Source organism: Cygnus olor, chromosome 1, assembly GCF_009769625.2.
Source record: "Cygnus olor isolate bCygOlo1 chromosome 1, bCygOlo1.pri.v2, whole genome shotgun sequence".
NCBI lineage: Eukaryota > Metazoa > Chordata > Aves > Anseriformes > Anatidae > Cygnus > Cygnus olor.
The window spans coordinates 47,541,850-47,602,797 of NC_049169.1; the positions used below are offsets into that span (position 1 = coordinate 47,541,850).

General features: G+C 40.9%; 2 protein-coding genes across 4 annotated transcripts; one reads left to right on the top strand and one right to left on the bottom strand.

Annotated features, from left to right (window-relative positions):
- Nucleotides 1–2,744: 2,744 nt before the first annotated feature.
- Nucleotides 2,745–21,218, top strand: USP44 (ubiquitin specific peptidase 44). 3 transcript variants are annotated; one of them, XM_040556933.1, is made up of 6 exons: nucleotides 2,745–2,845; nucleotides 7,525–9,039; nucleotides 17,627–17,825; nucleotides 18,318–18,426; nucleotides 19,225–19,430; nucleotides 19,826–21,218. In XM_040556933.1, the coding sequence occupies exons 2-6, from the start codon at nucleotides 7,606–7,608 to the stop codon at nucleotides 20,020–20,022; spliced, it is 2,145 nt and encodes a 714-aa protein (XP_040412867.1). In that variant the 5' UTR covers nucleotides 2,745–2,845; nucleotides 7,525–7,605; the 3' UTR covers nucleotides 20,023–21,218. The 3 variants fall into 3 exon arrangements, with proteins under 3 accessions (XP_040412867.1, XP_040412859.1, XP_040412876.1); XM_040556925.1 differs by lacking the exon at nucleotides 2,745–2,845 and adding an exon at nucleotides 3,067–7,376; XM_040556942.1 differs by lacking the exon at nucleotides 2,745–2,845 and adding an exon at nucleotides 3,067–6,346.
- Nucleotides 21,219–25,182: 3,964 nt separating this feature from the next.
- METAP2 (methionyl aminopeptidase 2) lies at nucleotides 25,183–43,927 on the bottom strand. The gene is made up of 11 exons (XM_040556956.1): nucleotides 43,646–43,927; nucleotides 42,962–43,063; nucleotides 39,679–39,744; nucleotides 39,236–39,338; nucleotides 32,385–32,546; nucleotides 30,481–30,662; nucleotides 30,305–30,399; nucleotides 30,121–30,217; nucleotides 29,527–29,630; nucleotides 27,128–27,243; nucleotides 25,183–25,892 (listed from the first exon to the last, which is right to left on the bottom strand). Exons 1-11 carry the CDS (start codon nucleotides 43,812–43,814, stop codon nucleotides 25,640–25,642), a joined length of 1,449 nt encoding a protein of 482 aa, XP_040412890.1. The 5' UTR covers nucleotides 43,815–43,927; the 3' UTR covers nucleotides 25,183–25,639.
- Between the last annotated feature and the right edge of the window lie 17,021 nt (nucleotides 43,928–60,948).

Consider the following 60,948-nt stretch of genomic DNA (forward strand, 5'->3'; position numbering starts at 1 on the left):
TGTGCCTCAGATGTGCAATTAACTCCATACCATCAGTTCCATCTGCTTATGTCTGCATGGGACATGTCTGTACTGTCATAAAAGTGAAAGAACAAATTTTCTGATGACCAGTATTCCTTAACACTTCACACACAGTGAAGTCTCACACTTCAGAGAAGATGACAGGCTCTCCAGGAATAGAAATGTCACATAGGAGCTTCTCAAACTCAGAACAGTCCCGGGGCAAGTAGTGGTGGTCCAGTGGCTTCCCTGAATGCCATTACAGTGCAAAGCAGCATCGGTGCTCATATCAACAAGAGCAAAAGGTTGCTCCATATTTGTTTAAAGCTCACTTTTTGTTTAAAGCTCACTTTTCATTTCATTTTAAATTTCAGGCATTTATAGAAGTTCAGATGCTTCATTCAGAACAGCATGATGTCTTCGTCTGTCAAGCGGACTAAGTAAATATTTTTTCAGTAAGTGCACACACGCTGTGTGTATATATATATGTATATATAAACATAATGCTAGGGGACATTTAAAAATACATTACAAGTCTTTGCTGTATTAGAAAGGTTTTAACATTTTGTCAGAAGCTGTGTTCTCCCCTCCAGAGAATGTTTTTCTATGTAATAGGAAGACATGAGGTTACATTACTTTTAAGGATTTAATTACATTTGTTTGCTTCTTGACCATATCACATATATCTGGCATCCATTTTCATAAATACCCAATGAATTTAAAATTAAATTACTTTTAGGAAATCAATTTCTGGCTGTCTCAATAAATCACAAGCATTCTAGCTATAATGTCTGGATGGTGAAAAGTCTTGTATATGTCCCTGAGGATCTGGCATTCTCTTATCAGCCTTGAATGTTTTTAATGTGGCCATTACCTTAGCAGAATAAATGTGAGAAAGGCTAAAGAAAGGTCAAAAAAAATAAGTGGGGTGTCACTAAAGGCATACGTGAAGCAGGACAGATCAGGTAAGAGCAGCACATAGCAATTCAGTGATTTACCTGCTTGGTTGGAGCCAAATCCCAATCCCAAATCAACAATTTGCAATGGATTAGCCAGCATGCAGGAAGAGAGATTGAAGGCTGCCCTGCCCCAATAAGGGTTGCTTAGTGAGAATCAACTGAAGTGTTGTCCAATTAACAAGGGGAACTGCTGGGGAGAAAAAAAAAAAAGAGAAAAGGAAAGAAAAAGAAAGGAGGAACTTTATTTTCTCTCCATCTGTTCTACGTAAAATCAGATACTGCAGAGATAGTGGGCACGGCAAATCTCTGTTATCAGTAGAATGGGGTTTTGGAAGATAGGCACTGTCTGGTGGAGGGGAAAGAGGTAACACTGTACACTGGGGACAGCGATAGGTTGCCAAGATATAAAAACCAGCTTAAATGAAAATGAATTTCTGAGGGTTCTTTGAGGGACTTTGGGAATGGCCGGTAAAAGGGGCCATTCAGGGCATAAAGGAGGTTGGTTGCAAGGCTTCGGGCTGTGCCTGAATGAGTTAACCCTTGGCCCTGCAGTGGGCTTAACATCCATGTTGTGGAGCCACCGTGTTCTGCTCTTACTGCTGGCCTTCCCACCAGCATTTCAGGATCAAAGACCCCGTCAGACACCCAAGGAAAATGGGGCTTGGGATATCCTGAAGTGCCCGGAGCCTCACCTTGAGCTCACCACATGAGCAGAGGGCAGCACTGCAGCAGTGTGCTGGGGCATGGGGCTGAGGCAGCTCGGGGGTCACATCGAGTCCATGCCAAGACCACTTAGCTGACAGACAGACATGCAGCCAGGGCTGGACAGGGATACCGAGTGAGAGAGGCAAGAGCGATGCATCATGGTGGGAGAGCTAGTTTCCCAGCTAGGACTGAAGGAAAAAACACTACTGGTAAAGATTTGAGTAGTAACTTGACAAAAATACATGTGGTAGCTATTTGGAAGTAGTGAAAGTTGTCTTAAAAACACCCAAGGATGTGTAAATACATCCACTGTACACAAGCAGTTGATTTTCACGTTTTGAGTAGGCAACATAATTCCTCACATTAGAGGCTAGAAACACATTGAAATCATGAGCGAGAAGCTTGGTGAGTTTACTTTTTCATACCCTGAGGGCTTCTGAGAGCACCACAACAAAGTGACCCTGAAGGAAAACCGAGCTGCATCGCTCAGCTGCATCCTGCTGCCTGTACCCCGGCAGCCGCCCTGCAAGCAGCGAGGGCTGAGCCCCACAACTGGAGGGGAGCGGAGACAGCCAGGGCCGAGATATTTCACCACACATTTTACACCAAAGCGCATTTTCCATGATGACACGAGCAGAAGCGCAGAGGCAGATGCGCAAAATCTTGCTGCTGTAGGGAAAGATCCTGGTGGACACGGGGGGCTGAGGAGAGGGCCTTCGGTGCTCGTGGCCCTGCCCCGTTTGTCCTGGGGGCTTGTGGGACACCACGCTCGCCCCGAGCCTGCTCCGAAGCCCACTGCACCATCTTTTGGGGCACATTCACACAAAGCACGAGCAAACCCGCTTGAGCACGCATGCAAAGTGTGTATGTGTATAGACCAGCCCAGTGAGCTTTCGCCGAGAGTTTATTCCCCCACGCAGCTCTCCCCACAACACAAGGCTCGCTCTGCTCTTCGGCGCAGGGCTGACACCCGCCCCAGCGAGCCGGCGGCGGCTCGGAAACTCCACGGCGGGGGGCGTGTGGGGGCGGTGGGGCCCGGCCCGGGGCGGAGCGGGGATCCCCGCGGGGAGGGAGGGAGGGAAGCGGGGGGCGGCCTCGGCTCGGCGCTGACGTCGCCGAGGGGCCGGGGCGAGGCGGCCGCGGCTCGGGGCGTGCAAGATGGCGGCAGCGGCGGGTGACGGGTGCGTGCGGGTGCCTCGGGGCGGCCGGCGGGGGGCGAGGAGCCGGGGGCGGCAGCAGCCCTTCCCCGGGCACGGGCGGGCGCCGGCGGCTCGGTGCCGAGCGGGGCAGGCGGTGGGGCGAGGCGGGCGCGGCGCGGGGCCGTGTCCCGGTTTAGGGGGAGCTGCCCGCCGGTGGTCGCGGGGGGCCGAGGGGCGCGGGCAGGCGGAGCGGCTGGGTCGGCGGAGCTGTCAGCGGGGAGCGGCGAAGGCAGCGCCGAGGGACGCGGGGCTGCTCCGGCTGCCGCCCGTGCCCCGGTGCCCGGTGCCCCCGCGGCTCGGCTGCAGGAAGCCTGGTGTTGTTCGCCGGGCTTCAACGGGGCGCCGTGCCGGTGGGGGTCCGCGTCTGGGCGGTGGTACGCACAGGGTGGCCGAAAGGGAACAAAAAGTTTATTCTAAGCGTTAAGCGAAGACCCGTATGGCTTCAGAGAAAGGAGGCTGCGCGCTGCTGGGCGAAGGCTACGCTACTAAAATGGGAAATCATCCACAAAGCTTCTTTTCGAAGTGCTGTGAGAGCTTTGGGTCTCGCTCCTACAGGACCGCATTGCAGCGTGAAGTTATGCCCAGCGGTGTTTTGTTGGGTTGACTGGAAAAAAGGTCTGTCCTAAGGAAGCAGGACGGCTGGCTTCGAGTTAATAACGTGCTCGTTATCTAAAACTTTCAGTTCTTGAGGTACCCGTGTTTGCTCTTGGTGCAGGTGTTAAACAGGTACTGAGCCCGGTGAAAATCGGTTGGTAAACTGCCACCTGATTGAAGAGCCGGAACATTAATCGCACACGCACATATACATACATACGCACGAGCATCCACCCATGCATGTGAATACATTAGTAAAGCTACGTACTGGAGTCTAACGCGTGAGATACTGTTTGATTTTTTCCCTATGAGCCGAGCGACTAATTACAAAAGTAGTGACTAAAAAGATATCCTTTTGTTTCTATCTGAGTTATAATTTTCAATTTAACAGCTGTGAAAATGAATCTCTTGTTTACAAGTAACCCAGATGGAAGAAAAAACATCTGTGTTGTTGACTTTTGATTTCTTTTTTTTTTTTTTTTTTTAGCATCGAGTACTTTTTCAGCTAATAAGTTACCCCGAAGTTTAGTTTGTCAGCCATCATTCAGTAAAACTAGCTAAAGAAATAACCGTGTCTCAGCCTTATCGGCGTGCTTCAGTGAAAATAAATACCATATTCTGTGTATATTCTGCGCTAGTGAAATTTTGGCGCAAGGAGACTTTTGTATGTCCGTATTTTCCCAGGCAGCTTGCTCCTTTCAGCCGCGCTATTCTGTGTGTTGGTGCTTGTTATCTTGCTTACTGCTTCTTCTCGGGTCTGTGCTAAGAGCACAGGGGGGCTTGATCTCTGGAGTGCTGGTCAATTAATTCACAATTTCTTTGTGTGTGTGCAGAGAACTGAGCCTTGGGAGAGAAGAATGCACAAGCTGGTGCTGAATAACTTTCTTTAGAGAATTTTAATAGTGTAGCATTTACTGTTTTACCCCAGCTGCAGTTTTCTACTAGGTGTGGCAATCAAGATCCAGTATTTTTTATGATATTTCCACCATTATCTGTTACTTTGATCCTGTTTTTTCCCCGACCTAGTCTATTGTGTAAATTATTTGTTCTAAGTTAATAAATTTTCCTGCTTGATTTAGTGTTTTAGTGTTCCACGTCTTAAAACATTCATGCCGTCAGTGTGCTGCCCGACGTTGAGCTGAAGTTTTCCTGGTCTTGATTTGGCACTATTAGTTTTTTTGCGGTCTTTTCAGATATTTGTGTCTCTGACCAAACTGTGCATTTTGCTTTCTTTACATGTTCTTCAAAGAAACTGTCTTCTCCCATGCCAGGCTGGTTCCTCCCCCTCCCAGCCCGGCTCCTTTCTCCGTGCATCGGCGGAGGTGGGAAGATGTTGTGCTGGCTTGGCTGCTGGCGGGGCGCAAGGGCTTTTAGGCTTTTCTCTTCAAGGCGTCGGTCTTGCGCTTTCGTAGAATCCCGTTGCTTTCGCATTAAGAGCTTGGTTGCACAACCCTGGTTTACGCAGCGCTCATCCTGAAATCGGCAGGCTGCTTCTGTCCTCTGTCCAATATATGCTGAAATTCAGCCATATAAGTAGTATCGCTCTCGATGCTTTTTTTTTTTTTTTTTTTCAAACAGAAAAAAAATACAATATAATACTATGAAAAAAAAAAAAAGGAAAATAAGGTACGGAGTGTCTTTAAAAGTAAGAAAATCAGAAAGGGTTGATCTGTCAGACTCGCTGACTGACGGTATTGCTGTATCCGACAGCCCTGGGGGAATTTAGTTCGGTTGCCTTCTGGGAAGGACTGCTACTAATATATTTTGCAGGAGGGTCTGTCTTGGTTAGCCTGAAAACATATGGATGAATCTTTTCTCTTCGAGTTCTGTCAACCATTTTTAATCATCGCAGCAGACTTTATGTAAGAATTTCTCTAGTATTCCAGGAGGATTTAACATACATGACAACTCTGAGATTTATGTAAGTTCCTCATATTACAGATATCAGTGTTAGAGAAGCTCAGCTTTGTTGGGGGAAAGTTGTGGGAGAAGACATGGGGTAAAATTAGTGGTCTTATTTATAACAGAATTAAATAGAAACGTAGTATGGACATTTGTAAAAGAATCTCATTAGCAGCCTGTGAATAGACTGCCTTTTAGAAGGAATGAATGTTGTGGACGCTAGCAAGCTGAAAACCTTCAGCAGCTATTATTTTTGTGATCTGTTGACCGTGGCACTCAAGAGATCTTGACCTCCCATACTACGCCAGGGTTGGTGCTTAGTCTGGGAAGTACTGGGTGGGTACCCAGAGGCCACAGCGCCTGAAATTCTTCCCTGCAGTTAGTACGGACTGGCAACAGCTCTCAAATAAATTGAATGGGAATGACGAACGTGTAAAGCTGTGTACGCTTCACTAGTTTCACTAGAGGTAGCTCAGCCTTTTCTGTATGATGAGTGATGAGACAAGGCATGCAGCCCTGGGTGCTGGTTTTGTGCTCAGAGTTGTTACAGCTCTTCGGTAACTGTATCAGAACATCTTAAAAGGCATTGGCCACAGGACAATTAACCAATCAAAGTCATTTTTTGTTAAATCTTTTAACTACAGATTTCATCCAGTTACCCGATGAAAAATGAAGGTACTTTCCTATCCAGCTGCTGCTTCTTCACCTGCTTGCCTTCCTTAGTAGTCATGTCGTCAGATGCTAGGATTCCCCCAGTATAGTGCCTGTTCTATCATGGACATTTTCCTAACTCAGTTAACCTATTCTTGTGCATTTCAGGACTATAACAGTGGAGAAATACTAGCGTACTGAAGGATGATAGCTGGAAATAAGAGACCTTTGGATTCTATCCAGAGCTGGCTAAATCACTTAATTTTTTTGTAGCTTGGCTTACTTGTCTGTGAAGCCTCGAGTCCTGGACATTGTACAGCCTAGGCAAGGTCCACAGTATGTATTTGTAATGGCAAAACGTAGGTCTTGCTTGGTGTAACCTGCGTGTTTCACAAGCGCTTGGTCCTCCTCAGGTGAAGCAACTGTTTCATCTGGCAAGTACCGCGCATGATGTGGTTGGTGCTGTGTGCTATTTAGCCTTCCTAGTCAGTGACATGGTGGGCACAAACGCTCCAGATCAAACATAATCGCTTCCTGACACATCATCCGTCTCCAGATGGTATCTCTCAAACCAGATTGTAAGGTCTAAAGAAAGATGGCAAAAACAAAGACTGAATCACCGTCTCTTTAAGTCTGTTAGTCAGAGCCTGCCTATTTGGTTTAGGTAAATGCACCTTACAGGAGAGAGCTAATACAGCAGCTTTGAACAAATAAATGCTGCCACGTAAACTTATAAAAGGATGTAAGCTGGTGTTAGCCAAATTTTGGAAGTGATTTTTTTGAAGATATGGATTAGAAAAGTGTTGAAACTGCAATTTTTTAAATAAGGTTTTCAGCAAATTGAGCTAGATACCTAATAGTATTTCTCTCTTATGAAGAAATCAAAGGCTGCTTTTCCCAGTCACCCTTTTTTTTTCGTTTCTTTTTTTTTTTCCCCAGTGGTGCTAGGATAACATGTTAAAATATACATATCTGAAAGTATGTTGTTGTAGAAAGCACTGGTACAATGGGCTTGTCTGAGCACAAAGGTGCAGTGATTTAATTAAGGGTGTGGCTTAATTAAGGGCTTGAGTTATACAAAGTCTCATTTGTCTAAACTGGTCATACTGTGTAAACATCATAAATTTAAGTGAACCTTGCACTCCTGCACCTGTGTGCTTAGGGATATAATTAATAGAAACATTTTAAATTGTGTTTCTATCCAAATTCTAGAACGGTGTATTTTAACTTGATCAGTGCTTCTTTGAGGGGAAAAATCAAACAAAAACTAAAAGAGGCCAGCATGCTTCAGTCCTGGGCCAGAAAGTACTGGAAATACGGACAGTGGTGTTCAGACTGCCGATGGTAACGCTGATTGTGAGTCCAGGTAACTGCCTGCCATTATGCGTTTGGTGGGACTTGGTTGGATGGAGATCGTGGTCCTGACCTCAAGTAGTAGTTTGGAATATTGACAGCCATCAAAGTGATACAGCTGGGTATTTGTGCACTGCAACTTAAAACATTTTTTTTTTTAGTTGCAGATTGAAGTATCATGGACAGAAGATAGCTTGGACGATGTGTTGTGCTAGCGTCTCTCTGCAATTTCAGTTTTAACGATGGATAAGTGTAAGCACATAGGACGTCTGCGACTGGCCCAGGATCACTCCATTCTGAATCCTCAGAAATGGCACTGCGTGGACTGCAATACCACCGAATCCGTGTGGGCATGCCTCAGCTGCTCGCACGTGGCCTGCGGAAGATACATCGAAGAACATGCACTAAAGCACTTTCAGGAGAACGGTCACCCAGTGGCATTGGAAGTAAATGAGCTGTATGTTTTCTGTTATCTCTGTGACGATTATGTTCTTAATGATAACGCAACGGGAGATTTAAAGCTGTTGCGAAGTACATTAAGTGCAATCAAGAGTCAGAACTATGAGTGCACTACTCGTAGCGGGAGGACTTTGCGTTCGATGGCGGCAAGTGATGACTCCTACCTTGCTCATGACGGTGCCCAAGCCTTGCTTCGGAATCAGGATCGCATGTTCACAGCGCTGTGGCACAGGAGGCGCGCGTTCATGGGCAAGGTATTCAGATCCTGGTTTCAGTTGACGCCTAGTGGAAAAAAGATTTTGGAGGAAGAAAAGCGTTGGGAAGAGGAGGAGGAAAGAAGGGACAAAGCTAGAAGGAGAAGACAAGAACGAAAGCGCCAGTTGAAAGAAGAGATGGAAAAGATGCCCCCAAGAAAGAGTTCTCGTTTACAAAACCAGATTAGAATGTCCTCAGAAACAGCACCCTGCATGCAAAAAGCATCACAGAACGTGGAATCTGTGGCAGAGTTGAAAGAAACGTATACCTCAGATGAAGTAAGATTGAAAAAAATAAGTGACTCCCCAATTAAACGAAGGCCCACGGTGACTCCAGGAGTAACAGGACTGAGAAACCTGGGAAATACGTGCTATATGAACTCTATCCTGCAGGTATTAAGTCACTTACTTATTTTTCGAGAGTGCTTTTTAAAGCTTGATCTCAACCAAACTCAGGAACTGCTGGCAACAGCAGCCAGTGGTAAAACCAGATCTTCATCTAAACACCCTTCAATAACTGCCTCAACGTTACAAGTGAATGAGAACCAAGAGAAAGGAAAGGGATCATCTTCTGCAAGGCGGTCTAGTTTATCCTCTGGATTAAGTGGAGGAGCATCAAAAAGTAGAAATATGGAACTTATTCAGCCCAGGGAGCCCAGTTCAAAGCATATTTCTCTTTGTCACGAGCTGCATACTCTGTTTCAAGTGATGTGGTCTGGCAAATGGGCGCTCGTGTCTCCGTTTGCTATGCTTCATTCTGTGTGGAGACTAATTCCAGCCTTCAGAGGATATGCCCAACAAGATGCTCAGGAATTCCTATGTGAACTGTTGGATAAAGTGCAGCAGGAACTGGAGACTACGGGGACCAGATACCCAGCTCTCATCCCTGCTTCTCAAAGAAAACTTATAAAACAGGTTTTGAATGTGGTTAACAACATTTTTCATGGACAGCTATTAAGTCAGGTATGTTTTTATGATGATTTTAAGATGTGTAATAATTTGTAGTTATGAATTTATACCGGTCGATGATCAGCACGCTTCAAAGGTTAATAAATTTGTAATTACCAAGGAAGGATGGGAAGGGTGTAGTATATACAATTTTAGAAGAAAGGTCATTTGAGTACTCCTAAAAATTTCAGTAGAAGAGTCACCTGATTAACATAAAAGTTATAAATTTGGTATTATAAAGCACATTCCTGAAGCTACTGATAAACATCTGACTGCCATTAAGCATCAACTGATAAGCAGTAATAAAGAATTTACGATTTCAAGTATCTAGTTGGTTATGGTGGTACTAGAGAAAAGGTGTTAATCTTGTATAAATGGCAACTGTTTTTTGCAATGGATGCCGAGCAAGGAATCATTTGTATTATTTCAGTAAATAGGTTGAATTTGAGATTCATTACTACAGAATAATTGTCTGCTGTGGTGATATGTACAATGATACTAATCGTTTCCGTTACAACACAAAGATATAGAAGGCTCTGTCAACACAGGAATCAAATTTATAGGGTGGAGGCAATGGTTGTTTTCCTCTTTTTACGGCTGCTCTTTTTTTTATTATTATTTTTGTTTTCTTCTTCATGGCTTCCCGCTAAGTACTTCAGTGTGTCCACATACTCTTAGGCACATCCCAACTGTGTGTGCGTGTGTGTACAAACGTCCGAGAACTGTCTGAACCAACAAATGCTGATTTCTGTTGAATGCATCAAAAAACCTAACCACATTACAAGAGGAGCAGAGGGTAGAATGGGTAGATCGTCCTCTACCGTGTGTTTGGCCCAGCGTAAGAGCACTTCTGTTGGCATATTTAGTTTTCTCAGGGCAGTTAACATCTCTGGGCTAAGGGTTGTGCTGGTAGAAGAGTCTTTAATATCCTATCACTACAGGTTTTTTTGTTTGAAAATCACAATCCTCTCCAAAATAGTAACTTCGATAGGAAAAGAAAGTAATTGCCTAAGTATACTGTCACGGTTTGCTTTGCATTCCAAGCCTTCGTATAGGAGTGATTTTCTGCAAGAATTTTGAAGGCTCGGAAGGCACGTTACTTCGCTAGCACCACTCCTTTCACTTGTTTTTAGCTTTATGTGAAGAGGCTTGTGGCTAGAAACCCTCCCACCTTCCTGAAACTAGGGAGGGGAACAGTGAGAATTCACTCAAGTGTCATCAAGTGAGCCTGAAAAAGAACTGAACGCATTCAGGCTATGCTGTGACTACAGCTCAGTGCTTTTACCCCAGCTGGTCAGTATCTGTATGCAAAATACAGCCCCGGTGAACTTCACAACGCCTAGTGCGAGCAGAACAGGAGGAAGTGCACGAGGCTGTTACCTGCTGTGATGTCTCCCCGGCTCCTGAGGCAGTTTCCACGGGTGGTGTCCAGTACTTCACCTCCTAAGGTTCCCTTTGTGATCTCTCCTGCTCCTCTGTTCCAGTCCAGTCTCACTAACGTTTGAACAGAAGGGATTTTTGAACAGAAGTGGTTCTATCGCCCCGTCTTTGACAATGCTAACGCTTTAAGGGATGTACTCTTTGTCCCTAAGTGCTTAACCCAACCTACCTACAAGCTGCAACAGTATTACAATTTCTCTGTAGAAGATAGCTGGAACTGTAGCCCGCTGCCTTTATTCAAGAAATAGGGTGGGACTTTAGAATATTTTGAAATTACATCTTCAGTCAGTGAATAAGGGGAGTTGAGAAGCTCGTTTCTGTGCGGCGGTTGCCTTCCATTTTAGGATCACAGAGAAGTTGTTATACTTACTGCCCATTAGTACCGCAAGTATTAGTTAAAGATATTTGATTCTGTGAGATACTCATGTGCACTGAAGTCAGTCTACTTGACCTTTAAACCTCGGGAACTGCTCTTGATACAGTACACAGAGGATCGCTTACAATGCAGATAAGCTGTCTGTTTACTTAGGTTTTGCGTTACTTTCACGTGTGCGATAAAACACGGTCCTTCTCGTGGGTGCTCTGCCTTAGCCTGAAGGGAAGCCATGATCCGGAGTTTGCCATCAGCCTGTTGCCACAGGAACGGCTGCCTGCTTCAGCGCTGTAACTCCGTGCAGAATGCAGGGTGAAGAAAGGAGGAAATGGGATGTGTGAGAATCTTGCTCAGGTTTCTTTCTGATAACCAGAGAAAGCTTTAGGTGATGTCGAAATTACACCTTTTAGATGAGTTTCTGTTTGTTTCTTTTTTAAAGTTCTGAGCTGATCCAAAATAAGTCTTCCCCACCTATGACTTCTTTTACTTCTTTATGGAATACAAAACTAGGTAATGAGTAACTCCCAGAATAGGATGTGTGTAGACAATCGGATTGCCTCTTGGCTTGTTTATCGACTTTATTGACTCCAATATCCTTTGTAGGATTAGAGATTTTTGCTTTGCGTTATTGATTGTGAAACTTCACTTCCCCTAGATACTGTGGCTACTTAAGATACAGCTACAAAACCTTTCCCCTCTCTTCTTTCCTTTTTTTACATGCTAGTCTTCCTCCAGTGGTTGCCTGGAGAAAATCGTACTGTGGTACTTCTTGGGCAAAGGAGCCTTCATCTTGTAAACCCATGCTTTCAGATGCAGATCTGCTGAAGCAGTGGCCCGTTCCTCAGCCCCGCTAGGACTGCGAGGAGATGCCAGTATGTCTATTAAAATACCAGTTATTTTCCATCCCTCCATGCTTGTACTCTTGTGGAAGAAAGGATACCCATTCTCTCCTGTCCTTGGGTGGAAAATGAGGAGAAGAGCCCACTGTGAAGTTATGTGCCAGGGGTAAACTGACCTCATGAACTGATCCGCAGCTCTTTGATGTACGCTTCAGGAACTGAAGTAGGTCAGCCACCATCTCTCTGAGTTTTTTTGTAATGGTCCCAGCTAATTAGCATAGTATGCAACAGTTTTTAAAGTATGCTTATTTCATTTTTTTCCCCAACGTTAAGCAAGGAATGGTTTTCACACTACAGGGTGAAAGCTTTGCTGTAGTCAAAATAGACAACATCACCTCTTCTCCACTGTCTTGGACTAGCCGTCTGACTGCAGAAAGCTGTCAGGTTGGTCAGGCGTGATTTTCCCATCACAAATCCACGCTGGCAGTTCCTAATCATCTTATCCCTTAGTACACTGGGAAACGTTTTCCAGGAATACTTGTTCTCTCGGCCTTCCCGCAGATGAAGGTGACAGTGAGTGGCCTGCGGTTCCCCAGGCCCTCCTCCCTGAAGACAGGAGTGACGCTTGCTTTCTTCCCATCCTCGGGGACCTCCCCCAGTTGCCAGGACCTTGCCAGGACCTTCCCAAGGTGGGGAGCAGCCTCGCAGTGCCATCAGCCAGCTCCCTCTGTTCTTTCAGTGTCGGCGGGGATAACTCCGAGACGAGCAGGAGTAGAATAGCAACCGATATTCCCTGTGGCTCAGAAAGACCCAGTAAGGGAGGGAGGAAAATAGGATTTGTGTGAGAGCTGCTTGGGTACCCAATTCAATGAAGAAAATTGATGTTGAATTGTGGTTGCAGTGTTTCACTGAACTGGCACGCGTTGCAAAGCAGCCAACAGTTGTTGATTTCCCTACGTTATGCTGTTGAATAACCCCAAATTTAAAGTAAATGATGAAAAATAGCTAGCCACTGTAATTTTAAGATCTTTTTTTTGAGGGATGAGGAGCTCTTTTGAAACCATGTTGTTTGGGTATGGGTTTTGAAAGTCTGCTGTGAGGATTCCATTGCCTTTGAGTTTGGTGCCTCAAAAAAAAAGCTCTTGGCCTGGATTTCTGTTGCAGCAGCAGCAAACGCAGCAGTGAAAGTGAAGAGCGTTGGCTTTGCTCCTGTAGCTATGAGTTTCCTTTACAATAAAGCTGTGAGCAGTTACCGTGTCTTCTTAGGAGGCTTTTTAGGACAAACCTGTCTTTGATAACGAGTCTCTTTCCCCAGTAATTACCCTTTAAATATCGCAACACCTCGTTGGAACTGGCTTTCGCTATCTCCAGACACCCTTAAAACCAAACAGGTACCGTTCGATAACCGGCTGACTATGTTTAAGAGGGAATGGGAGCAAAACTCCCCTGCTAAGCGCTGGGGAAGAGCAGTTTGCAGTGCTCAGGGAAATGAATGCGCAGGGGCCCAGAGAGTGAGGTCGGTTCTAACAAATGTAAATTACGTTTGAAGTTTCAAAAGGCACAGCCTCTCTGTGCAAGTCTTGCTCCACTTACTTGCTCAACTGGTGTACTTCAGGACGAATTGGCTGAGAAAAGGGGAAATGAGCAGTCTTCGGGCTGTTTGAAGCCCTGGGGTTCTGGGGGCTGTGCTGGGAATTAAGGTCTGGGGGAGAGCCCGAGGGTGCCTGTCACGCAGTGCTGGGTATGAAGTCTCACGCTGAATAATCTGTTAAAGGCTCTGAGAACTTCAGGTCGATAATAGGAGCGTTTACACTTAAACCAATCCACGACCTGTGGGCTGGTTTTTGTATTCTGATCTCTCGAACACGCTGACTTCTGTATTTCCTTATACGTAGTCTGCTTCTCTCTGCTGCCTGAATCAGAAGGGGATTGTCAGTTGCTTTCCAGCTAGACGAAGGTGACTTTTTAAGTTAATCTCTAAGGAGCCATTGAATCACAGACCGTGGTTTGCTGTAGCTTGGCTTGTGTTATTCTGTTAAATACAGATTGTTTTGATGACGGTGTAGTCAGCACTACAAGGTTGGGTTTTCTCTGTAACCGAGGAAATACCGAGTGGCTGTGGTGGTGGAGGTCGCATTACAGCAGCCTGCTAGAAATCAACCCCCCTTCGATTACTTTGCTGCGGAAACATTGCGTTGCTTTTCGTCTGGATGTTTCCTCTATAGTGAAAACTTCAATAGGGGTGAAAGCCCGGAAATGGGGCTGTCCATCTTTCTGCGCGTAGAGCAGGGATGGTAACAGTTGCCTTTCTTCCATGCAAGTGTTGTAGGGACCATAAGCAAAGCAGAGTTGGCTCCTGCTGCAGCAATCTGTTAACTATTTCCTTTGGTTCCATTTAGGCCGAATGCCATCCGGGGCAGTGGCTGTCCATCAAATTATTGCGGGCTCAGTGATGCTTGTCTGAGTGGCCTCCGTGCTTAGCTTGAATCAAGCAATCTGATCCAGCTCTTTTCAGTCTGGCCTTTGGCCCATGATTGAATGCTGAGCTTTAACCAAACAATTGTATATAGTGCCCGCATTACGAGGCGGGAGAGGACGGTTGGGGCAGAGCATAAAGTAGGGATTTCAGCTGGCTAAAAACAGTAGTTCACTTTCTTTGCTCTAAATGGAAGCTTCTCCTGGAGTTTGTTATAATGACAACATTAAGACTTCCTAAAATAGCAATTACTGAATGTAGCAGAGAGGTGGAATTAAACTCTGAATTTGTAAAATATAGTAATGAAAAGTAAGCAAACTCACTTCCCTTTTACTCTCACGAATGCTCACACCAAGAAAAGTTGTTGGACAGATGCAAAAAGATTTTGCCAGCTCTTTGAGTTCATATTTTTCTTTGTTTTTTATTTTTTTAACTCTCTTCTGGTTCAACCTACTTTCCTGCAGTTTATACAGTTTTAACACTTTTAATGAAAAAAGAAAACGTGGGTTGTGCTGCGTGAATGCTGGTGGAGCGTGAGATAAAGGGGTCCCGCCGGAACAGGAGCAGAAGTGATGGAGCATCGCCAGAGGACTGGCGCAGGTGGCTTCCACAGGAGGGAAGGATCCTCCTCCTTGTTGCACCAGGCCTGGCTAAGAAAAATAGTTCCGATCTTTGTTCCAGCCTCTATTTACATCTCATTTACCAGTGAGTGTGTGTGTGTACAGGAGCAGTTATTGCACAATGGCTGGCAGGGTTGGGTGTATGTTTATTCGAATACTTTTGGGGTACTTGGCTGTTTGCGAATTTGCAAATCGCAGATAACTCCTAACAGTTCAGCTCTGCAGGGCTGAGGCGGGGAGGAGTGTCTTGCATTTGAGGAAATAAGTGCAGCTCTGCATCAGTATAGAAGTCAGCCAACACAAATCAGCTTTGCTCACCGTTGCACAAGGGGATGAGAAGCAATACTGTTGCATCAGCTTCTCTTTTCTGAGGAGCAAAATTTGGAAGCTGAACCAATTACATGTCTTTTTTACTTTGGGATAGCATTTATTAACTAGTCGGGAAAGAGGATCTTAAAATAACCTAGGTTATTAACGTGGCATGCTAAATTTAAAACCTCAGAGCTTGTTAAAATGATCCATTCTTTGTTCGTGTGTGTACTTCATCCTAAGCCCATTAATCTTCAGTGCGCATTCAAGTTCAACAAAATCTTGCTTGAGTAACTTGTCAATCAAACAAACTTTTGGCTCAACAAAATCACCCATTTGTACAGCAGAAATCTATTAGTCATTCTGTGTTTATGCTGGAGTTAGTTTGAACTGTGGCCAAACATATCATTTTGTCTCCAAGTCTAGATTCCAGCTCTGAATTACTAATAGTTTGTGGCTTTGAAACGTTGCCAGATGTTAGCGCTTACAAAAGAAGCTCCTGTCAGTGTAAATTAAAACGGAAGATTCTCCTCTTTTCTGCCATGTAAGTTCAAAGTTTTGTTTTCTAAGAACAAGACAGAGAGGTTTTCTTCTTAGAAGTTAAAGCAACTAACAGCTTTCCTAACTCTGGTGCTAAACACGTGTGCCCGTACACAAACGTCCATGTGCATTAGGAAACTAATGCATAGATTGGATATATGCATTATATAGCTGTTGTAGCTAATAGATGTATTAAATAAAGAATTGCTCACAAGAACAGCTTAGAAGGAGGGTACCATAAGGTAACAGATTTGCCTTGATGTAAATGGTCATGAAGTAGCAAAGCAGGGTGAATAATTATGTAACAGCAAATCTCCACAGGGAAATAAAGGAGCTCTCAACCCCAGCAGTGCATCTTCACATTCGTGTAAGCTTACTAACCTAACTGAAGAGACCTACCCTGAATATACGTCAGGCAGCAGCACTGAGACATGCCTGCGTAACAATGGTATTTGAATCCCTCGTGGATCTCCATTCCTTTATTACTACGTTTTTGCATTAGTTGTTCCAAGCAGCTTGTGGTGTTTCCTGAAGTAGGAAGCATGCTTATAGTGATGGTATTTGGCAATTGTTTGCCCTTGTGGTTGCAAACTTGCATATGCCATTGATATTCCACTTACTATAGAACAGGAGTGGTGTTGTTTCATCGCACCCAACTGTTATTCTGAGCTGATAAATAACAGCTATCTTGACAGCGGGCTTGATACGAAAATTTTGAGTTCCTGTAGTCCTCCGTGGGAAAGTTCAATTGTTGGGAAGAGTTGGGAGCGTGTTGGGTGCTTATGGAAGTTTTGTCAAAGCTATCTATCTGTCTGAGCTCAATGAAAATCCAGCTTGACACGGAGTTTTTCAGAAGGCATGTTTTCTATAGCAGTGAGGTTAGAGCTGCTTGAGCTGGTGGTCAAGAGCAGCTTTGAAGCCAATTAATGCATTCCTAACAATAGAAAACTTCTATAATTACTCCTTAAGGATTGTATTGTACTTTGATGATTGCATTGAACAAATGAAGGGGATCTTTTTAGTCTCTCACACTTAAGATTTACTGATATTTCTTTATAACCTTTATGAACTATGTTTGTTATAGTCTATACGGAGTTTCACTACCACGCAGTAGTAGTAGCTTCAACTACTCATAGAAATTACTCATTCACGTGGATCATAGAAAGGTGAAGGTCCATTGGAGGAAGAATAAAATGATGTGATGCTCTTCTATTAGCAGCTCAAGCTGGCTTTTAGAAGATTGTATTGCAAATCAAATCCTAGTATGTTGCCGTTCTAGCTTAGAAGAGCTGCTGCTTTTAACTTACTTTCCTAAATATTGAATGTTTTCATAGATTAATTTTCCCCATCTGAATTATCTGCATTTTTGAGGTTAACTCACTTCACTTCTTGATATTTTATTTATGTTGTCTTACTGCTTGTCCTTTCCCTAGTGTGACGATGGATCCACTTACTGAAAGAAGAAATAACTTATTTTTACCTGTTAATTTTTCTTTGAAGAAGTGTGCTTCCTAATCCAGGCTTCCCTGGAAGACTTACAAAGTAAGAAGGATATGACTTTAAAACCCCCAGCTGTTTTTTTTTTTTTTAATTAACCTAAGTTATAGTTTCTTTCTTTCGTATAAATTTTTGTTTTGGAGTATTTCTTTTTAGAGAAAAGATTCGTGTGAGTCTACCAGCTGATTTTTCTTGGACAGTGCCAGACAGACCATTTCGACACTTCTTTTGTTTCTCAGTAAAACATAGGAACACTTAGCCATTTGTGGTAACACTATTGGACATGCTGCTTCAGAGAAAAGAAATTAGGTGCATCGTTTATTTTGTTAGATGACTCTGTCCTTTGTTTGCATCTGTTATCTCTAGGAAAAGAATGTGTGTGTGCATGTGTGTGTATATGTATATATATATACATACACACACACACACTTAGAGTTTCATTGTTATGGTGCCTTTTTAGCAGAGTAAGCTTCTGAGCGTAAGCAATTTGTGAAATATTGTTTTACAGGTTACGTGTCTTGCCTGTGACAATAAATCAAATACCATAGAACCTTTCTGGGACCTGTCACTGGAGTTTCCTGAGAGGTATCACTGCAACGGCAAGGAGATGGCGTCTCAGTACCCCTGTCTGCTGACAGAAATGCTGGCCAAGTTTACAGAAACTGAAGCTTTGGAAGGGAAGATATATGCATGTGATCAGTGCAACAGTGAGTAAAGGCAGTATGTACTCATACATATGTTCTCTGTGTAAAATATGATGTAAATTGACAGTAAAAGCATAGAAGTAAAATACTATGAGTCTTAAAAGTATGTTGCATTACAAGGAAAGTCTTTCATATGTCCTGCTGTGGTCACTGGCAGCTATTACTGTCTAGAAGGGGAATTGTTCAAAGAATGGTTGAACGTGTGATGCTTCTCTTAATTTAAGTCTGATCACACGCTCATGGGGATCTTGCTACTCCCAGCTGAAGAACCCATCCATTTTTTTAATTTAGGAGAATAACCTAAGTGACCCAAAGTATTTCACACTAAAATCATAAAAGAAGCCTTGCAGAATGGATCTCTGAGTGTATTCTTTTTATGGAGATGCATTCAGTAGCCATTTAGGTTCACACAAATACGGTGGCTAAATCTTAGAATGAAATACAAGGCTATTAATTAGCAAGATTTGTATTATGTAACTGTGTGTTTGGCCTCAGCAAAACGCAGGAAGTTTTCTTCTAAACCAGTTATACTCACAGAAGCTCAGAAGCAGCTTATGGTGTGTCGACTACCTCAGGTTCTCCGATTACACCTGAAACGGTTTAGGTAAGTACTACCACAACAAACAGTGTTGCAAATTGACCCATTTAGTCCTGCTCTTCTGTTGTTTGGGATCAATCTTCTCCAACAGCAGATTAATTTTCATTTACTACTATGATGAGAAATAGAAACTTATTTTCCTTATTTAATTTAAATATCAATAAGATACAGTGTAAGTAGAGAATCGACCTTTTGGATTCCAACTACTTACTATTTTAATAGTAAAATTATTTCATCCTTCTTTTCAATCAGAATTTATTAATCCTGCTGTGGACTCTTGGTAAAAATAGTGTTATCTTCAACAAGAGTGAACACTCATATTCACTAATGTACAAAATGAGATTGTATTCAGTCAGATGTCTCACGTAGCCATCATATAACCAAGTACATTTAATTTAATGCATTAGCCTGAGAGTAAGGAAGTAAAGATTGCATCTCTGTGAACTCTTATTCCAGGCATTGGCACAGAATCTGTCCTGAATAGGAAGAAAATTGAAAATGGTCTGGAGTATGTGGGAAACACCAATGAGAGATAATGTGTGGGAAATACTTCCCACTTACCATTACAGTCAGATTTTAAGATGTATCTTTCAGAAGATGAGAATAGTTGGCATCACAGACATGTTCAAAAGGTCTCGAAATAAAGGAGAAGTGAAAAAGGAAGCCTGGGGAAAAAATATGCAAATTCACATTTATTTTGCGCACAAAGACAATAGCAAAGATAACTTTTTAAGAACACAGCATTATGAATTGTTTTTTTTTTTTTTGAAAAAATATAAGTTTTCATGTGATTTAATTTTCCAGGTGGTCAGGACGCAATCATCGTGAAAAGATTGGTGTGCATGTTAATTTTGATCAAATGCTGAACATGGAGCCTTACTGCTGCAGAGAATCCCTCAAGTCTCTCCTACCTGACTGCTTTATCTACGATTTATCTGCTGTAGTAATGCATCACGGGAAAGGATTTGGCTCAGGGCACTACACTGCCTACTGCTACAATTCAGAAGGAGGTAGGAACCAGTTGTGAATTAAGAAGTGTGGGAGAGGGGTGTTGGTAATTCTAATCTGGTAAGTTTACTGTCTCTCAAAACTAAAAGGGGAGTTGCTTGTAGCTGAACTGCCTGGGGTGAGAATTTCAGTTTTGTAGACCAACACAGTCCAATTTTTGTATTGGCTAGTTCAACTTGTTCTGGCTATAAACCCTCTTGTAAATCTGAGGAAGTTAAGGTGGGCTTTTAATACTTAAAGACAGATATACTAGATCAACAGAAACTGTATACTGTTTCAAAGCAACTTGTGTTGAAAGGGACTAAGCACTAATTAATAAGTATAATGCAGTTGCCTCCAATCAGTGTCATGATGTGTTTTTATTTGCTTGTTTCTGTGGTGTTTTCCTTCATTCTAGGATTTTGGGTACACTGCAATGATTCGAAACTCAACATGTGCACTATGGAAGAAGTATGCAAGGCTCAAGCCTACATTTTGTTTTACAGCCAACGACTTACTCAGGCAAACGGACATGGTAAAGTATATCCTAGCACAGCTGAAAGTCAGCAGCACACAGAATTAGCTGACTGCTCTGTGGACAACAGTAGCAGCTAATCCAAAGTCAATTAACTGTGTGCACGGTAAAGTTTGAATTGTCATAACTATATATTTTTAAATGCAAGTACAGTATTGTACTTTCTGACTTTGTGTACAATGTTTATATACTTTTGTATTAGGCAAAATACTCTTTACAATTGTTAGTAAAAGTTTTTATTGACAGTAAGTAACTTTCTAAGTAACTAGAATTTCAATACAGCTATTTTTTTAAGAAAAAGATTGCCATTTGCATTTAACTCTTACCTCAGGCTGTTTTTTTAAACTGTTTTTGTATTTTGATAATCTTTTTGAATTGGTTTAGGAAAATGACTTTCAATGGACAACTGATGTTTCTCTGGTTAATTTTCTGTATATGCTTGTGTACATTTTATAGTGTAGTTTTAATGGTATCAAGACTCTTACTGTCTGCAGGAATTGTTACTAGGTCTTAGAATATTAACATTCACCTGCGAAGACTGTTCTACATGTCAAATAGAAACTGAACTTTTTGTAAGAAACTTTTTGTATGTTCTTCATGACTAAAATGAAATTTATTTGCAGGCTTCTCCCCAGGCTTTCAAGGGAGTTACACTAAAGCTACACTGACAGAGTTTCTTAAAATCTGAAATTAAGGAAATAAGCACATACTTATTTTCATATAAGTATTTAAGGAGGAGTGTTCAATAGCACAAGAATGCATGTTTACTAAGACTTGCATGTTTTAGCCTTAATGAGTCTGATGATGTAAAATTCAAGTGCCAAATCCAAAGTACTGATTTTGACAACCAGGGCCTTTTTATTCCAGTAACTTAAGAAAGCTTATTAAGAAAGACAACTCCACCCTGCCCAGTCATTGCGACAAGAATGTCAGTATCTCCTTTCTTAAATTGGACAAGCTTATTTAAAATTGTAGCATTTTCTGTTTTACAAGCCATTGAAAAGAAGCTGTAGGAGTTGTAACTGGTGAAACCAGCCAGGTGCAAAATGCTTTCATGCAACTGCTGTACCTTTTCCATGGTCCTATCACTAGCATTAACAGAAACGTGCATCGAGGGGAATCTAACAAGCAGGAATCATCAGTCTTTCTCCACATGCAGTAGTTAATGCCAAGTAAATTTTAATTGTGAAGTTATTTTGCATAAGTCCTATGCAAATTGTTACCTCATCTTCTGCAAAGTTTATACCTCAATAAAATGCCTTGATGTGGATGGAAAGCCAGGTGTGTACTGAAATTGTTATTTCTTTTAAAAATTTTGTCTAATGGGGGTTGAGGCATTAACTACAAGACTGCTTTGGATATCTGTCACTGATTTAATGCTAGTGCCATTGTTACTTATGTTACTGGACGGCGCTATATTTTAGCGAGCACATAATGACCTTAGATCTCAAACTTTCTTTGCCTTCTGCTTATCCTAATTAAGTGTGCAACAGCAGCTTGGTTCTTTTCTTTAAGCCTTTACCTAGAGTAAAGCTTGAGCACGATCTAAATCTACCTGCTTATGTTCTGCCTTCCTTCATTCAAGTATTTTATGGAGAGCTCTGATGAGTCAAAGCCAAGTTCACTTTGCTTTTGCAAACTGCAGTCAAAAGCTTCTGCCTCACCGTGCTCCTTTTGCACAGGTAGAGAGGACAGGCTTCAACAACGTCAAAAACTGGTAAAGGCTGCCTCAGGCTGGCAGCAACTGCTGCCCACAGCGAGTACGTTGGAGTGCTGTTAAGGCAGTTGAACGCAAGGCAAAGCAGCTTGGTTATTGTACAGTCAGAAAACTAGCACAAGACTGCATAAAGGTAGCAGGAGACTTATTTGGCTGAAAGTATTCAAACAGACTATCAAAAAGCAGGAAGGAAAAAGCCAACCAGCCAACCCCCCCACCCCTTCCAAGAAGAGATGCATATGTGTTGAGTCTAAAATTAATCTCCTGGTTGGAAAAATCTTGGGCCATGCCTTCATCAAAACAGAACAGACCACATGAGGTTAAACTATATTCCCTAATGACATATCTGTCTCCCAAGACCTGCATGAAAAGCAATGAACCTGCTGCTTCGACACTTGTAATAAATGTGCTCTGCACACAAACTATTACCATTTCTGGTGCTGCACAGACTCAAGAAGCTTTGTGATGATGCCAATCTTCTGGATACTTCAGGAAGCCAGACTTCAGTATCTGACTCGATTTCGTCTTTGATAAACTTCTCCTTTCATCAAGTGACAAAGACAGTAGTGTCCAGTTATCAGACAGCACGGCCAGGACTCTGTTGATTATTTCCAGCAATAGGAAAAGGCAGCCTGAGGTATGTGGTGCAAGGAGATGAAAATAGAGCTTGCTTTCACCTCTGGCATGTAAATGCAGAATGGGGAGCAGCACAGGAAGTGTGTATCCAGACAAACTCAATTACAGTTAATGGAAACAAATAATCCTCATGTATTCTTCTGAGGCAGGGTGCAACAGATGCAAGCCATTTCCGCTAGGATTGGTTACACATGATATTTACTTCCATGTGTAGCTTAGCAAACAGTAAGTACATCAAAAAGTTACAAGCCCAGACCCATCATTCCAAGTAATTCTGCTAGTCTGGATCTTCCTGTTATGTTCTGGGAAAAGAAGAGACAAAGGGAGGAACACACATCTCTGAGCTGCAGTACCAAGTGTTCTTCATGAAAATTAAAAAAAAAAGCTTTAAACTGTAGGAACAAATGTCAATGAGCTGCTAACAGACTAGCGAGAAGTCTGGAAGTAGTGGCTGAGAACTGAGGTGGGCTTGGCTCCCTTGTTTTTAGCAGTATCTGCAGTAACCACGCTTGTTACAAAAATAGGGTGAGTGAGCTGGAAACAGAATTCTAGCAGAAGCTGTTTGGATGGAGTCAAAAAGTGCATCAGCAGTACGGCCCTGTTAGCATAAATAAAAATAGCATCAGCCACCGTATCCAGCAACCCTTTCAAATGCCAGTTTTTACTCTGTGATGTACGAGCACAGGCACTTGCTGGTGTGTGCTGGGAAGTTGAGAGATGTGCCCACACAGCTGCTCAGATTACTTTAAACGCATTGCTGAGATGCCAATACTCCCACATGGCAACAACAAATACAAATTTCAGTATCCTATTACATCCGTTTCTACAAGCACTATAGTTTAAACAATGTACAGAGGAAAAAAACACATCTACGTTTCAACAGTAGGCAGTACCTGACACTGAACTTCAGCTCCCATGCTGTGGCTTTAAAAGGTAACTGCAGCTTTTACCAAAATGCAAAGGGGGAAAGAAATGCTATTTCTAAAATAATATGAACTTTGTAAATAGACACAGGCTGTCACTACAAAGGAGCAGGTGAAGTCTCCCTGTTTCCTAAGCAGTTAAGCTTAAAGCACTACTACTACTACTGACCTATTAAAGCAACTCTCATTTTTGTTACCAGTAACTATGTAAAATTTTAATATAAAGATGAATATACAGCACTGGAAGACATACTGCAATCTAGGCCTGAAGGGCCATGGGATTTAATTCAGGTTTGCAAATGAGACTCACCAGCAAACAGGTAATGACCTCTCATGGCAAGGAACCCACAAATTATTCCGATCAGTTTGCTGTATGAAATATCTTCCAACAGTCGGGGAAAAAAAAAAAAAAAAAAGGAACATCTTCATTTTCCCCACAACTCGTCCAATCTAATGTGTACTTTAAGGAGACAGGGAACCACATCAAAGCCAATTTCACTCCACGCAAGAGGGCAAGCCCGTGACAAAGGATATAGCAGGATAGAAACGAATACTCACAGGCAGACTTCAGCAAGAAATCGCACATTGCTGGTAACAGCAGCAGAGACCACAGAATGCAGGCACCTTCCAACACAGAGGAAGTCAAAACTGAAGACTGGCAGCCTCAAAACCAAATTGTATCACATATCTCTACTTTAGTTGTCACATTCTGTCCTGGAATGAGGTGGTAACTTACTGCCCTGAATCCCAGCACAGACAATACTACTCAAACAATTGAGGTGCGCTGACCTTGGGCAGCCACCAGGTACCCACCAAACCAATCTCCCTTTCCTCAGCAAGGCAGAGGAAAACACCACGAAACAACTCGTAGGTTGAGACAGACAAGAAGCTCGCTCTCTCTAGTTACACTCGCAGGCAAAACAGACTTGTCTTAGGGAAGATTAAATTAATTTATTGCCCAGTAACAGAGTAGGAGAGTAAGAACTACAAGCAAACTAAAACCACCTCATCCCCAGGCTCAACTTCAATCCCAATTCTTTTGCCTCCTCCCTCCCTGAGCAGCACAGAGGGATGAAGAATTGATGTTGCAGTCAGCTCGTAACACCTCATCTCTGCCGTTCCTTCTTCTCGCCCTGCTCCATGCGGGGTGCCTCCTGTGGGATGCAGTCCTTCACAAACTGCTCCAGCAGTGGGCTTCTCATAGGCTGTAGTTCTTCACAGCTGCTCCAGCGCAGGTCCCCCTAGGCCGTAGTTCCTGCCATGAAACCCACTCCCATGTGGGCTTTCTATGGGCTGCAGTTTCTGCCAGAAGCCTGCTCCTGTGTGGGCTCTCCACAGGCCAGATCCACCTGCTCCAACGTGGGGTCCTCCATGGGCTGCAGCGTTGTTATCTGATCCACTGTGGTCCTCCATGTGCTGCTCGGGGACAGCCTGCATCAGCACAGTCCTCTCCATGGGCTGCACCAGCACCTGGAGCACCACCTCTCCTCCTTCACTGACCTTGGCGTCTGCGGGGTTGTCTCTGATGTTCTCTCTCTTCTCTCCCAGTTGCTGCAGAGCGGTACAGCAGTGTTTTGGTTTGTTTTTTTAAAGCCTTTCTTAAATAGCGCGGAGGCACAACCAGAATCACCCATTAGCTCATCTTTGGCCACTGGGGGGTCCCCTTTCCATGCAGGTTGGAACCAGCTCTAACCACAATGGGGCAGCTCCTGAACGCTTCTGGAAGAGGCCACCCCTGCAGCCCCCCTGCTACCAAAACCTTGCCACAAACTGAATACAACGTTAAAATGCAAAACTTTAAATTAAGGCTAAGAGTTTCAGTTTCAAGACAAGAGAGTTCCAGTTTTGAGACAAGAAATAGCAAATCAAGTTTGTAAAATATTTAATAGAGCAGTTTCCCAGACTCCTGACCAGACTCCTGACCAGAATCATAACCAGACTTCTAAAAAGTATATATATTTTTAGATCTGAAAATTTGTCTTTATTTTTGTTTTTTTTTACAAAATGGATTCCAGGAAGTTTAAAAGGCAATATCATAGAGGACTTAGGCGCAGAAATCAGGTGTAGTCATTCAAAGCATTCAAGTAGGAATATGGTAATATAAATATTTGAAAAGCATCTTTTATCATAAATGTTCAAAACAAAATGTATAACTCATTCCAAACTAAAAATTGAGCTTTATAGCACATATTTCCCTGAACAGAAAAAATAAGTAACTTTTGAAATATTTCTAAAGGCCTGAAAGCTTTTTCCTTGGTTAGTTACATTAGAAGACTTGCCTTTAATTAAATTACTTCCTTTCCAAATATGGAAAGTATTACATCAGTCCACTGTTAAAACAGACAATATGTTGCAAATTAATTCTGGTATAATATGTTCCAACAAAGCCTAGTGTATAAAGGTGCTGAGGTGGCTTTGAGTTTAGTAGTCATCTCCTCGGCTGACAACCTCTTTGCATGTTGGGCGCAACAGTATAGTGTGCTCAAACTGTGCTGTGTACGAGCCTTTGATGTCGCATAGGGGAGGATATGGATCCACTATACCCAAGTCGCACAGGTTCTTCAGTGCCATTAGGTATTTACTCTCTCCCAGGCGATCTAGCCATCTGCGGCAGAAGGCAAGAGTACCAAAGTTTTCATTGATAACATTTAGCAAGTGTTTCGCTCTTGGAAGCCTAGGGGAAAACAAAGAAGAACATGTTTGAGAAGGAAGAGGCATCACCAACAAGCATTCACCACAGAAATAAAAAACACTGATTAAAAAATAGTTCAGGTTCCAAAGTGTGTTAGGACTGCACAGTCCTGGGATATTTTTCTACACCAGATATTCTGTTCACAAAAGAAAACGCATTTTCCTACTGAGAAGAGACATCTTTCAAAACAAGCCTGAATGCTGCCAAGCACACTGCCCAACCATACCAAACAGAGGAAGTTTCATTGTGAACATATCGCCATCTAACTACCCAGGCAAGATGAAACGCAATGACAGGAATTAGTCTCTTAATTATTAAAGGATGTCTTTGTTGTTTTGTTTTTTAAAGAGAAAAGCAGAATTCCAAGGTGGTTAATATTCTGAACTGATTTGGTAGTAAGCTCAGTGGTTTAAAATTCCCAAGTTTTCCTTTTGAAGTCAAATACTTGGTAAGTTTTTCATTCATATTTCTTACAATACATGAATGTCAACATTAGACATTTATAGATAGACTAAGGAATAAACTCGTGTCCAAGTATCAGTGGTTCCTTTTCCAACCACTATGTTAAGTATATTCCCACCCCCTCTTTTTTCAGATTATTAGATTGTTCTATGGAGACAGAAGTTTCTGGAATAGCATCTCAGCCTGCTATGTTTCTAACCATAACAGTCTTCAGTTCAGAAAATGTCACAGTCCTAGAAATGCTAAAACACTTACATTTTCAGTGAAAACTGGAAAACAATGTGCCATTTCATTTTATAGCAATATACCAAGCCTGAAATTTAAAAACCACAAAATACCTACACAAACAAAAGAAGTGACCTGAATAGCTCAATATATTCTGGGAACAACACTAAGACAAGATTACGGCACAAAACCATAATAAAGATTTTTTTTTTTGTCTATACATTTTATATAGACCGATACAGCAACAAGGTCTATACATTATTATAATGACCAAAATTCCTGAAGATCGGGCGTCTTCTCCATTTTCAGGTATGTTAGAATAGTTCCGTGTTGTTCCAGATTTACAATCTGAGCTCAGGTGCTTGTTTCAGAACACATTTCATAACAAGAACATTGCCAACAATACCCTTCGAATCCTTTGAAAGCATTATTAATTAGTGAAGAAACTGTATCTTATCAAATCTGAACCCAAAGAGGGTGGCAGCTGTAGCGCAATATACTGAACAGCAACAACAAAAAAATAATCCAACCTTATCGGCACGTGCCCAACATCAAAGTTCTTCATATAATGAGAACACTCCATGTCATCATGAACAACACCTTTTCCTGTGCTACCAAAGGTTTCTATAGCATATACTTCACCTTCCTATGAAGGAAGAAAAAAAGGAACATGTTATAATATGAAAATAAGCGACACCAGGCCATTCTGATATAACCATCTCAGTATAACAATCTATGAATACAAGTAACTAAATGCAAATAGACTCAATCACCAAACCAATTTAGAAGAAAAAAATCAATAAGGACATTTCACATGGTAAATTTACAGACACCTCCAAATAATCAGCTATTTTTATTAATACCATCTTATTTGTTTCAAGCCATAGATATCAGCATGTTTCTAGTCACAATTTGTCAGGTCATTGCAGCTAAAATGTTGTTGAAGCATGTACCATAGCTATGAAACTACACTCTGCTGCAAAACATTTGCTGAGTGGGAGCAATTCTCCTTTGCTATTCAGATAGCAGTCCTAAGAAATGTATAGTTTAGACACAGCAAATAGAAGTTGATTACAAAGACTTACTGCACTGAGGAACTTTCTGCCCAATTTCTGCGAGAATATTCTGGTAGCAGCTGCTAGTATAAACCCTTAACCTGTTCAATTCCATTCCACAAGATGAATTTCTTCAACAAATGAAGGTGATCTACATCTGCAAGGGCATTATCAAAATTCTAGCCAAGAACATGCTGAAATGCCTTTACATAAACTCCTTTCTGCCAAGTGCATTCACATATCCTTATTTGCAGGACTGTGAGAAAGGGACACAAACAGGATAGGGCATCAAACAACTAGATTTTTTTTTCCCCCAATATATCAGACTACTTTGAAAATAAGAAGCCATATGAAAAAGAATAACCCAGGCTTCAAATTAAATAAAAACTCTTAAAGATGTCACTGAATACTCAACTGATCTAATAAAAACAAAGACAACCTACTCAAAGTGTCACCAAAAAAATTCACGCCCACTTTTTCAGAATAAAGACCATCAGAGGCTGTATTCCCCTCTGTCACAAAAAACCTCACTGGGTTGCAGTTTGATACTATACTTAGCACAGTACAGTAAGAGCCTGGCTACGCTCCATATTCTTCACTGGCAAAACTCACTGTCTTTAGTGGTGTCAGACTGTGTCCTAAGTAACCTCCAGAAGCTGAAGAAATTAAAAAACGTCTTCTCCCCAGTGTCTGGATATGCAATTAAAGCAGCCTTAAAGCTCTGAAATCTTTAAGCAAGATTTTCTTAAAGAACACAAGTTTTATACTACTGATATACTGATGACGGATGATGATATGCAAGACCTAGCCATTCATAAAGCTAAAACAAGGAGGGCATGATACAAACAAGGGCTTCTTCCTCCTTGCCTTCCCAGTACTCTTTACCCTTTCTGCACAGCCCTAGAAACAAGACGACAGCTAAAGATAAATTTTTCTGCTCACAACATTAAAAAAAAGATATGACCTTTGGGTAACGAGAGCAAGCCTATCTCAAAAAACAATGCTGTCCAGCCCATACCTTCTCCTATTCAGCTCTTACAAGTCTTGTTTACTGATAGGCTTACTAGTGATCACTGCTTATCAGTGGTCAGGCTTGGAATTAAATTAAAAGCTTCTTATTTCATTACCAATCTTTTAAATCAGCTTTCTCATCTTGTTAGAACACAAGCTTACATCAAAACAGCAGATAAATCTGAAATTATGCATCTTACTACTGTCTTTTTAATTGGTATAGCTTGCTGCATCGTGTACAACAATTCCTCTTCCTCGATCCAAAACACCATTCAAACAACACCTTTCACCTAACCTCTCACATTAACCAAAATATGCTCAACTATTTCACATCTGCACAGAAAAATATACTGGAAGCTTTTCAAGACGGGTATCATATCTAGCTGTATTTGAAAAGTCATCCATACTTACAACATTGCAGAAATATTTCCCACAAATTACCTAGGAAGTGAAAATTGTTTTTTTTTTAAACAGAGCAGACAAGGAAAAAGTGAGTGACCAGCAAGTCCAAATATTTTCCGTGCAGCCTCTGGTCCCTTCCATTCACCCCAGTCCGTGTTCCTGTCCTTATCCCTGCTCCTAAGCGCAACATTCCGACTAACACATACACACAGAAATAAACATGTACAAGTTTCCATAAGCACTAAGGCTGTTCAGATAGTTTCTCAGTGTCTATTAAAAAATTAAAAACGCAGTCACAAAAGCTATCGCTCCATTACAGGAACACTACAAATTTGGAGTTTTCCTCTACAGTTATCAACCACCAGGATCACAAATATGACACATTAGGACCACACAGGAAATACTTATTCTTGAAATGACAGTTGGGAAACTTCACAAAAAAATTTACAAACTCTACTTACCTCCATTCTTGTGGCTTCTCCTCCTTTCACAATGGGCACGGTTTTTCCAGCATGTATCCTGTATGGCCCAATTGAGTGCCCGTTCAAATTACGAATTGGTTTCACTTTTGAAGGAAAACATTAGCGTTACAGGCAGCTTCCTAACAAATTAGCGCTAAACCCTTCAATGCAATTTGATTTATTAGTCCATATTAAAACTACAGCAGTGCCCCACCATATTGCATAGGAACTAAACACAAAACTATCCATACATCTTGCACAAATTCCAGCCAGGTAAGACTGATTACAGCACAGAAAACTATTATTAAAGACTAGTGACTTCACCAATAAGAAAAGTTATTAATAAGCCGGACAGAAGGCATCACATTATTTCTATATTTGGAAACAGTTTCTTATCCTTCATCTTATCTACTAAAGATACACTACTTGGAAGGACAAGCAAAGAACATTCCTTCAAAGTCCAACAAACCCGAGAGAAACATGTATTTATGCAAGTTACGCATACCATGCTTCTAGTAAAGAAGTCTTTTCACTATGATACAAACAAATCGGTGTTTATACAAACATATATACCTAGTAAAGAAAAGAACCTGCCTTGGTATGTTTTGCCATCAATTTCAACTTCGTAGGACTCCATAACTTCTTGTATGGCCTCCCCCACATCACAGAGACGTACGTCTATTCCCGCACACTGGAAATGAAGTACAAATGTAAGTGGAAAAATATTTGCAAAGCTCACTGTAAAAGACTCAGTAGACAATTTGTGTAACGATCATACCTTTATTCCAGTATTAGTGGCATCCTTTACAGCTTGTAATAGTCTGTCATATTTTGGATTGAATGTGACTGTAAAAGCACAGTCAATAATACGACCTGAAATCAGAAGTTAATTAGCTTCACAGTTTCTGCATTGAAAACATGTTTTCAAAATTGTAATTCAAATGAAAAACTAACCACTAATGTGTGTCCCAAAATCTATTTTGCAAATATCATCGTACTGCAGCACTGTTGGATCTCCAGCGTTGGGAGTGTAGTGGGCAGCACAATTGTTCAGAGAGCACCCAGTAGGAAATGCAAGGCCTGCATTTAAGCCATTTTCCTTTATCAGCTTACGTGAGCAGTCTTCAAGTTTTTCACTAAAGGGCAGAGGGGAAGGAGAAGAAAAAAAAAAAGATAAGTGTCATTATTTCTTATGATGACTTCAAATAAATTAAAGCAAGAACAAAACCTCAGAAAAATAGTCTTCATTTGAAATCTTAAAGTACTTCTATGCTAATTAGAAAGAGACCCTAGACTGGAAAACATAACCACAATCATTATCTTCAACTCTGTGTTGCTTTTTCTGCTCTTTTGTAGAGTAGAAACATCAAGCACTTCACTACTGTTTTTAATCTAAATTGAAAAGATGCATCTCTTATAAGCTACATTTACTCTGTTCTTCCAGAGTAACACTTATAAAGTTAGTTTACCCAAACTGAATGCCCTACTTTTTTTTCCTTAAAGTTATATCCTGGTAACTGTTACAACAGCAATAATATAGTCTTCTCATTCATTAAAAAATCCAATTAAAGAAGGACTGTATATTTATTTAACATTAAGGAATAACTGCAATAAAAATAAAACCTTACAAGACTAGCATTTGTCCTTGGTTTTTGTCTACTCTCAAGTTTTTGGCCACTGGAAGGCTACAGATGGCTGTCCATCAGTGCATACCCCTACAGTCACTGTGAATGATGCAAACTGCAACTCGCATCAGTGCGGCACAATTCTGATTTCATTTAAGAGAGCTATTCACTCAGAGCAGTCTGGAAAAAGAAAAGAGCTTATTTTAATAGGCAAGTCCCCACAGCCTTAAGTATTCTAGGAAGAAAAGTCATGTTTTGAGAACATTATTGCTTATAACTAAAATAGTCAAACTACGTACTCAACATGACAGATTTGTTTCAGCCAGAGTACTGATTACTAAGGCAGCTGTCTGTCTTTTGCTTTCCCTGATGGCACATTATTTCCTTCCACTACCCCTCACAGAGTTATCTTAGGGCTCAGCTCTGATAAGCTTTCTTACTATCCTTCTTGTCAGCACAGTCCTCTGCTGTATCAGGCTGAAAGCACCTGTATTTGGAAGCTAAACCGTCCTGGATTTGTGTAATACTCAGACAGAAGACATTCACTCCAGATAAACTGAATGATAGAGAACGGAATAGTTGGAAGAGTCAAGAGAATCCATCCAGGCATATTATTTCTTTAAGCTTTACCTTAACCAAACTCATGTTTATTTTAACCAATTTGTTCAGTTATTTCTTATCAACTGACAATAACACAAGTAGTGTTTCTGTGTTCCTCCAGAAACAGTCAGGGAAGACGAAATATAGATGAAATCCCCCTGCCCTGGACTGCATGTATTCCTGTGCAGTTTCTTTACCTCCTCCCCAACACCTAGCCACAGACGGCACTTGTGCAATGCTTATCTAGATAACATTTCACTTACAATTCCGGCAAAGTGAGAAAAGCTACCACTATCACTGCATCTCTACACTGCTGCAGAACTTGCATGCATGAGTAGCAAGGGCAGAGAACAGTAAAATCAAGCTCAAAGTAACTGAGCATAAATGAAAGCTGTTTGGCGTTCAGTAGCATTGAGTAGCACTCAGGCCCTGTAAAGCTGCACAAGCTATGAATCTGCTATAAGAGGAAACGTGAAATAACCGGGGATACTGTTTGCATACTTCAAACTGAAACCTCCACAACACTCATGACACAGTCAATTAAGCACACAAAATTGAAACTAAATCCCTCCCCACGATGGAGAAAGAAGAAAAATCAGTAGCAGGAGTCTTTGAGAAGATCTATGTCCTCACCAGATTTCTATCATCGTCATTCCAGGTTTTATCCAGCTCATAACGTATTTCCTCACTTGTCTGTGTGCCTCTGCAGCCTCCCGAAAATCATTCCAGATTTCCTCACTGGCTTGGTCTAGCGCTTTCTTTTCTTCACTGGTTATTCTCCAAGCTGCAGTTCGCCTTCAAAATAAAGCATGTCATGAAAAGTTATTGCAACTATAACCACAGTAGAAGTTATAATTTCTGTCTAAACTGCAAAGTGTTTATTAACCAGTCAGGCCTACATTCTAGCTCAATAGAGGACATCATCATTTATACATTTTTCAGAATAAAGGAAGCCTATAAAAATTAATCAGCACCACATACTGGCATCTGTGAAAGGTATTAACCCTGCAGCCAGAAAAATTAGTTATGCATACATGTACGTTTAACTCAGTTATACTGCGAACCAAATTACTCCCTTTTCATCTTTGAAAGCCTTACCTTCCAACCTTCCCCAAACCAGTATTTTTGAACGATGCATGCTGCTCTTCAAGGAGACGGAACAGGCCGATAAAATTCATACCAACACGCTCAATTGTACCTTGAGTTTAGCAGTACAACTCACTGCAACACACTCTGCTCAGGCAAGAGGTTTCTTACTTGAATGATTTTGCTTTCATTCTAGCAGTGCTCAGAGAAGAATCTTGGCACAGAAGCTACTTGCCCAGAAACTGTCACGGACGCAGACAATAAGCTCCTTCAAAATTTAAAAGCCTGCAGTTTCAGCAATATTTTTGCCCAAGCTCAGAATATTTACATAACTATACTTCATGCAGTGCATAGTAACGGTGACACCTGCCAGGAGGCTACTTTCTGGATTTGCTGGACTGTGAATTAACATTTGTTACAGGAAAATACCATTATCCTGGAACTTTGTCTCTTTGATAGGTTCACAGAACAAATACAAGAATAATTTGAATACAACACTAAATATAAGATTAGTTTTTGAGTATTTTTTTTATTCTGCCAGAGACCATACAATTACAGTTCCAAGAGGAAAAAATAAAGTAATTTCAGCACTCCATCAGCTGTCAGAACCTAATTAAAGGACTACTTCTCTGACTATGAAATAGAGAGAACCTTCAAATAGTGAAGCTGAAGCCCTGTAATGACAAAGAAAACCCTAATGATGACTCAAAGAGCTTTGTACACCTTTTGCAGGAGGAGTACTACTAAAAACAATAAGCATCTGCACATCCTCGTAGGCAGGTCATAAAGGAAAAGCAATGGAGGACAAGATAGGCCAAAGATGCTGAACTATGCCAAAGCTTCTGAAATCTTCTGAAATGCGAAATCAACTTTTACCTTTATATAAAGTCGGCTGATTCCAAGCAATTGAATATGCAGAGTTAAAGGATTACTTTTTGAAACCCAGAAGTGTAGCAACTTATCTGTTTCATAGATACTTAATTCAGCTCCACTGTCAGAGTTTTCTTCACAGCCAAAGAACAGGTATGAGTGAGCAAAGAGACTCACAGAGTTACAGTAGATGGGGTTATATCAGCCTGGCAGCCAGTCACTAGTGGGGTTCCTCCACAGAGCTCCATTTCAGGGCCAGCTCTCTGCTGTGCTCTCATCAATGACTTACATGCAAGACTAAGCAAGTTTGTGGATGACACTAAATTGGGAGGAGCTGCTGACTCCTTTCAGGACAGAGGCCACAGAGAGATCTCAACAAATTCAAGGGCTGGGTGATCACCAACTACATGAAGTTTAACTACAGCAAGTGCTGGATTCTGCACCTGGGAAGGGGCAACCCTGGATATACATACATGGGGGGGGGATGAGAGGCTGCACTGACTGCACTGACATTTGTGGAGTTCAAGAAGCATTTGGACAACGCTCTCAGACACATGGTCTGCTTTTTGGGTGGTCCTGTGTGGAGCCAGGAGTTGGACTCGATGATCCTTGTGGGTCCCTTCTAACTCAGGATGTTCTGTGATTCTGTGACTATGTCCTGCAATTTTGCTGCATTTTAAACGGAGTATTTATACGGTATTACAAGGCCTGCAATTCTAAGGCAGAGTTATAAACAAAGAAGGACAATAGGCTCTTCCACAAATTTCTTCTTATTCTGAGCAGAGAATCCAAATATTTTGAGACACTTTTGCTTGTCTCCCTTAAACTTCCTGCTCCTTTTCAGATAGAGCAAGAGCAGTGCAAGGGGAGAAATTCCATGCTCTGAGCACTGTTCTGAGCAGTCTTCTTGCTCAAGCGAGCACCACAAGTATTGCCCTTAACTCACAGAACTTGCCTTAAAACTGATAAATTCCACCAAAACAAGCAACAGGCTACAACACCGGAGTCTGCTCGCTGCTCTTCGAAACTGGACTACAGCCAGCACACCAGTCACGTCACACGCGATAGAAAAGGCACACTGCAGAAAAATGATAGGGAGATGGACCCAAGGGTCCTTTCCAACTGCCCCAGATTCCAGCAGGGAACACCCTCCAGTAGCAAGAGCTTGCTGCCAGCCTGGGCAGCTGCTCTGCCAACAGTCACGGCCTTCAGTGCAAACTCCAGCAAACTGGCAGGAAACCGTTCTCACCCTATCATACTCTATTTCAGTGGACGGTCACTTTGTGCAAGACAACTAGGGGACAAAGTAACCTTCGCAGTTAAAAGTATTTTATCAGACCCAAAGTATTTTGCTGCCAAACTGCCACCTGGGAGCTTAGGAAAGGAGGCTACTAGAAATCCTGCTCGGGCCGAAGCACTTCAGGACACATGAAGGTGATAGGAAAGCATAAAACAACAAATAAAGATCAGTTGAACAGACAAAGGTCTCACATCAAACATACCAACAGCTAACAGGTACAGGAGTAGATAAGCTTTTCTGAGGAGTTTCCTAATGTGCTGGCTACCACATAAATCAGCTTAAGAAGTTCGCCTCCTGCTCCAAGCTGTTTCTACCTTTCACTCTAGTTCAGTCCCCAGTTTTCACTAGTACAACTTTTTATAGGATTCTGCTGTAAAGCAGATTTTAGTGATCAAAGATACTAATCCTACAAAAGGATTCCGCCAAATGATTTTAACCCAGATAATAGCATAGAGACAGAAACAAACAAGTAGGGACAAGAATTTCTTACACCAGCTTTACGAAATCATGAAAAACTGCTTATAGCTTTCCTGCCCTTCATGTAGTCATTTCAATTCAGGCATCTTTAAAAAAAATGCAAGCCTTCAAATAGAACTCAATATCCAAGATATGAAAACATCAAAGCTCTTAGTCTGTTGCCTATACAAAAATTGATTCTCTGCTACTGTTTCCCCTGAAAATTGAACGATACCCATTTTTAGCTCAACTTCCTGCACAAAATCCAGAATTCTAGGTTGATGAGAGGTAACTTTAGGAAGTATGTGACATGAAGAGTTAAGAGTAGAAGTACAGACCTTTTTTGAAATTAAAGACAAAACCTCGTTGACCTCAGCATGAATAGCAGAAGCGGCACAAAGATGCCACACCAATATAAAAAAATATTATTTGGAATGGGAAATATTTTAGTGCCTATGTCAGCCACTAATTTAAGTAACTGCTTATGCTAGGAAATGCTGAAGTAGCACCATTAAGATTTTAATATTTACATTAGGAATGAAACTAAGCAAATTTAAGCAAATTATATAAAGAACCTAATTCAGGTTCCTTAGAAGAATATATTCTTCTTTCACTCTCAGAAAAAGAACGTTTTCAGTACAGAAAATATGCTCCACTTATATCCTGCTAGAAAAGCTTCTTTCAAATGAATAGTAGCCAACCCAGAGCTAAACATTTAATCTTCAATAGCTGGCTAAGTAACTGAGGTGTAAAAATCGTATGTCGTTTGTTAAAGAGCTATGAACATGCTTGCAATGTTTATAATCTAATTTCCTGAAGTACTTACACAATGCCCTTCTGAATGTGACATATACATACACAGACAAACACTCGACTCTTAGGCATGAAAGAGTCATTGCTGGATCAGCCCTTCAGGACTATCCTGTGAAAGCCCTATCATCAGCACGCGAATGCCGCGCATACAAAGAAGGCGGTCATTTATAAATAAATATGAACATACCTTGTGATCAAATTGGAGTCATTAGAGAGAAGAAAAGACTTCCTCAAAAAGATGCTTTAATTTCTTGAAAGTGAAACCATATAATCTGTGAGTACCTGAGCACAATTTATAGGATGTACTGGACTCTGAACTACATTGCATACTCTCTATAAAAAAATGGGCAATGGCTTTAAACAACTGTTTCAAATTACTTTTTGAAAAAAACACTCATTGAAAAATAACATTTATATTTTGGAAAGCATTGTTTAACTACTGCCCTCCCATTTGTACTTGCATTTCCAGAGTTTTGATCTAAAGTTTCCTAGGAAGTTTGTAAAATCTTATTTGGTCTTTTCATTCAGATTTTCATGCATTTCAAGCTGATTGCCTTCCCCCACCCTCCATAGAGATAAAAAAAAAAAAAATGACCTTCCACAACACTTTCCATAGGAAAAGTCAGGAAGCTTGCTCAAGCTGGTTTGTATATTCTATTTCCTAACAAAGCATAAGGCAACGATAGTACCCTGTGAAACATAAGGATGAAGATCTCTGTTCTAGTACACCACTAGAAGGTATTACTTGTTTAGCGAAATTGCACATTATTCCCATGCCACTATGAAACGTAGAAGACAGGGCAGGTTATAACACCTACGTATTCATACAAAGACAAGCAAAGTGCAGAAAATGCCACTTCAGCTTTTAAATTCAACTCTCACTAAACTCTCTCCTACTCCATGACTGACATGTCTCTACAGAGAAAAAAAAACAACAGTGGACAAACTTATTAGGCTACCTTTTCCTCTTTAGTTTAACCACAGATCCAGTCTGGGACTACAATTATTAGTTTCCATTATCTCAATCAAACAGCCAGATGAAAACTTAGGAGAAACTATTTGTAATAAATAATCTTTTCCTTTACTCATTCCAATAGTTTCAGGGAAAAATATTGTTACATTTTAAGAACATTTTTCCCCCCTCCCATTTTTGAAAATAAAGTGTAAGAGGTCTATACATGGAGGCAACAATTATAAGGAATAAATTATATTAATGACAAAATGCTAATTAGCGACATAAGAATAGAAACCCACAGGGGAACAGTGAGCTGACAACATGCAAATTCACTGCTGCATATCTGTTACCACCTTTAAGAGCTTAAAAATGAAAGCTATAGAGGCCAAGGAAATGACTACATGGCACCACATACAGATCTTCCCTCTTTGTAGTGCACAGCAAAGACAAGAGAATTCTACACGAGAGGGATGAATGTAGGAACTACTTTCAGCTGCCTGTTTGTGCAAACCAGAGCTGGAAATGCATATGAAAAAACAGCCCTGTTTGAAAAGTGTTTTTACTGATCATCCCACAACCATTGAAACTCCCTTCTACACCAAACCTAAAGTCAACAATTTGATGTGTGGAAAGCAAGACTAATAATAATAAAAACAATAAATTAAAAAACAAGAACAACTCAGTAAAAGTTCACAACTAGGAAGAAAACTATTAAGTGTTGGAGTACTTAAGACATCCATAGAGATGATCTGGTGGTTTTATAAAAAGGAGTATTTTGTTACGTTCCTTTTATTCCTTTAACATGATGTGGAACGCTTCATTTTTATTTATTTCAAATAGCCACAAAACATGTCCCATAAATTCATTTAATCAGGGGAAAAAAAAAGGAAAACTGGTAGAAAGAATCCTGTTAACTAGGGACTTGACTTTGAGTTGGATCAAATCATTGAAACAAGACTTCCTTCTTAAGCACTGACTCATAAAGCAAAAAAACCCATAAAGTTTATTTTTTGTTTATAGCTATTAATATAAATTAATTTCACTAATTCTAACAATATAAGGGTATTTTCCTGGCACTTTATCACCTGACACATCACTTAGTACCTGCCAAGAGTCCGTCTTTATTATTCACTTTTCCTGAATCCCCCAGGATTGGGAGCATTATTTAGCTAAAAAAAAAAAAAAGAAAAAAATTCAAAAAATTTAGCCATTCTCCTAGTCAGTTAACAACAGATTTATTCACACTCCACAACTGCCACCTAAGACTCTCTATACAGTTTCTTCTCCCTCTGGAGTTCTCCCTTTTATTTCTTCAATAACAGGGGAGAGGGGGAAAAAAGAAATGAAAAAAAATCTAAGCTCATCTGTCATACTAGGGATAGACTAGAAAGATGCAGTTATTTTATGATCAAAATCTCTCTCCAACCTCTACCCTTAGAAAAGTCTCTTGCAAAACTATTTGTGTTCAGAAACTTTCACCTGAAGCCTTTGCTACTGGTGAAAAGAGTTAATATACTATGAAGAAAAGCAATTAAAATCATATTCTACAGTTCAGTTAGTACTTTTGACTCTACAAGAAAGCAAACTACAGAAGTTACTAAAATATGAACTTACTTCTTGCGTGCAATGTGAGAAACTCTCCCCCAAAACAGCTGCATAACCATCTCCCATCTCGCTAAATTTCAAACCTTCTCACAACTCTACTTTATACTACATCTTTCTTGCAAGCCGTCTACCGACATCCTGTTGGTCCCTTGGTCTTAAGGTGCCCTGCTTCATGGCAATTCTGCTCATAAAGGCCGTACTTCAATTAAAAGGGCAGGGATGGAAGAACTTTCTGTTCTGAAGACCTCCATTCAAAAAGTTGTTAGATGATCCAATTTAAAAAAAAAAAAAGGCACATTACAACTCAATTTTAAATTTGTTCATTTAGTTCCACATTAAACGTTTGCAATTCGGCACGTCTAGATGACAGTATTTACTTTTTACACTTAAAGTACTCACCCATCTTGCGTTGGTGGATATTCACATTCTTCTCCCTTTGGGTATATGTTGCTGGGAAATAGCTCACATATTGGAATAGAAGGTGGATCCGTCTGGACCTTAGCTGTTGAGTATAATTTTTAGAAGTTTAACACACGGTACACTGGAAAGTCTAAGTATCTTATTTCAACCTTGAAAGTTAAGCAACACGAGTTATTTAAGATCTCCTTTCTAGAATTTGGGCTTCTACCCAGAAGACATCCCATTATGATGCCCTCATATGACTTCATTTAGCCAATGCTCAAGGTGGCATTCAGGAACATCAGAAAGAAGAGAACTCAGCCAAACAGTCTACAGACCCAAACCACATCCCAAAATTTGTTTCACTGTCAAGCACAGCACTTACACAGGCTTAACCAAAAATTTATGCAAAGTCTGTATTTATTTTTGTGCTTGATACCTACGTCCTTTCTTCTTTTTCTTCTTCTTCTTCTTTTTCCCTGTTGCTCCATCTCCTTCACCCTCTCCATCTACAGAGAAACAAAGTGATGAACATCAAACAACTTTAAAGAACCAAACAATTTTGAATGGCATGCAAAACCATCTCGGCAGTCTGGAAACATTTATTTCACAGATAAATTTAACGGATTAAAAATATCCGGAAGCTGCCACCAAACCGTTAGCATTTTCAGTCCCTACACTAAGCACAAATGTAAGAAAATACTTCCAAAAGTTGATGACTTGAACATACTGCCAATCATGGGAAGAGTTCTCAAAGTCTTTCTTCAAATACAACTATTCTCAATTCACCCAAAAAGATGTCTGGGGTGGGGAGGGCATCAGAGAGAACTATTTTAGACACAACAGCTAATAAAGAGTTAGGGACCAACGCCTCAAACACATCTTCTGATGCTTCAGCTAAAGGAACTTAGTGTACAACACAACAAAAAAGCAGTAGCAAGTACAGATGACAACTCTTGGGTCAGAAAGAATTCAGTCTTGAGATAACAGGGAAAGTCACAACCAGCACCGAGTTGAAAGCACTGATTGTGCATGCAAGCACCAAGAATCAGTCAAACCATATTACATTCGCATTTGGGAGTTAACAATGACCCTGCGGACCTCACATTTGCTACATCTGATGCTTAGTTACTTCATACACGAGGAAGTACTTATCTAACGTGATGGTATCTAACTAAACATTCTGGACCTGCCCACGAGTTTATTTCAAAACGGTGAAGTGGTAGTCATTGACACTGAGAACATTTACTTTTATTTAAAGGGAAAAGTAAAATTGAAAGACCTTCCGGAGTCAATCAATTCAAAACGTTACTATTTTTAATGCACTTATACAGAAACTTGCATTTGCTCGTTTATTAAAAAACAAAACTGACCAGCTGTCCCAGTCACTAGATGTCAAGCCTCTCGTGATAGTCAGCGTCACCCAAATATTTATGTGGTAGTGACTGCTGTAATCCTGCAGATGGGGAAAATCTCAAAAAACGTGTCTGCCCTCAGCCCATTTTATCATCAAGTAATTTTTTTTTTTTTACTTTGAAAGTTAAAAAAAATTGAAAGCATAAATACTTTATGACTACAACGCAGTCCAGCCTAACAGATTCTCCATTAAGCAGTAATTCATACGCAGCTGACAATACTTAACAGCGCATATGTTATTTGTTTATAATGTGGTACATTTTCCACATTTCTTTCGACCTTGAGCTGTGGTCAAACCAAGAAACGAATTAGACGTGACTCTAGTTTAATCAGTGAATTTTTTTTTTTTTAGACCCTTAGGCCTAAACTGCACAAACAAAATAAAACATTTCTTTCTTAAATGTTATCACTGTTGCTGTTTGCTTATCATGGCTTCTTCATACACCACTGCACATGAATCTGTCATTTGCAAGCAAAACTGACTGGGCCTATGCTTTCACGTCCTTGAAGACTGCTGCAGAATAACTGTGCTGCCAGAAACATAACTACCGCATCTGACTAATACCCTGTTTGTCTTCAGGTTGTTTAGCTGGTATTGAAAAAAAAAATCTTCACCAGAAAAGCAATTTAAGATCATTGTGAAACTGAAGCCCATCCTTATGCTATTGTGGTATAGATATTTAATAACTTACTCTACCACTATGCATAAATGTTATCTATTCACTGCAACAGAAATCTGAAAAGCACTTCCTAATTGCTCACAGATTTCAAAAAGCACATAGGCTTATTTCTGAGGCCACTCAGTTACGGATTTTTTTTTTCTTTTAAAGAGGGTGGTTATTTTATTGGTTTTGGTCTAATGTCTTAAGGAACACCTCTACAACTACGCTATTACTACAACTACACTATTAAGATGTCAAGTTGTGATTACCAGTACAGGCAAGAACATGCAGTTGTCTTCAAAAAAAAAAAAGGGGGGGGGGGGAGCATTTTTCCCCCCCTTAAGAAATATTGTTCTTTCTCTAAAAATATATCCAAGTCTAATATGTGAAAAATAGGAAATTATTATTTCAGTGATAGCATCACTTAATATTTGGAGTTTTTAAATACTTTCTAATACTGTAATACTAATTGATAATACTGTAGAAAGCATAAAGAAAATAATATCATTTGTTGAAAGAACATTAGTATTGTTACAGCTACATCTCAGAGAAATATTGTTATCAGTAGATGAAATACAATCTAAGAATTCTTTTCATTGGATGGAATTTTCACTATCTTCCTCAATACTGCCTACTTGAGCATTATAGCAAAGCACATATCGTATTATCTTTCAATTCTGTAACCTGAAATATAGCATGAAAGAAATAATCCATCAGAATATACTTCTCAGCAAAATTAGTTATATAAAATTGAATGCTATATATAGTTTAATATGTTCAGAATATTCAAAATTTTATAAATGCCAACACTTACTTCTCTCAAAAAAAGTTTCTGCACCTGCTTTATTCAGTTAAACTCTGGAATGCTGAATCCCACCAACAATCTACTAATTAGATTTCTGAGCATGATATGGAACATTTTAGGGTGCTGAGACAACTTTTAATGCTGATTCACAAGAAGGAAACTAAATGAATAACTTGAGAAATGTATTTTCTTAAAAGTCCATTTCTATTTAACACCACCCATCAAAATGAAGAAAATACAGCATTTTTTATTATCTGATATTCCCACAGCAACGTGCATCCAGCCTGGATTTCAATACCAGACACTTCAAAGTTATTTGTTTAGAACATCACCAGTGTAGCACTGGCAACATGCAAGGCGTACGCCTTGCCCGTGCATTAATCTCTCCCCAGTTCAGTCCTAATGAAAAAAATCGGGATTACAGACAACGTGTGAAGTCACTGGTAAAGACTCTAAGACATTAAAGTGCTCCCTTGCAATTTTCTATTTTTTGTTCTAAACCAAGAATAAGAGAGATAATTTTGGAACATAACTTTATGTTGCCCATGGTAATGCAAATAAGAGCAATTTATAGTTTGCCTTATCTTAATGTTTCTCTGTGGTAATAAGATCCTTGAAAACAAGATGCTTTAACGCTTGTGATCACTTAAACGTATATAGCGATCACTTAAATGTACATGCATGCATGGCAGCTAAATTGTTGCAAGAAAATTAAGAAGTGTATATATAGCTGCATCTCATTTTTCCCAAACAAAAACACAGACCTCTGTAGATTTGTTAAAATGGAAGTCCAGGAAAAGGCTGAAAGTGGAAATGTCACATGAAAAAAAAAGTTACACTTGCCTTCATCATCATCATCTTTGTCTTTGTCCTCCAGTGTTTGCTTATCCAATTGTTTTGCTACATCATCGAGGGCACCTTCCACTTCTTTATCCGTTTCTTGTCCTGTTTGTAAAATTAAAATATGGCTTACGGTGCAATTACAGCTCTATGTCAGAAGGCAATAGTCCCCAAATATTTTTTAGAATACTGTGCTGTACTCATCCTATGGATACCCTATGGATGCCAGGACATAGCAACTTATTTTTTCAAAAGCAGATCCAGCGTGTAAGATCGTAGGGCCTGACAAGGACTGTTACTCAAACACGTGCATGAAGGGCACCTTACCCAAACACTTCTTACTTTCTCCTGCTAGAGCTTAACGCTTGCTGGCGCAGCCCCAGCCCGCTTTTGCGAGATAAAACGGGCGTGAGGCTTACAAACGCCCCACCACAGCGACCTGCCGGCCTGCTAACACAACCTCGGGCCGTGGTTCCCTCACCCGGACCTGCCGCAGCTCCCGGGGAGGCGGGAGGGCGAGGCAGAGGGCAGCGGGGCTCCCCCCTCCGCCGGCACCTGCCCTGGCCCTGCGGCTCCCCCTCGGCTCACACCGGGCCGGTGCCCCCCCGGCCCCCGGCCCCCCGCCCGCCGCCGCCGCCGCCGCCCCGTGCGAGGCCGCCAGCCGGGGCTCCGCGCGCCGTCCCCTACCCGCGGGCCCCGCTCTGCCCTTCTTCTTCTTCTTGCGCTTCTTCCTGGCGCCATCCTCCGCGCCGAGCCCCGCCGCGCCGCCCTCCGCGCCCTCCTTGTCGTCGGGCTCCGGCGGCAGCTCGCCGTTGAAGTGCTTCTCCGCCTCGGCCGCCTGCCCCACGGCCGCCATCTCGCCGCGGCCGCACCGCCTCCCGCACACGCCGCGAGCGCCCAGCGGCGGGGCCGGCCCTCCGCTCTATGGCGGGCGCGGCGCACGCCGGGAAGGCTGGAGGCCTCCGCCGGGAGGCGAGGAGGAAGAGGAGGAGGAAGAGGACGTGGAGGCCGCCTCCTCCTCCTCCTCTTCCTCCTCATCTTCTTCCTCCCCGCGCACCGCCTTCGGTTCCTCCGGCGCGAGGCAGCCGCGGGCGGCCCCATGGGTCCGGGGGACCGCGGCCCTGCAAGGCCCCTCTTGGCCTCCTGCCCTTCCCGGGGGGGCTGCAATTAAATCTGCGGGGGGCGCGAGGTGTGTGCATGTAACTGGGTTTGGTTCGGGAGGGGAGTTAGATGACGAGGCGGCCGCTGCCCTGAGGGAAAGTTCTAGAAGTGCAGGCTGAGCGCCAGCAGCAAAGCGTTAGCCGGTCCCCCTCAGCACGTATCTCCTTGGGAAATGCAATAAAAAAAAAAGGAAAACTAAAGCGCTAAAAGCATGGCTGTCCTTCTTCAATAGGAACATCTGCAGTGAGAGGTTTTACAGTGTTCATAGACACTACGCTTGAAGAAGTCCAAACATACTAACTATGCCACATGAGAGGGAACTTGTACGGAAAATAAAAATAAATAAATAAATAAATAAATAAATAAACTTGTTCCAAATCCCATGGATCAAAACAAGGAAAATTCTAATATGCAGTAAAGGGCACTGTTTTGACCCATATCCAGCAGGACCTAAGATGCTATAAAACCAAGGAAAAATACCCATGTTACCAGCATTCACTAATGGCTCATTAAATCAGCATAATTCTTAAACTTCTGACAAGTTTTCTACTGATACAACCACTCTCGCCAAAAATACAGTTCTTTTTTCTTCCTTACTAGTATATTTTAACAACTGTTGCTTTAGCTGTATTTATAGTGGGTAGTATAACATAGTGTCACGATAACTTATAACACATAAAGGTCATAAATGAGCCTTATCCTGCACAGGTGTGGTTTAAAAGGCTTTTGCATCCAGGTCTGTGCTTGGGAATAGCGGTAGCGCCTTGCTGAGGCACAAATTCTCCCCCCTCGGCCTCGCTGTGACCGGCTGTTTGCCTCCACTTTTCCCTCACTGCTTCCAAAGATGAAGCTAAAGCGCTAGTGCTGACCAGAGGAGCTCCATCCTGGGCTGTGCAGGGGTCACAGCAGCATGTTCTCTGGTGCTTTTGCTTGTGAGAGCACTCAAATGTGGATACATGCAGCTGGGCACAGGGAGTTATTTAAAAGCTATCTAACACTTTTCTGCTGTTTTGCTGTTCTGTTGTCCCCACTCCGGTCAGATTTAACGTGGCCTGAGGCTGATGAAGAGAGCCATCGAGGCTTGGATTGGGTATTAGGAAAAGGCTCTTCACCGAGAGGGTTGAAACAGTCTCATATGTACCAGGCTGTTCCTCTTACCGCTTGCTATATCCCCTTTGGTGCTCCTGTCAGCTGGAAAGAGAGAATAGTCTGTGTTCCTGCTCTGTTTGCTCTGGTACTTGCCAAAACAGAAGGGTCGCCAGGCCATGGATTTTGTTGATTATAGAACTGAAGTCACAGATAAAAGTGGTCACAAAGTCTACAGAATCCCAGGGAATTCAGTAGAATGCTGACCAGAGGTAGATAAAGGTAAAATACAGCAGGTGTGAGCACATCTCACGCAGAAGCTATAGACGTGATGTCTAGAAGTAAGGACATCTGAGGAAAATGGGTCATTAAAGCCTTGGGGCAGCAAGCACAACTTTTTTTTTAGTGTGATCAGCTGAATTGATGGAGCCAGGTTTCCCAGGGGGTTGTTTCACTCCTCCCCAGAATGACTCCAGCACCATTCATAATCACTGCGATACCCCAGCGGAGCGAGGGATGGCTTGTGCTATAGTCATGTGGGTGCAGTTGGCTGCTGGCTGCAGAGTTTGTATGAGCAGCAGGATTTGTGGTGTCCCTCTGCAGCTCAACTGCATACACCGAGTACTGTGGCTGGACCCAGGAGCACTCCACTGTGTGCATTAGGCCTGCAGAGAAGAGGGCATGTCGGACAGAGCAAAGTAAAACACCTTTCAGGCTATGCTGTGTCCAGTCCCAGAGTTAGCGCTGTGCTCTCTGTGCCAGCGAGTGCAGATAGTCAGCAGGATAATTGCACAACAACCAATGTGCAAAAATGGGAATGCTATATGAAAAAAAAAAAAGGCAATTTGAAGTTGGACTGGCTGCATTAACAAAGTGAGCATTAGCAAGGACAGACTGACATCTGGACAACATATTCCCCACTTGCCTGCTTCTAAGCGAACCTGGTCTCTTAGAAGCCAGGGGAGAGCACCATATCTTGTAGCATGCCCTTACCACTTCAGAAATTTTTCTGCTTCCATTACTGCCAGTCAGCTGATCCTAGCACTTAATATGCTTTATATTAATGAATGCTACATTTTCCAGTTTCATTCTATACCAGCCAGCATGACAGGAAGACAATATCAGACATGTAGTAGGCCAGAGGAGGTGCATGGAAACTATTTTTGGCTGGAGAAAGATGCTGATTTTTTTTGGTTTTGTTTTGTTTTCTCACAGTAGCTATTCATTTTTATTTTATTTTTATTTTTTAGCCAGGCAGGCAGGCAGTGGCTGGGGAATCAAGGGAAGGGCTGAGTGCAGTCCAAAACCTGTGGTAACTAAGCAGCAGGAGTTGAAACACTGTCCTGAACGGCAACACAGAGGCTCACCTCCTATTCCTTTTCTGCCAGGGAAGGAGCTCCCATTGCACCATTTTCCTAGCAAAAGAAGTTATGATCTTCAGGAAAAGGCTTCTTTCGGAGTACGTTATGTGTTCCTTTGTTGTTGTTGTTGTTGTTGTTGTTTTTTCCAAGCTGTAGTATGTGTGTGTCAAGAAATGGCATGGAATAGAGTGGGGGAGTTGGTTGTCTCTGACAGCTGCAGGTTAATCCTGGAAGGAGAGGGAGGCAGGAGGATTTAGGCAGTAAGTGGCCTGCATCAATCCCGAGAAGAGCTGGAACATAGGGAGGTGATGTTTGTTTTTCTGTTTGTATTTCTGGGGCTACAGCCATTATTTATGTGTTTACAACACTTTAATACTCTTCTTCCTAGCTTAGGGCGAAAACTCATAGCCCTTACTCAACTCTAAAAATGCACTGAAGTCAGTGGGACAATCTTTCTGACTCAGGGTTTAATATCAGGCCTAAAGGCTGGATGAAAGCAAAGAAAAATGTTTCTTGAATGAGAGCAAAAAACCTTGTAAACTCTAGAAGGCAAACTACTCCCTCCTCACCAGTTGCTGAAGGCAGTTGTACTTCCTCTGCCGTCATTCGTAGCATTTACTGTGGGAATGACAGCTGTCACCAGTGTTTTCCTTAGCACAAGCAGGATAAAGGGCATCCTTAATCCTGAAACCACTCCTTCTCTAAAAACCTAGATGAAGTATCTCAATCAAAGTTAAATGTGGCAAAGGCAGATCAGTAATTCCCATTTAACACTGTTTGCTGTGGAGTTCTTTCGCATCCCATGGTGATTTCCGTTTTTTCCATCAGTTTGATTACCGCCTTTTTTTCCATCAGTTTGATTACGGTCTGTCAGCCATAATCCAAACATCCTGGCATGCATCAGATAGCGTCACAACATCAACGTCCTTCAGAGGACAGCTTTTCAAAGGATGCAATGAGTGCTTCTGAAAAGAAGCAAATTTCATCTGCCTTACTCCTTAGAGCTACCTTGAGAATCACAGACTCTTGTTTGTGCACTCAGACTGTGACATAGCAAATGCTCTTCAGTTTGCATGAATAGATGTATGCCGTGAAATACAAAAATAAGTCAGTTTATTACCTCCTCTGAAGCTCAGTTTTTAAAATTGCCAATAAGTGACAAGTTTCACATGAACAGAACAATCTGCCTGGACCTGTGCTTCCAAAAGGTTTATTACATTTCTGTGACAAGGAGCTATTACATTAGGCATGTAGACAGACATGTGCGTTAGGTTGTGCTACGGTGAGGATGCAGATCTCTGTGCAATTTTGGTAGAGGATGGAAGGTTGCACAGAGTAAGAGGTCACTACGGTGGTATCTTTGAAATCCATTTTTTTATATTTATGATAGAGTCATAAAAAACTTTTTTTGAATAAAAGCATATTTGATGACAGTCACTGGGTCATACCTCCAGATGAAACAGTCTTCTTTTTCAGATAACAAATTAACTGAGACATTATCTACCATATGAAGTAACAGTAGGCCACATCTCATGAAGACACTAGTTTGGAATGGTATGAATCTAAATAAGCAAAAACTGATACTTGGTTCTTCAGTTTTGTAATCAGCTTCATATAATTTAATCCCTTGACCTGTGAATGTATTGCCATTCTTACAGTGGTGTTTCCTATAATATTTGAAGCACATTTTCAAGGCCTCACATAGAAAATAATGGCTTAGCTTCACTGTTAATGTAAAAAAAACATAAACACTTTATTTCTCACAGCCTGTTGACATAACTGTCTTCCTGTGGGGTGCTCCACCCATTCCTCACCGAGGAAGTGATGGAACCAATACTTAGAGCAGCAGCACTAGAGGCAGCACCTGTATATTTCTTTGACTAGGTATTTTCTATCATTTCTAGGATATTCTTCTACTTCCCTCTTCGCCTTCATACATCCTCCAAAGTTAAAATGGAAACATTCATTTTGTTGTAGATTAAAGCTAGAACGAAAGAGGGGGGCAAGCAGATACCAGAAGAACTGTCCTCATATTTCAGTGTGCTCACTACACATCCTCATCCTGTAGGCTTTACTCCCAGGTAAATGTGTTATGCCAGTAGTGGTGGGAGGAGGGAAGTTTCTGTCCACTAGTTTTTCAGGGAAGACATGGACAGAAGTGCTGAGGTAGATGTGGTCAGGGCGGACTGGGGTGGATGGGGAAGGCATGTGACCAAAGGTGACACCCTGCTAAGCAGTGAGAGCAAAGGGGGACAAGTGGGAAGGTGACAGGGTCCTATAGGTACCCCTAACTCCCTGAGATTTGGTACCTAATGTTCATTTCTGCTGCCAACAGTTCATGAGTTTAATATATTTAGCATACACATACGGATCACTTAGCTAAGAACACCACATAATAGCCTTGTTCTATTGTTTTGCAATGGACTGGACAACACATTGCTGGATGCAGAGTTCTGCAGATTTCATTAAGTTCACATGTCCTGACTAATGTAGTGTGAGCCCTTGTCCACAGCATTCCTCAGGGCTGTGACTCCCTTGGATAACTGGGTTTTAAATTCATGTTCCATCACACTTACTTTAAAATGCTCTTTTTGTTCCAACAAGGAGGTAAAGAAACAGGGATGGCAGAGGTGGAATCTTCTTAAGTTGACATAAAGTATACTGTTAGGTAATCACCACTGCTGGTTCGCTAGCAAGTACATTACTATGTACATTTTCAGTTGTGTTATGTCTTATCAGCTTTTTAGCCTTTTTATTATTGATGTTTCATGACTTCTCAGAAACCACTTCAGAACTAGCTATTAGTTTTATGTCTGTCTGTGTGCAATTGCTGGCTAAAACATAGCAAGGTGACAAGAGTTAGAGAAGGATTAGAAGAAACTGATGGTGTTTTTAACCTCTTTCATACACAGGCTTCTAAAAGTCTGTAAGGAGAAAATAATGAAAAAATAAAAAAGGCATGGAAAAAAATGTATTAAAAATTATCTATTTTTTTTTTCCTGTACTGTGTGAGCTTAGCAATTTTAAAGATCCAATGAAACCCTGGTATTTAAGAGAAGAGAGTAGAAGTTAGGAAGAAAATTTTACTTGGAGAATAATATTCCCAGAAATACCAAAATAACAAAGATATTGGGATTTGTTTTCGTTGAGCTCTGTGCCCTTGAATGGCCATGTCACTTTTTTGACAGCCCTTTGCTGAAGCCATGGGCATCTAAGACTGTTGACAACACCGGTTTTGTAAGAAGTAATATTTTTATTAGGTATCTTCCAAAAAGTTTGTTATTTTTTTTCAGTTATGAAAACTGAACTAAGAAAAACACAGCCTCTGCCTTCATACCTTGCTTTGCCTAGCTTGCTTTTGAAATTCAGATTTCAAAAATTTACTTCAGGCTGTTTTAGTCCATGAACACATTTGTATGCAGCCAACTACAATAGTGAAAGAAGCTACTATTGAAACTGGAGGGGGTAACCATGTGGTTATAGCTAAGCTTGTGTGTGTTTAGAGGCCTGAGGACTAAGACATTTTGTAAACTTCCTTTGTATTTTACATTTTAAAACTCCTAAAGCTTGTTAATAGATTTTCCACATTGGCAATCCTCTAATTAGCTGCTACAGTTTCAAATAAAAATGGTCCTCTCATAACCATGGAAGATCTGAGTATCTGAGTTCCTGAATTGGAAAAAAAAAAAAAGGCAAAAAAAAAAAAAAAAAAGCAAACCACCACAAAATAGGGTATGTAGAATCAGCAGTTACTGAAAAAGACTCCTTTAGACATTCAGTGTTTCATTTCATCTAAAAGCTAAATGTCCACTGCATGTCACTTCTAAGCAAGCGAAGTCTTGTATTTATTTGATTTTCGTTTTACTAAGGCAAGAACAAATCATTTTACATAGGAAAGAGGAAATCAATCACTGTGTTATATTACATGGCATTTCAGCAGGCATAGTCCTAAGCATACACTGTCAGTGCAGATGCTCCCTGGCGATGGCTGCACTAAATTGCCTCATGCGGCTCTGCGCAGACATTTCTGAGCTTGATCTAGGAGTGCCTTCCTTGGGAGGAAATGTAGCTCAGTCTCAACTGTCAGAGGGACACTGGCAGCCTGTCCACATGTGTTTGAGGCAGCAAAACTAGCCTGTCTGTGTTTTCTGTGTTCTTTAGCTGTTACTGCTCCCACCGAATGATACAGCTGTGTTTTTTCTCCTCAGCCTGATTGAAAGCAGGAATTCCATCTGTACAAGGACATACAGAAAGGCAAGAAGATGGTTTCTTAAATGATGATACACAAAAAGAAAAACGTCCAGTTTTGTGTCAAGTATCTTGTCATTCCCTGTGTAAAACCACTAAAGAGGACTACAAGCCAAAGATCTCCCAAGCATCTCAGATCCCATAGGCAGATAAGGACTCGCCACCGAACATGTTGAATAAGTCTGCGACTGCCAACATGTTACGGGAACTTGGAGAGAAGTTGCAGCTCCTTGCTAGGTATGAGATTGGTTTCCCACAGGGACTTGTGAAAGTGCTATCCTACAGCTGGAGAGAACTCACTGAGCGGGCTGGTTACTGTAAATGGCACCAGAAGTCACTAGCCTGCAAAACCGTGAGATCCAGGAGAAGCCAAGCCTCAGAGGAGGTTAAGAGCTGTGCTCTGGCATCCAAATGTAAGGAGAGTGAAATCACTGCCATAAGAAAAGAATGATACAAGAAAAGCTTTGCTCTGCCAGCCTGCACTACAAAGGCAAAAAGAAATCCTGAGACAGCATCAAACATGCCTTTAGGAAATGAAGGTAATACAGTGCTGCATAAATGTGCTATGTTGTAATGTTTGGCCACAAAAGGAGAAAAGTGCTTTCTGTTAAGACTACACTCTCTATTGGCTGGGTAGACCAATGTGCTTCAGTTTATAGGTTGATATACTGCAGTTCTCTGCAAAGCATTGTTTTAGGACATGATGAAATAGCTTTGCAGCTGAAGCAAGAGGTACAAACACTTAGAAGAACAAAGCTGGTGAAACTGGGCAATGTTTCAAATCATTTATCAAAGCATTTTTAGTCTCCTCTTTCAAGGTGAGTGATAGAGTCATAACATATTGCACCAGTGAAGAACATTTGCATCCAGAGTATTTCATTCAGCAAGTGTCAGTGATTCTCAGTGCAGAATCTTAGGTCAGGGACAAGCCTGTTCCAGCTCTCCAGGTGGTACTGCAGTCTTCTTCTTTAAAAATAAAAGAATTTCTGTCTTTAAAAGCTGATTCACCTTTGCATGTGTGCTCATAAGCTCACTCTGCTTTCCTCCTGTCTAGCTCCTGTTGTGCAAAATGATGCTGGCCAGTCACCCATTGCAATCAGCTTCTCACTCTCATACAGCATTTTTGAGGAAAGAGGCAAGAGTAGCAGGCAGCTCTGAAAAGCTGGTGTTTAGCAGAGGTGGTTAGAATTATGCAGTACCTGGACGTGCTATTCTGGATGCCTGAATTAATTAAAGCATAGATTAGTATGAGGATGGAGTAATTATCAGGAAGTAATACCCTGCTTCTTCAGTACAGTTTGTTTTTAAATACTCAGTCCTTCACTGATTATCTGTGATCATCCACCACTAAGGTTCAGTACCTGTTTGTTGTATGTAGCCACTGCAGGTCCACTACCCTTTGCTAGCAGAATACATGATCAGTCACTGCTTTGGGTTATTTTAAGCCAAAAATAATCTTTACCTGCTGGAAACTAACTGGCCACGTGTATTTGAGTTAATAACTTTTGGTCTGAATGGCAACACTAATGCATCAACTGAAATGTTCGTCACAGGGTATTATGTAAGTTTTGCCTAAAATGTGTACAAAATTAAAGATCTGAAGGGAAGGGCTGCTTACTTTGCACCTTTTGTTGGATTTCTTTGAGAACATTGGCATGTGAAAAAAATTAAAAAAAATAAGAAATTGTACATTGTTGAAAGTGCTGCAGAGACATCCAGCATCCTAGCATGGAAGAATAGCTCCATAAATCAATATATAGGGAGAGTCCTATAACCTTTCCTGAAAATGCAGCATCCAATTTCTTCTGGCTGTAACAAAGCAACAACACTCCTGGACCATCAGGAAATGCTTTATTGTGGAGCTGCCTGCCCTTGGTGTCACTGTGCTGTTAAGTTTGCAATATTATTGATTCCACCTTTAGCTCTTGGGTTCACAGGCAGCTTTATTCTGCTCAATGATCTCAAGATCATTGTTCATCTTGATCATGCACACTTCCCTTCAGCACTCCACCAGAGGATCTGTCAGTGCACTGTACAGTTAGGCAGCAGTTGGAGATTTCTTAATCACAAATGAATGCCTAAGGGGTGCAGATAACCAGCTTCCACTAACCTGTCTATACCCTTTCCTATTATGGCAGCATTACACTACATCCTTTTTCAGCAGCAATCCTGCACTTAACTGGCTAACCAACTAAACAGTGACTGGAACTCAGATGGGAAGTTGGACATAGTTTGTGTCTATGTCTAACTTGGAATATATCAGAATAATGCAGTTTTCTGGATACCCACCCTCTTCATAGGCATCGATTTCTGTTTTTCAATTAGAGGCACCCAGAACACACATTCCTTCTTTCTCCCATTGTTTTCTTCAAGGCAAAGAATCTGTATAAGAAGACAATTCCCAAAGTTCCGTATGTGTTCATATGAATGAACCTTACTTTCCCGAGACACATACCATAGAACAGGGCTGACATTATCATCAGTCTTATTCATCTATTTCTAAGCTCTTATTCTGTTAGTCTAGGTTTGATTTTCCAGATTTCTGACTCAAATCTGAAGATACTCATCAGAAGCTGCCTTATGTGTGGACACAGGAGAGGCTAGAGCAAATTCAAAAACAAATGTAACTGATATTTTTACTTCCATAAACAGAGTTAGAATATATGGCAATGCTTTTACAAAGTAGGACATAAATTATGGGAGACTATTTAACCAAAACAACAAGCTAGTCTGGAGGGTGTTATTGCTCTGAAAACTCTCAGAGTTCATCTTAGCATTTCACTATTCATGAAAGGGAAACATATTGTTATCTTTGTTGCTGGTAATGGAAGATAAGAGTTATCTCAACAGAGACATTTTCAGGGATTAGTGGTGAGACAATATTTTCTGATTATGATTAACCTGCAGATAAACTTCCTGGTAGTTGTGAAAAGCTATTTGAATATCTTTTGCAACAGAAACCATGGCCCATTAAACCCATTTTGCATTCTGATAATATGCTGTGATCTGTAATCTGTTGTCTTGTCAGGGCCTGAGAGAAGACTGTCATAAGATACAGAGGCCAGAATCAGGCCTTGGGCCTTCTTCATTCTGCTTACATTAAACCTTCTATTTTTGCGCAGCACAAGATGGCCTTACCATCCTGGAGGCTCCCCACAGAGAATTGGCCATATGTTTAAAGGTGTAGTAGCCTCCAAATTCATCAGTCATTCTCCGAGTACCGACTCTAGTGCTAAAATAATATCAAGTGACAGCAGGAGATATCTGAAATCGCTAGGATCTACCCTCTCTGGATCAATTCTCAGAAGAAGTGTTGGAATTTATAAACCAGGCTAAGTTTAAATGAAAAAGTCTTCTCTGATAACTTATTATAAGCATTAATTACTTACAAGGACAGTTATTAAAGTTAACCTGTATAATTTTGTATCTACAGCACAGTTTCTGAATTTCAGCTATTACACGTCCTGCTGTTTAACTGTTAGTTCCTGTACACTGACAAAAATTAAAACCATATTCAAATTTCATGAAATCAGCATTGTATCTTAGGAGAAAATTGATGAGAATAGGTTTAGCAGCTAGTGGCTGTGCAAAATCTAACAGTTATCAGTGTGTAAGAATGTATATGCTACAATGCAGAGTACATTGTAAAACAGAGTACACTAGCACACTTTTCATCATGGTATGGGTTATTGTCACTGCTTTAGTCCTTGGGGAACCAAGTACCCCAAAGTCCAAGAGAATTGATACTGGAGCAAAAACTGGAATTGGGTTTAATTGACCAACCTCTGTCTGCCTCCGATAGCTATATAATGTGCTTGCAAAGCAAAGCAAAAGCAAAGCAACAAACAAGCTTAATATTTGAAGCTTATACTGGAAACGTTATATTTTCTGATCATTTAAATGAACACTGTTGTCTTCCCACCTGTGAGACATACCATGTCCTATAATCACCTGTTTTAGAGAACACTCTAAAATGTACGTTACTTATTCTTCCAAATTCAGGACTTTGATATACCCCAGCCTGTAATTGTTAGGAACTAGATAGAACTCATCCAAACACTGAGAATACCTTCGCGTATCTGTAGCACAACTGTCCTGGGGTCTACCATATTACTGTTCTCAAAAGCTCTGCAGTCAGCAGACTTAGTCATCTAATTGAAGACAACATTTATGCCACAAATAGGGTCGTAGGGTCTCCCAACAAGCAAGGTGTTCCCTTTCACAGGATCTGAGCCTGTTTTCTTTGCAGCATTTGCAGACCCCGTTGTCCCATCTGTTTGGAAGTAAAACAATGCTCCTCATCTTGCAGTACCCTGATGCTATCACTAGATTCCTGTGTCAGTGCCATGGGAGTTGGCTTAGTGTTCTTGAATATTTGTGCCTAGCCTGGTCAGCAAAAAGTTTATACTGAGTGATATTTAGTGGCAAATTTGAAACAGCAAAAAATATTGGCTTGAAGACAAAAATGTTCTTTTGATTTCTATCAGATAATGTTTTACATAATTATCTTTCCTCAAAATTGACCATCTCTTTTGCTCATTTTTTTCCTTTAGTGGTTTCATTTGTCTACTGCTACTGTGTTGACCTGCATATTTTTATAACTGCTTAAAGAGCAGAAGTATGTATGCATTTACTCATATGTACGTGTAGAGGAGTACACATAAGAAGTCTAATTGAAAAGAATGTCAGCCAAAAACTGTCAGGCATAATTAGCTTTCTCCTAGGTTTGAGTCAATTCAGCCAGCCTCAAAGTCTCTGTGAGGTACTGGCCCTCACAGTGAGTGGATCTCTGCTATGTACGTGTGTAGAGGGTTGGTGCAGTCAGTTCTAGTGCCAGCTTAATCATGGGTGACTTGTGTGATCTTGGGAAACTGTTTGACTCCCGTCTATTTGAGAGTAATGCGTAATATTTATCACGAAACGATTGATTCATTAACATTACAAAACTCCTCTGGATTTTCATGTGAAAGACAATTTAGAAGACTTCAAAATCATATTGTTAGCTGTAAAGAGGTCCCCATGAAAGGCTGTTGAAGAAAGAAAACAGAAATCTGCCACTTCAGTCTGACTGACTGGGGAAGGAATTGGGAGATCAGCAGGTTCTTTTGCATTAACTAGAAAGGAGGAGATCTAGAGGAGAACAAATATTTGGGCACATTTTACCCATGTTGTGGCTGAAGATACAAACCTAATGACTTGCTAAGGTAATTGTAAGTGTATGATAGCTGAGACTTTAAACCAGAAATTTTCACCTGTCATTCACACTGGCCATGCTGATCAGGTAAGAAGTCTGAACCTCCACACTATAGTGCATCTCATGGGCTGAATCCATTGTCAAAACACTGAAATGTCCATAAAAAAATCAACAGCCGATGGGCTGTTAACTGCTGTTTGGGAGGCTACTTGAATTCCTAGCTAAATGAGTAGCCTTGATCATTTCTATTGCAGCTGAGAAAGTAACGTATTAAGGTATGTTTTCTGTTTAGGTCAAACTTTATTCTAAATTAACAGAAATCTTACCCAAGGATTCTGCTTCGCAAGAACTAATCAGAGATATATTTTTTCCTTCCTCGTGTAAACAGAAAAGAGCAAGCATCCAAGCTGAAAGGAGTTGGGTTTGACAAACCAACCGTTCTATGGCATTATGGTGATTACAGAGAAGAAACTTTCCCCAAGACATGGAAGGTTCAGGCTGGCATGACTGTCACACCAGAGCCGCCATATGGCAAACAGCAGAACTCAGTGGTCAAGAAAGCAGACACAGCACAGTTTTGCATTTTAAACAATTTTCAATTAAGATTTAAAATCAAACCCACCAAATTTACCTATACTGGCCAATCTTACATTACAGAAAACAAGCAAAAATACATAGAAAATGTAAAGTGCAGGCCTCAAATCTCAGGGTCTTGTGCTTCTTGCTTTGTCCTTGTAAATATCTATGCATTCATTTTCCAAAACCCAGTGAAATCTGAACATATCTTTTATTAAAGACTCAAATTCAGTATTCTTCAGTTAAGATGTGAGAGAACCCAGCAAACCCTGAACCATCCATGGTACTTCAAGCCCCCAAATTCTCTAATCCCGTGTGTGCAGGGAAGATCTGGCCGCCAACACACAGATTCCACTTAAACTGTTTTGATGACGTGAAAACCTTTTCTGTGCATTACAAAATTTGTATCTTCTCTGCAGCATGCCACGTGTTATTTACTTGTGGGTAGATAAAAGATAATAGCATCAGAATATGTATTATCCATAATAAATATTAAGGATAGAGACACAAAAACGTTCCTGAAACTTGTCAACTGAAGGCTAATACATGAATACCATCTACATGCCATTTATGTTATTTGTTTCTTCTTTTAAATTTACAGTAGAATTTGAAGTGTTTTAGAACTCCTAGGACTGTAGTAGTAAGTGGAAATGGCATTAAAATCACACCATTTGACACCAGCTTCTTTTCCATTTGAATTATTAAAACAAGAACTTAACTCTAGTCTTTTGTCTGTAACACAGGGATAATAATTTATACCTGTCTCACAAGCCTACAGCATGAGAAATGCTGGATGAAGGAGTGGATATGCAAAGTGGCTTTTTAATTAAAGACTCCTAGATCAAAGAGAGATTCTTGAATTGTTTAGGTTTTACTGAGATACACCAGGAAAAACAGGTTTCACATTTCTGCTTGTTTACAGCACTGCCATAACAGTGATGTTTAATCAGGAAGGAGGTCTGGTGACTAATAAGGATGAAGAAATGGTCAGAGAATGGAAATGGCCTCGGGATGGCAAGCTTGCCCAGCCAGTTATAGCACAGGTAATATTTATTGCTTTATTACTATTGTTCTTACCTCTCAGCCCTCCACGTTTAGTCTCTCTGAGGTGTCTGAATTGCAAGGAACATGAAGCTTACATTTCTTCTTAAGACATTTTACAAAGATTGGCTTTCCCGACAACTTCTACATGAGCTACCTTTTTTTTACTCATGTTGCTCCTTAGGGAAGAAAGACAAGCAGATTGCCTAGGACTGTTCTAACTCAAGATTTCAAAAAACAAGAAGCCCATTGTCCCTGCTAGATGCATTTTGGAAGAAACTTTTCTGAGCTTGTAAATATGAATGGGCTATTTCTCACTTTTCTTTTGGGTATGGTCGGTAACAGGCTATTGTTTGCCTGACTTTAGTCCCAATCCAGTTACCCCTGAAGTTCATGAAAAAACTTCCACTGCTTAGTAGTTACCAAATCTGGGCCTAGCATGCTGCAGAAATACCAGAAATTAAAGTAAAACATTTGCAACCCAAGTCAGTAAGCATGCCTTCAGGCACAGAGTTTGTAAACACACCATTATTTGCTGCGGTTGGGTCAGGTGATTTGTTCTTTCTTGCTACTAATACAGAGCTACTGGCAGGATGCTTGGTATTCTATGCAGGGCATACATTAAGACCCAGACAGAATGACAGGTAGCCAAGTATATAACAGGTTTTCTTTTCTTGGCTCATGCTACCCGGGCTGTCAGCTGATATGAAGGAGTAACTTCAAACAAACAAATGGCAATGAAATTCTTACAGCTGACATTACTGTTTAATATAGATAAATATTCAGGGTTGGATATTTTCTGTAAACTGACCTTTGTTTATTGTATAAGGTCTGCAAGAGTTTGAGACTTCTGAAATATCATGCTGTATCTGTGGCTTTGGCTTTTACAAAGTCTGTAAAGGTTATATCAGATAATTATCGAACAACTTTGAATTATCAAGTACGGATTATAGAATGTTACTGCAAACTACGTGCTATAGTAAACTGATGTTCTTCAAGAGTCACGTGAAAGTGGCTATGAGTTTAGTAAAGCTGTGCAACATGTAATATTTTATTTGAATGTGTAGGAGTGTCAGAGTCAGTGCAAACTGGATTTTTTTTTAAATGTAAGACAGGAAAAGTAGTTCCAAGTCTCCTGCTTGGTGTCACTAGGGCGTTTTTCATGGTCTTTGTGCACAGACAATGCTAAAGGCTTTAGTGACTATGATTTTCTTGAATTACATTGTATGTGTCAAAACGCTGATTCTTTACTGGTGGCTAAACTGTCCAAATCCTGCCTACTCTCACCAACAGCAGTAGTTAAAGGGCAAGCACAGACTAGCTCCTCATGAATCTGTCCATGCCTGACTCCACAGCTTCTCTGCCTCCACTAGAAGCAGATCCACTTTCCTGAGTGGTTTGAAATGTTTCTTGTACCTTCCTGCCATACAGCATCACCTTCCAAAACATGAACAATCTCAGGATGCTCACTTTGGGCAGGAGTCATCCAGACAAAGTGCTGTCTCTGTCCACAGTTCATATGTTAGAAGCTAACTTTACAGGATTCAAATGAGACTGACCAAACTAAACTTGTTTGTAAGAGTAACTCTGATCATTTCCTCACCGATGACCAACTGTCTTGGATAATCAACTCATTGAGGCTTCTTCAGTTGGCCTCTTCCATCTGCCTTAAATACGAAAACTTGGTGGAGTTAGCAAACCTCCTTTTTTCTCTTTCAGGTTAATGAATACATCACAGTGAGGATTGCAGGGTGCTTTGCAATTAGCTTGGTCTACAAGTGGCAACATGAAAGTGTGTGCTTGTCTTTGTCACCGCTGCAGGGTGCGGCTCTTCCACAATTAGAGGAATTGGTATGTTGTAACTGCTACAGTATTGCATTTTACTAAGGACCTTTGAAAATATTATTTGCTCTGCAAACTCTGGAATCGATGAGCTTTCCTATAAAGTACACTTCCCAACATAAGCGCTATGTGCAGTGCTACAGAGTGATCAAGTAAGAGCTTCCAGAGACTTGGATATTCATTTCCAGTGGATTTATGCTGAAGTCCACCTACTATAGATCTGGCCCAAAGTGAGGCATCTTTCCATGTGCTTAGGATCCTATTTCTGCCTTTTTTTTCTGGCTTAATTTTTTAATGTATTTCCTGCTAATACCTTTTGGTGATTAAGTCCTTGTCACCCTACATCCCGTGTTTACTCTTTAACACTTTCAAATGTCCATTTTTGCTCAGAAAGGATGGCTAAGCCATATCTATAATTTTCTAGAATTCTGTGGCCTACCAGATAGAATATTAAGTGCATTGACCGAGCCCATTTTGAAGTAGTTATATTGTGCTGCAGATGGGGGTATTGAACGCAGCCCTAAGAAATCCTGATCCAAATCTTCCTTGTCTTCACTTCTGTACAGTGAGCTGGTTATTAGGCTGGGTTAATCATCCGGCCAATGCCCTACATCTTTGTGGCAAATACTCTCTTGTAGTTCAAAGTTGGATTGAAATATACTGTTGGTAAAACAGACTTTTTTTTTTTGTGGTTTGGAGGTCAGGAAAAAGATAGTTATGAAATAGTTGTTGGAAAAGCAGAAGAAATCTATCATCCAAGTAAAACAAAAACAAAACAGTCTATGCTTGTTCAGAGTTTATTTCCTTCTTCCTGTTATATATGAAAGTATTTAGTCTAGAAAATATAAAAACACACATTGCAGGTCTGTAAGAGGCATGTATACACGTCGTTAGTTTTAAAAGAAAGATTAACTCCTAAACTTCTGAGAAATTAAATTTGTCAGAGTTTTTAAATGGCATTTTGTAAAATCATTTCATTATGTGTAACTCATAGTCTTAGATGTTAGAATGCAACCAGTGCAACAATTACAACTAGCATCACCATATTAAGCAAAAAAAAAAAAAAAAAGGTTTCTCACTCACACATATTTCTGCTTATGTGGGAAAGGAAACATTCTAAATGAGGGAACAAAAAAGTAGTAAATGAGCATATTTGAAATCTAACCTATTTCTGATTTGTTTGGAAACAAAAATGATTCAAGCTATGTTTCATGAGATGGACCTTAGTTTTTTTTAGCAGTTTGTCAGTTCTTTGTTAAAAGAAAATAGAAACTCTTAATACATCCTATAATACTGTACTCTAACACTGGGGTGAGAAGCTATATCTTATTCCTTCTAATTCTAGGAGTGCCTGGGCTATAACAGAGATAGAACTACCCTCGAGTCCTTGCAAGACTGCTATCTGAAAGGCCACCAGAACAAGTCTTCCTGAGATTAATAACTCACTGGATATCTTTCTCCTGTGGGGTTGGAAGGGTCAC

Bases quoted from the DNA above. Each gene is read 5' to 3' on its own strand.
- USP44 (XM_040556933.1), top strand. From the start codon at position 7,606: ATGGATAAGTGTAAGCACATAGGACGTCTGCGACTGGCCCAGGATCAC. The intron at 18,427-19,224 runs GTAAGTACTACC...TTAATTTTCCAG, and splicing joins TTACACCTGAAACGGTTTAG to GTGGTCAGGACGCAATCATC. The intron at 19,431-19,825 runs GTAGGAACCAGT...CCTTCATTCTAG, and splicing joins CTGCTACAATTCAGAAGGAG to GATTTTGGGTACACTGCAAT.
- METAP2 (XM_040556956.1), bottom strand. From the start codon at position 43,814: ATGGCGGCCGTGGGGCAGGCGGCCGAGGCGGAGAAGCACTTCAACGGC. The intron at 32,547-39,235 runs GTGAGTACTTTA...TTTATTTTGAAG, and splicing joins TATCCACCAACGCAAGATGG to GCGAACTGCAGCTTGGAGAA. The intron at 25,893-27,127 runs GTTGGATTATTT...GTTTTCCCCTAG, and splicing joins GTTGGGCACGTGCCGATAAG to GCTTCCAAGAGCGAAACACT.